Source organism: Martes martes (assembly GCF_963455335.1).
Source record: "Martes martes genome assembly, chromosome: 17".
Classification (NCBI taxonomy): domain Eukaryota; kingdom Metazoa; phylum Chordata; class Mammalia; order Carnivora; family Mustelidae; genus Martes; species Martes martes.
In genome coordinates this window covers 53426944-53493325 of record NC_137905.1, presented here as the reverse complement: position 1 = coordinate 53493325, position 66382 = coordinate 53426944, and the positions used below count along the sequence as shown (strand labels likewise).

The window sequence follows — 66382 nt, the reverse complement described above, 5'->3', positions numbered from 1 at the left end:
TGCTACATGATTCCACTGCTGTGAAATACCCACAGCAGTCGAATTCATAGAGACAGAAAGTAGAAAGAATGGTGGTTGTTAGGAGCTGAGGGGAGGGGGGATGGGGAGTTGGTGTTTAGCGGGAACAGGTGTTTCAGTTGTGCAAGATGAAAAGAGTTCTAGTGACTGATTGTACAACAGTGTGAATGAACTTAATGCCACTGAACTTTACACTTAAAAATTGTCTAAATAGGGGAGACAAGATGGCGGGGAGGTAGGAGGAGGCGCCTTTTCAACCTGTACCCTAAAGTGAGCTGATTACCTACCAAAGAACTCTGATCACCCATGAAATCAGACTGAGATCAGAATTATACACGTCTGGATCTCTACGGGGGGCAGAAGACACCAGTGGGCAGGTAAAGTGGAGTGGGAACGTCGGACTGATACCGGAAGATAAACAAAAGGGGGAGGGAGCCACCAGAGGCAACCGATTGGAAAATAATACCCCAATACGAGAGTGCCCTGCATGTGGGGACCAGCATTAACTTGGAGTCTGGTTGAAAGCACTCAAAAGAGCAAAGGATCGTGGGGGGAAATTGCGGGAATTGGGGCGGCTAGGGACAGGGGCTTAAGTCCCCAGACCCAGGACAGCCTCCCCTGGCGCTGAGCCAGAGAGTGCGGAGAAACCAGGTCTTGGTCCCTGAGCCACCAGCACGCCCGAGAACGAGTGGAGTCCGGCTCCCGTGAGGGGCTGGGAGCCACACCAGACGGCAGAAAGTGCACCTTGTCTGAGATACACGCGCGCGTGCCTTACCCTCCCCTGAGAAAGGTGCACGAACGCCCAGCCTGGTGCTCTGGGACCCCCGCCGTCCCGCACCCCACAACCTCCCCTGGGAGAGGTGCACGCAAGCCCTGCACCCTTAGACCTGGAAAGACCAGGCAGTCCCAGCCCCGGCCAGCGGGAAAATCTCAGTGTGCGATCGCTGCTTGGAACTTCTCTGGCGGTCTGGAGCTGCCCAGACAGCCGCCGCTGCCGTGGTTTTGCATACAAGCAGGAGATCCTGCGTCCCCAGGGACCGCGACTCAGAACCTGCTCTGCCAGCGGCCCAGTGGCTGCACCACCTGCAGGGGTGCTTCTCTTTGAGAGGGAGGTCGGGGTGCAGTTTGCTTTCCTCTAAACCTCCAAAAACCATCAAAAGCTGTCAAGGCGAGAGAAAAGAAGAGAACAAACATAAAAACCTCCAGAGAACAAAAGCCTGAAAAAACTGTTTTCCTCAGAGCCCACCCCCTTGAGGAGGGCTGGAGGACTTAACTCAGGGAACATCACTGACTGAAAACCCACGTGGCAGCCCCCTCCCCCAGAAAACAAATCAGGAAAGAAAAAAATAAAAGACTACAAGAGAACAACCACCACTTCTTCATAGATACAACTTTTACTTTTAACTCATTCCCACTATTCTGGTTCATTTTTTTTTCTTTTTTTATATAGATAATTTTTTTTACCTATTTGCCATCACAGTGAGATGTCCAGTACATCAAATTCCATAATAAACTTCTAACCTGAATTTTTTGATACATACACATGTGTTTTTCTTTTGCTTTTTTATTTTTTTAATTTTTTAAAAAAATTTTAGTTTAGTTTAGTCCAGTTTATTCCTTTTTTATTTTTATTTTCTAATATTCATATAGAGTTAAACTTCAAGGTAACCCCCTTTCTCCAATCAATGCTACCCCTATAGGTAAACCAATTTTTAATCCCCCTTTTATCTTAGGAAAGTTGAGTCCTTTAACAAAGATATGAAGATAACATACAGGAAGAATCAAAATAACCTTCCTCGCCCACACTGAGAATCTATAACCATGCTCCCATCTTTTACTTCTGCCAGTGTCTATGTGTATTTATGTTTGTCCTGATAGTATATAAATATTATACTTGGGGTTCTTTTTGACGAGGTTCTTACTTTTTTTGCCTATATATTTTTTCTCTCGTCATATACTTTTATCAGTCCTTTTGTTTGTCTGTTTTTGTTTGTATACGTCATAAATCTTACCCTGGGGCCCATTTGGGCTGAACCTTCTTTTTATCTTCCCTTTTTTTCCTGTCTCTCTCTCTCTCTCTTTTTTCTTTTTCTTTTCTTTTTTCTCTCGTTTGGGTGGGGAATCCTGAGTGCTCAGAAGTGTTCCAGGGTGCACCTTGACGGCACCACGGTCGATACATCCAGCTACATCTGTCCAGTCATCTCTCACCAAAATGACTAGGAGGAGGAATCCCCAACAGAAGAAAAATACAGAGGACGGGCCTTCCGCAACAGAGCTAACGGCTATCAACATAGACAATATGTCGGAAAGAGAATTCAGGCTAACAATTATCCAGGCAATAGCTAGGCTGGAGAAAGCCGTGGATGACCAAACGGAATTGATTAAGGCAGAATTGAAAGCCACCAGGGATGATGTTCATAATGTTAGGGCAGAGCTGAAGGCCACCAGGGATGAGGTTCACAATGCTCTCAATGAGTTCCAATCTAATCTAAATTCTCTAAAAGCTAGGGTAACTGAGACAGAAGATAGAATTAGTGACCTGGAGGACAAACAGATAGAGAGAAAGGATCAGGAGGAAGCCTGGAACAAACAGCTTAGAAGCCACGAAAACAGAATCAGGGAAATAAATGATGCCATGAAATGTTCCAACGTCAGAATTATTGGAATCCCTGAAGGGGAGGAGAAAGAAAGAAGTCTAGAAGATATAGTGGAACAAGTTCTTCATGAAAATTTTCCCAATCTTGCGAATGGAACAAGTGTTCATGTACTAGAAGCAGAAAGGTCTCCCCCCAAGATTATAAATTCCAAAAAACATCCAGGCACCTCATAGTAAAATTGAGGAATCATAATTGTAGATACAATCTCTTGAAAGCCGCTAGGACAAAGAAGCTCCTTACATACAGAGGAAAGCCCATCAGAATAACGTCAGACCTGTCCACAGAGACCTAGCAAGCCAGAAAGGGCTGGCAAGATATATTCAGGGCACTAAATGAGAAGAACATGCAGCCAAGAATACTTTATCCAGCAAGACTGACATTCAAAATGGATGGAGAGATAAAGAGTTTCCAAGACCGGCAAGGCTTAAAAGACTATGCAACCACCAAGCCGACACTGCAGGAAATATTAAGGGGGGTTCTATAAAAGAGGAAAAACCCTAAGAATAGCATTGAACAGAAATATAGAGACAATCGACAGAAAGAAAGACTTCAAAGATAACACAATGTCAATAAAAACGTATCTCTCAATAATCACTCTCAATGTGAATGGCCTAAATGCGCCCATAAAATGACACAGGGTTGCAGATTGGATAAAACGACAGGACCCATCCATATGTTGTCTACAAGAGACCCATTTTGAACCTAAAGATACACCCAGACTGAAAGTGAAGGGATGGAGAAGCATCTTTCACGCCAATGGGCCTCAAAAGAAGGCTGGGGTAGCGATTCTCATATCAGATAAATTAGATTTTAAACTAAAGACGGTAGTCAGGGATACAGAAGGACACTACATCATTCTTAAAGGGACTATCCACCAAGATGATCTAACAATTGTAAATATCTACGCCCCCAATATGGGAGCAGCCAATTACATAAGAAAACTATTAATCAAGATAAAGAGTCATATTGATATGAATACATTAATAGTAGGAGATCTTAACACGCCTCTTTCAGAAATAGATCATCGAAGCAGAAAATCCATAAAGAAATAAGAGCATTGAATGACACATTGGACCAGATGGACCTGATAGATATATACAGAACATTCCACCCTAAAACAACAGAATACTCATTCTTCTCAAGTGCACATGAAACCTTCTCCAGAATAGACCACATACTGGGTCACAAATCAGGGCTCAACCGATACCAAAAGACTGAGATGATTCCCTGCATATTCTCAGATCACAATGCTTTGAAACTGGAGCTCAATCACAAGGAAAGGTTCAGAAGGAACTCAAACACCTGGAAGCTAAAGACCACCTTGCTTAAGAATGCTTGGATCAACCCGGAGATCAAAGAAGAACTCAATTAATTTATGGAAACCAATGAGAATGAAGACACTTCACTCCAAAACCTATGGGATACAGCAAAGGCGGTCCTAAGGGGGAAATTCATAGCCATCCAAGCCTCCCTCAAAAAAATTGAAAAATCCAGAATACACCAGCTGTCTCTACACCTTAAAGAACTGGAGAATCAACAACAAATCAAACCAACTCCACACGTAAGAAGGGAAATAATCAAGATTAGAGCAGAGATCAATGAGGTAGAAACCAGAGATACAGTAGAACGTATCAATGAAACTAGAAGCTGGTTTTTTGAAAGAATCAATAAGATCGATAAACCATTGGCCACACGAATCCAAAAGAAAAGAGAGAAAGCCCAAATTAATAAAATTATGAATGAAAAGGGAGAGATCACAACTAACACCAAGGAAGTAGAAACAATCATCAGAAGTTACTATCAAGTTATATGCCAATAAGCTAAGCAACCTAGATGAAATGGATGCATTCCTGGAAAACTATAAACTCCCAAAATTGAACCAGGAAGAAATTGAGTACCTGAATAGACCGATATCTAGTAACGAGATTGAAGCAGTGATCAAAAACCTCCCAAAAAACAAGAGCCCAGGACCTGACGGATTCCCTGGGGAATTGTATCAAACTTTCAAAGAAGAAATAACACCTATTCTCCTGAAGCTGTTTCAAAAAATTGAAGCAGAAGGAAAACTTCCAGACTCTTTTTATGAAGCCAGCATTACCCTGATCCCCAAACCAGGCAAAGACCCTACCAAAAAGGAGAATTTCAGACCAATATCCCTGATGAATATGGATGCCAAGATTCTCAACAAGATCCTAGCAAACAGGATCCAACAGCACATTAAAAAGATTATCCACCATGACCAGGTGGGATTCATCCCTGGGTTACAAGGATGGTTCAACATTTGCAAATCAATCAATGCGATAGAACAAATCAAGAAGAGAAGAGAGAAGAACCACATGATCCTCTCAATTGATGCAGAAAAAGCATTTGACAAAATCCAGCATCCGCTCCTGATTAAAACGCTTCAAAGTATAGGGATAGAGGGAACATTCCTGAACTTCATCAAATCTATCTATGAAAGACCCACAGCAAATATCATCCTCAATGGGAAAAAGCTTGCAGCCTTCCCGTTGAGATCAGGAACACGACAAGGATGCCCACTCTCACCACTCTTGTTCAACATTGTATTAGAAGTCCTAGGAACAAGCAATCAGACAACGAAGAGAAATAAAAGGTATCCAAATCAGCAAGGAAGAAGTCAAACTCTCTCTCTTCGCAGATGACATGATTCTTTATATGGAAAACCCGAAAGACTCCACCCCCAAACTACTAGAACTCATACAGCAATTCAGTAATGTGGCAGGATACAAAGTCAATGTCCAGAAATCAGTGGCTTTCTTATACACTAACAATGAAAATACAGAAAAGCAAATTAGAGAATCGATTCCATTTACTATAGCACCAAGAACCATAAGATACCTCGGAATAAACCTAACCAAAGAGGTTAAGGATCTGTACTCGAGGAACTACAGAACACTCCTAAAAGAAATTGAAGAAGAGGGAGGAGTCAAGATGGCGGAGAAGTAGCAGGCTGAGACGACATCGGTAGCAGGAGATCAGCTAGATAGCTTATCTAACCATTGTGAACACCTATAAATCCAACGGGAAATCGAAGAGAAGAAGAGCAACAATCCCAGAAACAGAAAATCGATCACTTTCTGAAAGGTAGGACCTGCGGAGAAGTGAATCCAAAGCGACGGGAAGATAGACCCCGGGGGGAGGGGCCGGCACCCGGCAAGCGGCGGAGCGACGGAGCACAAAATCGGGACTTTTAAAAGTCGGCTCCACTGGGAGACATCGCTCCAGAGGCTAAACTGGGGGGAAACCCAGGCGGGGTCAGCATAACCCCAGGACCCGCGGGGTCACAGAAGGACTGGGGCTGTCTGAGTGCCGCAGAGCTCGCAGGTATTAGAGCGGGGAAGCCGGCTATAGCGACAAAGCCGAGGAGTGAGCTCTAAGCCCGGGGTTACCTTGTGCCGGTCGCAGGCTGGGTGGGCTCGGAGCGCGGCCGGAGGCCACGGAGACAAAAGCGACCCGGCGCTTTTCTCCAGCTCCAACAATTGACTGCTTTCCTCGAGGCGCGACCGCAAGCCAGGGAGGCGGGGCTATTGGGCGCTTTGCTCTGAGAGTGCACTGAGGAGCGGAACCCCAAGCTCTCGGCTCCTCTGGGCCGAGAGATTGGGAGGCCGCCATCTTCATTCCCGTCCTCCGGAACTCTACGGAAAGCGCTCAGGGAACAAAAGCTCCCGAAAGCGAACCCGAGCGGATTACTTAGCCTGGCCCCTGGCAAGGGCGGTGCAATTCCGCCTGCGGCAAAGACACTTGAGAATCACTACAACAGGCCCCTCCCCCAGAAGATCAACAAGAAACCATCCAAAACCAACTTCAGTCACCAAGAACAGCGGAATTCCACAGCAGGAGAAAGCAAATCCTACCTGGACAAAATGACAAGGCGGAAAAACTCACCTCAAAAAAAAGAACAAGAGGCCGTACCGAAGGCTGGAGACCTAATCAATACAGACATAGGTAGCATGACAGATCTAGAGTTCAGAATGACAATTCTCAAGGTTCTAGCCGGGCTCGAAAAAGGCATAGAAGATATTAGAGAAACCCTCTCCGGAGAGATAAAAGCCCTTTCTGGAGAAATAAAAGAACTAAAATCTAACCAAGTTGAAATCAAAAAAGCTATTAATGAGGTGCAATCAAAAATGGAAGCTCTCACTGCCAGGATAAATGAGGCAGAAGAAAGAATTAGTGACATAGAAGACCAAATGACAGAGAATAAAGAAGCTGAGCAAAAGAGAGACAAACAACTACTGGAACACGAGGAGAGGATTCGAGAGATAAGTGACACCATAAGACGACACAACATTAGAATAATTGGGATTCCAGAAGAAGAAGAAAGAGAGAGGGGAGCAGAAGGTATATTGGAGACAATTATTGGAGAGAATTTCCCTAATATGGCAAAGGGAACAAACATCAAAATCCAGGAGATGCTAAGAACGCCCCTCAAAATCAATAAAAATAGGTCCACACCTCGTCACCTGATAGTAAAATTTACAAGTCTTAGCGACAAAGAGAAAATCCTGAAAGCAGCCCGGGAAAAGAAGTCTGTAACATACAAGGGTAAAAACATTAGATTGGCAGCGGACCTATCCACAGAGACCTGGCAGGCCAGAAAGAACTGGCATGATATATTCAGAGCACTAAACGAGAAAAACATGCAGCCAAGAATACTATATCCGGCTAGGCTATCATTGAAAATAGAAGGAGAGATAAAGAGCTTCCAGGACAAACAAAAGCTGAAAGAATTTGCAAACACCAAACCAGCTCTACAGGAAATATTGAAAGGGGTCCTCTAAGCAAAGAGAGACCCTAAAAGTAGTAGATCAGAAAGAAACAGAAACAATATACAGTAACAATCATCTTACAGGCAATACAATGGCACTAAATTCATATCTCTCAATAGTTACCCTGAATGTTAATGGGCTAAATGCCCCAATCAAAAGACACAGGGTATCAGAATGGATAAAAAAACAAAACCCATCCATATGCTGCCTACAAGAAACTCATTTTAGACCCGAAGACACCTCCAGATTTAAAGTGAGGGGGTGGAAAACAATGTACCATGCTAATGGACATCAGAAGAAAGCTGGGGTGGCAATCCTTATATCAGATCAATTAGATTTTAAGCCAAAGACTATAATAAGAGATGAGGGAGGACACTATATTATACTCAAAGGGTCTGTCCAACAAGAAGATCTAACAATCTTAAATATCTATGCCCCTAACATGGGAGCAGCCAACTATATAAACCAATTAATAACAAAATCAAAGAAATACATCAACAGTAATACAATAATAGCAGGGGACTTTAACACTCCCCTCACTGAAATGGACAGATCATCTAAGCAAAAGATCAACAAGGAAATAAAGGCCTTAAATGACACACTGGACCAGATGGACATCACAGATATATTCAGAACATTCCATCCCAAAGCAACAGAATATACATTCTTCTCTAGTGCACATGGAACATTCTCCAGAATAGACCACATCCTGGGTCATAAATCAGGTCTCAATCGGTACCAAAAGATCGAGATCATTCCCTGCATATTTTCAGACCACAATGCTCTGAAGCTCGAACTCAATCACAAGAGGAAATTTGGAAAGAACGCAAATACACGGAGACTAAACAGCATCCTTCTAAAAAATGAATGGGTCAACCAGGAAATTAAAGAAGAATTGAAAAAATTCATGGAAACAAATGATAATGAAAACACAACAGTTCAAAATCTGTGGGACACAACAAAGGCAGTCCTGAGAGGAAAATATATAGCAGTGCAAGCCTTTCTCAAGAAACAAGAAAGGTCTCAAATACACAACCTAACCCTACACCTAAAGGAGCTGGAGAGAGAACAACAAAGAAAGCCTAAACCCAGCAGGAGAAGAGAAATCATAAAGATCAGAGCAGAAATCAATGAAATAGAAACTAAAAAAACAATAGAACAAATCAACAAAACTAGGAGCTGGTTCTTTGAAAGAATTAATAAGATTGATAAGCCCCTGGCCAGACTTATCAAAAAGAAAAGAGAAAGGACGCAAATAAATAAAATCATGAATGAAAGAGGAGAGATCACAACCAACACCAAAGAAATACAAACAATTATAAGAACATACTACGAGCAACTCTATGGCAACAAATTTGACAACCTGGAAGAAATGGATACATTTCTAGAGATGTATAAACTACCACAACTGAACCAGGAAGAAATAGATAACCTGAACAGACCCATAACCAGTAAGGAGATTGAAACAGTCATCAAAAATCTCCAAACAAACAAAAGTCCAGGACCAGACGGCTTCCCAGGGGAATTCTACCAAACATTTAAAGAAGAATTAATTCCTATTCTCCTGAAACTGTTCCAAAAAATAGAAATGGAAGGAAAACTTCCAAACTCATTCTATGAGGCCAGCATCACCTTGATCCCAAAACCAGACAAGGATCCCACCAAAAAAGAGAATTACAGACCAATATCTCTGATGAACACAGATGCGAAAATTCTCACCAAAATACTGGCCAATAGGATCCAACAGTACATTAAAAGGATTATTCACCACGACCAAGTGGGATTTATTCCAGGGCTGCAAGGTTGGTTCAACATCCGCAAATCCATCAATGTGATACAATACATTAATAAAAGAAAGAGTAAGAACCATATGATACTCTCAATAGATGCTGAAAAAGCATTTGACAAAGTGCAGCATCCCTTCCTGATTAAAACTCTTCAAAGTGTAGGGATAGAAGGCACATACCTCAATATTATCAAAGCCATCTATGAAAAACCCACCGCAAATATCATTCTCAATGGAGAAAAACTGAAAGCTTTTCCGCTAAGGTCAGGAACACGGCAGGGATGTCCGTTATCACCACTGCTGTTCAACATAGTACTAGAAGTCCTAGCCTCAGCAATCAGACAACAAAAAGAAATTAAAGGCATCCAAATCGGCAAAGAAGAAGTCAAACTATCACTCTTTGCAGATGATATGATACTATATGTGGAAAACCCAAAAGGCTCCACTCCAAAACTGCTAGAACTTATACAGGAATTCAGTAAAGTGTCAGGATATAAAGTCAATGCACAGAAATCAGTCGCATTTCTTTACACTAACAACAAGACAGAAGAAAGAGAAATTGAGGAGTCAGTCCCATTTACAATCGTACCCAAAACCATAAGATACCTAGGAATAAATCTAACCAAAGAGGCAAAGAATCTATACTCAGAAAACTATAAAGTACTCATGAAAGAAATTGAGGAAGACACAAAGAAATGGAAAAATATTCCATGCTCATGGATTGGAAGAACAAATATTGTGAAAATGTCTATTTTACCTAAAGCAATCTACACATTTAATGCAATCCCTATCAAAATCCCATCCATTTTTTTTAAAGAAATAGAACAAATAATCCTAAAATTTATATGGAACCAGAAAAGACCTCAAATAGCCAAAGGAATATTGAAAAAGAAAGCCAAAGTCGGTGGTATCACAATTCCAGACTTCAAGCTCTATTACAAAGCTGTCATCATCAAGACAGTATGGTACTGGCACAAAAACAGACATATAGACCAATGGAACAGAATAGAGAGCCCAGAAATAGACCCTCAACTCTATGGTCAACTAATCTTCGACAAAGCAGGAAAGAATATCCAATGGAAAAAAGACAGCCTCTTCAACAAATGGTGCTGGGAAAATTGGACAGCCACATGCAGAAAAATGAAATTGGACTATTTCCTTACACCACACACGAAAATAGACTCAAAGTGGATGAAGGACCTCAATGTGCGAAAGGAATCTATCAAAATCCTTGAGGAGAATGCAGGCAGCAACCTCTTTGACCTCCACCGCAGCAACTTCTTCCTAGGAACATCGCCAAAGGCAACAGAAGCAAGGGCAAAAATGAACTATTGGGATTTCATCAAGATCAAAAGCTTTTGCACAGCAAAGGAAACAGTTAACAAAACCAAAAGACAACTGACAGAATGGGAGAAGATATTTGCAAATGACATATCAGATAAAGGGCTCGTATCCAAAATCTATAAAGAGCTTATCAAACTCAATACCCAAAGAACAAATAATCCAGTCAAGAAATGGGCAGAGGACATGAACAGACATTTCTGCAAGGAAGACATCCAGATGGCCAACAGACACATGAAAAAATGCTCCACATCACTCGGCATCAGGGAAATACAAATCAAAACCACAATGAGATACCACCTCACACCAGTCAGAATGGCTAAAATTAACAAGTCAAGAAATGACAGATGCTGGCGAGGATGCGGAGAGAGGGGAACCCTCCTACACTGTTGGTGGGAATGCAAGCTGGTGCAACCACTCTGGAAAACAGTGTGGAGGTTCCTCAAAAAACTGAAAATAGAGCTACCCTACAACCCAGCAATTGCACTCCTGGGTATATATCCTAAAGATACAAACGTGGTGCTCTGAAGGGGCACGTGCACCCGAATGTTTATAGCAGCAATGTCCACAATAGCCAAACTGTGGAAAGCGCCTAGATGTCCATCAACAGATGAATGGATAAAGAAGATGTGGTATATATACACAATGGAATACTATGCAGCCATCAAAAGACGAAATCTTGCCATTTGCGACGACGTGGATGGAACTAGAGGGTATCATGCTTAGCGAAATAAGTCAATCGGAGAAATATAACTATCATATGATCTCTTTGATATGAGGAAGTGGAGATGCAAGGTGGGGGGGTTTGGGGGGAGGTAGGAAAAGAAAAAATGAAAAGATGGGATTGGGAGGGAGACAAACCATAAAAGACTCAATCTCAAGAAACAGACTGAGGGTTGCGGGGGGGAAGGGGGATGGGAGAGGGTGGTGGGGAAATGGACATTGGGGAGGGTATGTGCTATGATGAGTGCTGTGAAATGTGTAAACCAGACGATTCACAGACCTGTACCCCTGGGGATAAAAATACATTATATGTTTATTAAAATAAAAAAATTAAAAAAAAAATTGAAGAAGACACAAAAAGATGGAAGACCATTCCATGCTCTTGGATCGGAAGAATAAACATCGTTAAAATGTCTATACTGCCCAGAGCAATCTATACTTTTAAGGCCATTCCAATCAAAATTCCACCAGTATTTTTCAAAGAGATGGAGCAAATAATCCTAAAATTTGTATGGAATCAGAAGAGACCCCGAATTGCTAAGGAAATGTTGAAAAACAAAAATAAAACTGGCGGCATCACGTTACCTGATTTCAAGCTTTACTACAAAGCTGTGATCACCAAGACAGCATGGTACTGGCATAAAAACAGACACATGGACCAGTAGAACGGAGTAGAGAGCCCAGATATGGATCCTCAACTCTATGGACAAATAATCTTCGACAAAACAGGAAAAAATAGCCAGTGGAAAAAAGACAGTCTCTTCAATAAATGGTGCTGGGAAAACTGGACAGCTATATGTAGAAGAATGAAACTCGACCATTCTCTTACACCGTACACAAAGATAAACTTGAAATGGATAAAAGACCTCAACGTGAGACAGGAATCCATCAGAATCCTCGAGGAGAACATAGGCAGTAACCTCTTTGATATCAGCCACAGCAACTTCTTTCAAGATATGTCTCCAAAGGCAAAGGAAACAAAAGCGAAAATGACTTTTGGGACTTCATCAAGATCAAAAGCTTCTGCACAGCAAAGGAAACAGTCAACAAAACAAAGAGGCAACCCACAGAATGGGAGAAGATATTTGCAAAGGACACTACAGATAAAGGGCTGATATGCAAGATCTATAAAGAACTTTTCAAACTCAGGCGCCTGGGTGGCTCAGTTGAATGAGCAACCGCCTTTGGCTCAGGCCATGATCCTGGAGTCCTCGGATTGACTCCCATGTCGGGCTCCTAGCACCGCAGGGATTCTGCGTCTCCCCCTGATCCTCTCCCCCTCATGCTTTCTCTCACACTCTCTCTCTCTCAAATAAATAAATAAAATCTTTTATTTTAAAAAAAGATCTTCTCAAACTCAACACCCAAAAACAGATAACCACATCAAAAAATGGGCAGAACCATGGTGTCTTGGTGATCACAGCTTTGTAGTAAATCTTGAAATCAGGCAACATAATGCCCCAAGTTTTGTGTTTCTTTTTCAGCATTTCCTTAGCATTTGGTGTCTCTTCTAATTGCATCCAAATTTTAGGACTGTTTTCTCCAGCTCGTTGAAAACCGCTGGAGGTGTAGAAGAATGAAACTCGACCATTCTCTTACACCACACACAGAGATAAACTCAAAATGGATAAAAGACCTCAACGTGAGACAGGAATCCATCAGATCCTAGAAGAGAACATAGGCAGTAACCTCTTCGACATCAGCCTCAGCAACTTCTTTCAAGATATGTCTCCAAAGGCAAAGGAAACAAAAGCGAAAATGAACTTTTGGGACTTCATAAAGATCAAAAGCTTCTGCACAGCAAAAGAAACAGTCAACAAAACAAAGAGGGAATGCACAGAATGGGAGAAGATAATCACAAATTATACTACAGACAAAGGGCTGATATCCAGGAGATCTATAAAGAACTCCTCAAACCCAACACACACAAAACAGATAATCATGTCAAAAAATGGGCAGAAGACAGGAACAGACACTTCTCCAATGAAGACATACAAATGGCTATCAGACACATGAAAAAATGTTCATCATCACTAGCCATCAGGAAGATTCAAATTAAAACCACATTGAGATACCACCTTACACCAGTTAGAATGGCCAAAATTAGCAAGACAGGAAACAACGTGTGTTGGAGAGGATGTGGAGAAAGGGGAACCCTCTTACACTGTTGGTGGGAAGGCAAACTGGTACAGCCACTTTGGAGAACAGTGTGGAGATTCCTCAAGAAGTTAAAAATAGAGCTTCCCTATGACCCTGCAATTGCACTGCTGGGTATTTACCTCAAAGACACAGATGGAGTGAAAAGAAGGGCCATCTGTACCCCAGTGTTAATAGCAGCAATGGCCACAGTAGCCAAACTGTGGAAAGAACCAAGATGCCCTTCAACTGACGAATGGATAAGGAAGATGTGATCCATATATACTATGCAGTATTGTGCCTCTATCAGAAAGGACGAATACCCAACTTTTGTAGCAACATGGACGGGACTGGAAGAGATTATGCTGAATGAAATAAGTCAAGCAGAGAGAGTCCCTTCTCCTGAGGAGAAGGGAGTTGAGGGAAATTGGAAGGGGAGGTGAACCATGAGAGACTATGGACTCTGAAAAACAACCTGAGGGTTTTGAAGGGGTGGGGGGTGGGAGGTTGGGGGAACCAGGTGGTGGGTATTAGGGAGGGCACGGATTGCATGGAGCACTAGGTGTGGTGCAAAAACAATGAATACTGTTACGCTGAAAAGAAATAAAAAATTAAAAATAAATAAAAAATAAATAAGCTGTAATCATGAAGACAGTATGGTACTAGTACAGAAACAGACACATAGACCAATGGAACAACATGGAGAGCCCAGGTATGGACACTCAACTCTACAGTCAAATAATCTTCGACAAAGCAGGGGAAAATATCCAATGGAAGAAACAGAGTCTCTTCAATAAACGTTGCTAGGAAAATTGAACAGCTATATACAGAAGAATGAAACTTGACCATTAGCTTAGACCACACACAACGATAAACTCAAAATGGATGAAAGACCTCAATATGAGACAGGAATGCATCAAAATCCTAAGGGAGATCACAGACAGTAACCTCGTCGACATTGGCCACAGCAAATTCTTTCAAGACACGTCTCCAAAGACAAGGAAAACAAATGTGAACATGAACTTTTGGAAAGTCATCAAGATAAAAAGCTTCTGCACAGCAAAGGAAACAGTCAACAAAACAAAGGGGCAATCCATGGAATGGAAGAAGATATTTGCAAATGACACTACAGATAGAGGGCTGGTATCCAAGATCTACAAAGAACTTCTCAAACTAAACACCCAAAAAACAAATAATCACGTCAAAAAATAGACACAAGACATGAACAGACACATCTCTAAAGAAGACATACAAATGACTAACAGACACATGAAAGAATGTTCAACATCATTAGCCATTAGGGAAATCCAAATCAGAGCCACAATGAGACACCACCTTACACCAGCTGGAATGGCAAAAATTGACAAGACAAGAGACAACAAATGTTGGAGAGGTTGTGGAGAGAGGGGAACCATCTTACACAATTGGTAGAAATACAAGTTGGAGCAGCCACTTTGGAAAACAGTGTGGAGATTCCTCAAAATGTTCAAAATAGAGCTACCCTATGACCCAGCAATTGCACTACTGGGTATTCATCCCAAAGATACAGATGTAGTGAAAAGATGGACCATATGCACCCCAATGTTCATAGCAGCAATGTCCACAATAGCCAAACTGAGGAAGGAGCCGAGATGCCCTTCAACAGATGCGTGGATAAAGAAGATACACAATGGATTATTACTCAGTCATCAGAAAGGATGAATATCCAGCTTTTGCATCAACATGGATGGAAACAGGGGACATTACGCTAAGTGAGAAAAGTCAAACAGAGAAAGCTAATTTTATCATATGGTTTCACTTACTTGTGGAACATAAGGAATAGCATGGAGGACATTACGAGAAGGAAAGGAAAGTGAACGGGGAAGATCAGAGGGGGAGATGAACCATAAGAGACTATAGACTGGGAATCAAACTGAGAGTTTTGGCAGGGGAGAATGGATGAGCCCAGTGATGGGTATTAAGGAGGGCATGGATTGCATGGAGCACTGGGTATTATATGGAAACAATGAAACATGGAACACTACATCAAAAACGAACGATGTATTGTATGGTGACTAAGATAATGTAATAAAACAAATGTTTTAAAATTTTGAGGTGAAGCATAGTAGAACATAGACAGTCCTTACTTTGCACAGTAGTGTTGGGTCCTAAAAATGACAATACAAGATGAAACCATAAAGCCTTATTACCAACGGGTAAATTACAATGGTTCTGAGACCCTTAAACTTTTTTTCAAACAATAAAAATTCTCTTTCCAACAGAAAAAAAAGAAGATGGTATGTGAGAAATAGATTAGTGTTGTCCTTATACTATAAAGGTGAGAATTCATATGAGTCTCTAATGAAATGATACTGTTGTTAACTTTTAAAAGTATGCATAAAATTTTACACAAAACTAAGAAATGAGGATATAACTTCCCAAAAGGGTCCAATCAGGTAGAATTACAGCATAAACACTATATTTAAAATTCATAACGATGTTAACACAGATAAAGAAAAAACAACACCCATTAACAATCAAATGTACACATTATATTAACCTTAGACTAATTACTATTTTTATAACTTTGACAGAAAACACACATTTAATATAAAATGATGCTTGTTTCACGAAGAGAATATAAAAATAACACCATGAGCTTCTGAAAAGTTCTGGAGCTCAGGCTCTGAGGAATGAGTGAGAAGCTTTGGCATCACACCGGAAGCTGACCATCCTGAGACTCTCTGCGCTCGTGGGATAGGGGTGGCACAGCACATACGGGAATATGTGGTTTGGGTCCTGTTAGAAGTGTAAGGAGACTACGCAGTCCACAAAAGATGCCCTGGCCAAAATGATCAAAGAGAACCAGAGGGCAGCAGGAAACTGCTTCTGAGAAGGGCCAGGATGGGACAGCTTTGCCCCTCCCAACAATGGAGTGTAGAACAGTCCTTAGGCTCTCGGTCTTGTTTTAGAAGAGGACAGCCAGTGGCCTTGTGGAGGAAAAGCTGTGACCTTTCCCAGGACAACCTGACCCTCCAAGTCTCACTGTTGTGGCCAAAGACCAGAAGTATCTGTGGTCTCAGCCCATGACGGCTGCTGGCTGAAATCTTTGTACTTGAAATCCTCTCCATACTGGAGAAAACAGCCAGGGTGAGCACCTAAAGTGGCAGCAGCTCCGAACCACTGTTCACGATGACATCCTGGCAGAGCATGGAGGTCTGCAGCAGCAGGCAGTAGGAGGACAGCATGGTAGACGGGAAGGTCAAGTCCATCCTCATACCAAGTGGCATCTTTCAATGGCAGAGGATTCCTTTTGTACCAAAAAAGACTCACACTCCTTCAATTCCAAGGCTCGGGAGAGGTGTCACCACATCCACTGCTAGATCAGCTGTAGGAGACGGTAGCAGGAGAGCTTTGTACAGAAACACGAAGAGTTCCAGCAGGAATACGTAGCATAATAACACCGCTCAGAAAGAACAGGTTTTCCAGGGGGTGGAGGACAGCCCTTTTCCTCTGGACTGTCACCTGGCAATGCCATCTTCACTCTAATAAGCCCTTTAAAAGCAAACATGTTTTGCTCTGTCCACAGGACGTTATTTCAGGAGATAACAGCAAAACAAGGGAGTGAAAGTAGGAAAATGAAAAGTGCATTTCATGGATCTTTAACAATCAAACAATCAGCATGGCAGTACACACATCAGATCACATAGGCCTTGATTTGATCATTATGATAACTGATACTATTGAAAATTTTCCCTGAAGGACAAAGCTCCAATATATTGATTGGTGGATAACAAACAAGATTAACTCTACATCTATGTTGTATATTGGCACAGAGATCATACACAATAAATCTCTACATGCACAACCATAGGTATGAGTGTATCAATATCTATTTTTTCTTCATCTTGTGTTGTGCTCTAATTTGAAGAAAATATTTAAGTGTTTCATGTGAGCTACAAGTATGGGTTCCACTTCATGATGCAAACTTCTATATATAATCTATAAGTATGTCTACCTATATAGATGTCTATAAACTGTAGAAAATACAGATATGGATATCTATATAGAGATAGATACAGATAAGACACAAGATACATGTAAATAGATATAGACAGACATAGATATATAATCTACAATATTCTACATGGTGATACAGATAGATATCTATAGAAGAATGAAACTCGACCATTCTCTTACACCCTACACAAAGATAAACTCGAAATGGATAAAAGACCTCAACGTGAGACAGGAATCCATCAGAATCCTCGAGGAGAACATAGGCAGTAACCTCTTTGATATCAGCCACAGCGACTTCTTTCAAGATATGTCTCCAAAGGCGAAGGAAACAAAAGTGAAAATGAACTTTTGGGACTTCATCAAGATAAAAAGCTTCTGCACAGCAAAAGAAACAGTCAACAAAACAAAGAGGCAACCCACGGAATGGGAGAAGGTATTTGTAAATGACAGTACAGACAAAAGGTTGATATCCAGGATCTATAAAGAACTCCTCAAACTCAACACACACAAAACAGACAATCATATTAAAAAATGGGCAGAAGATATGAACAGACACTTCTCCAGTGAAGACATACAAATGGCTACCAGACACATGAAAAAATGTTCATCATCACTAACCATCAGGGAGATTCAAATCAAAACCACATTGAGATACCACCTTACACCAGTTAGAATGGCCAAAATTAGCAAGACAGGAAACAACGTGTGTTGGAGAGGATGTGGAGAAAGGGGAACCCTCTTCCACTGTTGGTGGGAATGCAAACTGGTGCAGCCACTTTGGAGAACAGTGTGGAGATTCCTCAGGAAATTAAAAATAGAGCTTCCCTATGACCCTGCAATTGCACTACTGGGTATTTACCCAAAAAATACAGACGTAGTGAAAAGAAGGGCCATCTGTACCCCAATGTTTATAGCAGCAATGGCCACGGTCGCCAAACTGTGGAAAGAACCAAGATGCCCTTCAACGGATGAATGGATAAGGAAGATGTGGTCCATATACACTATGGAGTATTACGCCTCCATCAGAAAGGACGAATACCCAACTTTTGTAGCAACATGGACAGGACTGGAAGAGATTATGCTGAGTGAAATAAGTCAAACAGAGAGAGTCAAGTATCATATGGTTTCACTTATTTCTGGAGCATAACAAATAATATAGAGGACAAGGGTAGATGGAGAGGAGAAGAGAGTTGAGGGAAATTGGAGGGGGAAGTGAACCATGAGAGACTACAGACTCTGAAAAACAACCTGAGGGTTTTGAAGGGGCGGGGGGTGGGAGGTTGGGGGAACCAGGTGGTGGGTATTAGGGAGGGCACAGATTGCATGGAGCACTGAGTGTGGTGAAAAAACAATTAGTTCTGAACACATTTGACCATTCCATTTGACCGCTCTGACCATCACCCTGAGCCCTCCAGTTGGGCAGCAGGAAGAAGTTGGTGGGTTTTCTGTATCTTTCTATCTGAGAGGTACAATCTGGAAGGCAAGGAATTGTCTCAGGAGTCCAGGTAAGGGAGCATAGTGGAGAAAGGGGGATTTCTGTGTATGAATGTGGTCCAGTGTTGAAGCCAGGCATGGAGGTGGAATTCATCCCAAGGCAGGAGCTGAGTCAGTAAAGAGAGATGTAGATGCTAGACCAGCACCCACCCCTGATGGCTCCTGAGGCAATAGAGTAGAATCCTCCCTGACAGTGACTGTTGTGTTTTCATCAGAGGGGTCGTCAAAACCGACATTTTAAAGTGTTAATTTTAATTCCACTTACTTACCATACAGAGTTGTATTATGTTCAGGTGAGGAATATAGTAGTTCAACATTTTCTCTAAAGATCTCTGATTTTTAATGTGCCTAAGGACTGTCATCCTGGAGTGAGTCTGCTGTTGAGTCTTTGTTACAGGAGCCACAGCATAATTTGCAGATCTCGCCATGTGCAGGAATAGTACCTCCATGTTTGTAATAAATGTTGGATGAATGTGTAGAAATCATGTGATCATGAGCAGACACAGTGTGTCAGGTCACAGTTGCTGGAGTGGACACGTTTTCTATAGCTCTAGGTCTATGAAGTGCTTAATGGATTAAATACTTGTGTATCAATTGGTTATGGAGGGACTTTTCCCATTAAAGTAGGGAAGCAAAATTTAAGAAAAGTAGAACTTAATACATTTCAGACTTGATTTTTAGGCTCTAATGTATCTTGTGTTGTATATGCTGCTATTAAATATTAGAATACAAATCCAAAAACTATGTCACTTATACAAGATACAAGGTTTTTACTGTACATTGCATTTTGCATGTCTGGTATTTCAGTATCTTGCACAGATCTTGCTTTACAGCTACTAATTTTATTTCATCAGGTATTCATAAATACATACATATATGATCTGAATGTAGTCATTATTTTGTTTCTACTTTACACAATGTAATCTGGCAGTGGTGCTTCTTGTGCAGAATCGATGCCTTGTACATTTGTTCCTGGAATGAAAGCAAATGATTCTTTCTGTTGCTGTGCTAATTTTGAGTTATTCTTGCAATCATTTAGTCCAGCTTGCCATGACCAGAAATTCCATTTGGAAATAACAGTATTTTTTCCTAATACTACAGGAACGTTGTACGTTATTGCCCCCCAATACAGAGAAACTTAAAGCTTTTATGGTCTTACCCAGAAAAGCAATATTAAGATTACTGTTTTCACTCAGCTCTTTAAATATATAAACAAGGAGTGTTTAGATAAACATCACTCAGTCATCAGTTGTGTTTCAGGAAATAAAGTCCATCTATTTCTATTGGCATAATGATCTCTCATAGGCCACTGATTGAGGAAAGCCACTTGAAAGGAAAGGAAGTTCACCATAACAATATTTTCGTAAACATTGTACCAAATGCTATATATGAGAGGTGTGTATATGTATTTCATTTTATGCCATTTCAGATATAATATCAGATACAGTCTAATCATGTATAAAAGGGAGAATACACAGAAATTGGAAGAAAATTATTACATGTGGAGATCAAATGGCATCATGTGTGGCATAAGTTATGGGAATTTCACTTCTTTTGTTGTTTATAATTAACTGTGTTTCTACTTATACGGCCAAGCCTCAAACATATTGCAGAACGGTTCCAGACCACCTCAGTAAAGCATATCTTACAACAAAACCAGTCAAATGAATTTTTTTTTGTTTCCCAGTGCACAGGACGTTTATAGTCACACCGTACTAGAGTCTGTTAAGTATGTTCCAGCATTATGTGTATGAAAACAATGTGCATAACAACTAAACATACTTTATTGCACATAAATTCTAACCATCATGTGAGCTTTTAGTTAGTCACAGCCCTTTACTAGTGGAGGGTCTTGGCTCTGTAAGGATGGCTGCTGACTGGTCAGAGTGGTCCTTGCTGAAGAATGGGGTGGATGTGGCGGTTTCCAAAACAAGATAGCAGGTATCCCTGAAGCTCGTACCTCCTTGACGACCAGCAATAGCACACCAAATCCCCCTCTTCTTTCCAATCTCTTCCTCTTCTGGTGCATCTAATTGACTTCTTCTGCTTTCAGGGTCTTAGGATTACACCTGTCCCACTCAGACAAAAGAGGATAACCTCCCTATTTTATTCTCTATGTAAACTTAATTGCATGGCAGAGTCCCTTTTGCCACGTAAGGCAAATACAACCAAGAGGTAACAACAGGAAACTGCTACCCCAGTAGGACAAAAATTAAAATATTCTTAATTATGATCATATTCACAACCCTGTTACCCGTGGATACCACTTGGGATGGTTTCACACAAGGAACAGACATTACCTACAACTTTTGAATTCTGTATTATGTTTCGTTCTTATATGAAGCGTGTATTATATTTCAGGAATTTTTCACAAGAGAACAACAACTTCATCAAATCACTTTTGGACAGTAAAAGTTCTTGAAGATCAAAGTATTGGGAAGGGTCAGGCCTGCAGCCCATTGCCAATACTGGGTGCCTGGTACCAATGACCAGGCTCTCCTGCCAGTCCCAACCCAGGCACACCCTCCACCTGATATTCACACAGGAGTGGGATACAGATGAGGTGCTGATTACTCAACCTTCTACCAGGGTACCTATTGTATGTTAAAAAAATTTCTGGGAGCAATTTACACAAATAAGAGTTTGCTTCATGAACTCCAAGCAAAAACGATCCATGAGTACTGTGGGAATGCAATGTAAATGACAACATCAAAGAGTGGAAATGAAATCATCTAACCCCAAAAAGCCCCATACCTCCATCCTCTGAGTCTCCACACTGGCCCCCTCTGCACCTCTATTGCCATTGAGACCATCATCCTATGAATCCTTAGGTCTTTTCCAGCACTAAGACCCTGCCCCATCCCCTTCCAACTCCTTATTTGCATTTGACCCTCCCACTTCCACCACTCCCTTCTACTGCCATACCCTACCTACTTCCCTCACCCAACTGGGATTGCTTCCATCTGTCAACTCTGGCCCCATGCATTATGGAGACCGCAGCCAAACACTCATGGCAAACACTACCTCTCCCTTCCCTTCGACCGATATCTGCCCTGTTCCACAGACCTCCGTCCAATTCCATACATTCCTCTCTCTTCCATCAAAATCCCAGCCTTCACCTCCTTGTATCCCCCATTCACCTTCCTACATCTGCTCTTTTCCTCTGGGCTCCTTAGTCTACTCAAACCCACTAAACTCTCCCACTGATTTCATCACCCCAAATCATCTTTCTCCACCAGCCCATGATCCCCTTGTAAGGCTCTTACTCCTTTGGCCACTTCTGGCTCCTTCCTGGGTGTTAACATTACTGGTGGCCAGCACTGATTCCTTTGAGCTGGCTGACTAGGCCAGTGTCCCCTTCCTCCCTCCTTCCTCCATGTGCATCCTCCCAAAGCTGTACACTTGTCAGAAGAGAACAACATTCCTTGATAAGGGAGGACTTTTCTTTGGTCTAGAGGATGCAAGTAGCTGTGTTCCCCTCCTGGGACCTCAAGACAAGCTCTCATGGCCCATTTGTAGGAGAATGCAAGGGCGTCATGTTCGTGGACACCAGAAATATCCAACCGAGGTGCTGCTTGTGCAATCTGCATTTCCTATGAAATGAAATGAAATGAAATGAAATGAAATGAAATGAAATGAAATGAAAAATAACAAAATATAAAATAAAACGAAATAAAATAAAATCAAGAAAAGAATCTTTCATCTTATAAAAGATATGCACCTCATCTCACTGTGCTCCTTAACCTACTGTGGACATGGACTCTCCAATGCTTCTTAACTGCCCTGCCCCTCACTCACATGGCCACACTCTCTCCTCTCCATTTTACCTTTTGTTCCCAGGACCTCTTTACCCCTTATCTCCAGAGAGTCCGGCATGTGGTACACCCTCAATTTCCATGCCCATGCTGTACCCTTGGGCCAGGAAGCCCCATGGGGTGCTTAAAACACTCCACACACTATAACCTGGGTGCATTTACCCACTGACTCTCACACCTACACTGCTTGCTCTCTGCACCGCCATCTCCCGTGCCCCCTTTCCCTGTGCTCTCACTCAACTCAGGCCCTGCACACCCAAAGTTTCTCACCAGATCCACTCTTCAAGTGGCAAAGCTCAGAGCACATCTTCAATGTTACACACTTAATATTTCCATTGTGGGCTCTGGTAGGTGAGAAGGAGTCTAAAGGTCAATTAGGATCCTCCCGTTTTGCCTCACAAGTTTGGAGATATGTATGAAACCTCCACAGACAAACTCGTTAGTGAGAGACATATGCACCTGGCGACTGAGTGAGTGACCGTGGGAACGTCAGTGGGACAGCACCATCTGTGTGGGAATGTGCACCGGGAGTGTGCCAGAATGGGGATGTCTGCACGTGGTGAGCATGCATCTGAGTTTGAGAATGACTTACATCCTTAAGTGGCTCTGAATATCTGAATTGCACATAGGTCTAAGGAACCAAGCATGTGCATTTGTGTGGTTAGAGAATGGGTTGACAGCCATATGGGCTCTCTCCCTTGATGAGGCAACTACCGTGGGGGCAGAGAAGAATTCACCTCTTCCAAACGTCACTCAGTAGGTCAAGGTGGAAAATAAGCAATTGAGTACCAAACTATGAACAAGTACACAGTGACTTGAGAAGACAGATTAGCTGCTTCCATAATACTACCTCTATCCCACACTGCTTCTTCCAATGGTAAAAGTACTCCAAATTATACTACCGCAGATCATGATGTCAACATGTTACCATGGGAAGATGCACAGACAAACATACACATTTTGACATGAGAGATATGAGCAATTCTCATATCCGACAAATTGGACTTTAAACCAAAGATGGTAGTAAGAGATGTAGAGGGACATTCTATCGTACTTAAAGGGTCCATCCACCAAGAAGATCTAACAATTGTAAATATCTAGTCCCCCAACATGGAAGCAGCCGATTACATAAACCAATTCATAACCAAAATAAAGAAACATACTGATAGTAATATATGAATAGCAGGAGACCTCAGTGCTCCACTCACAAGCTCATTTAAGCGGAAGATCAACAAAGAAACAAGAGCTTTGAATGACACACTGGACCAGAAGGACATCGTGGATACATATAGGACATTCCATTCTAACCAATAGAATACTCATTCTTCTTGAGTGAACATGGAAATCTCTCCAGAGTAGACCATATCCTGGGTCAGAAATCAGGTCTCAATGGATACCAAAAGAATGAGAATATCCCTGCATAGTTTCAGACCACAGTATTGTGAAACTGGAACACAACCACAAGAAGAAACATGGAAGGAACTCAAACACTTGCAAGGTAAAGAGCATCCTGCTAAAGAATGATTGGGTCAAGCAGGAAATTAAAGAAGAACTTAGACAATTCATGGAAACTAATGAGAATGAAAACACATTGGTCTTAAACCTATGGTACACTGCAAACTTGGTCCTAAAAAACAACAACAAAAACAAAAACTATGTGCCAACAAATTAAGCAACCTGGAAGAGATGGATGCCTTCTTGGAAACTACCATGCTGAAACAAGAAGAAACTGGCCACCGGACTAGACCAATAACCAGTAAAGATACTGATGCAGTGAACAATAACCTCCCCCAAATCCCTCCTAATATTGTTGGTGGGAATGCAAGTTGGTGCAGCCACTTTGGAAAACAGTGTGGAGGTTCCTCAAAACATTCCAAATACAGCTACCCTATGACCCAGAAATTGCACTACTGGATATTGACCCCAAAGACACAGATGTAGTGGAAACAAGGGCCATAGGTAGCCCAGTGTTCATAGCAGCCATGTCCTGAGATCATGACCTGAGCTGAAGGCAGAGGCTTAACCCACTGAGCCACCCAGGCGCCCCTCTGGTTCTTTAAATAAACCAGATCTCAATTTAGTCTTATGTTTGCACCTCGTCATCTGAATTGAGATTGCTGTCATATTTAAATTTTTCTTAATGAGTTCTCACTTATTTAGGAAGACTGTTCTATAACCAAATATGAACTTAAATAAATCCTTAGAGTTAGTAATAAACTGTAGATGCACTGATCACAGTACAACAAAGCTGCAGGAACCTGCCCCAGGACAAGATGGATTAAATGAATGCAAGAATGACTCGAAGCAAGGAGCAGAAAGAATCATTTGCTTTCATTCCAGGAACAAATGTACAAGGCATAGACTCTGCACAAGAAGCACCACTGCCAGATTACGTTGTGTAAAGTAGAATCAAAATAATGACTACATTCAGATCATATATGCATGTATTAATGAATACCTGATAAAACAAAATTAGTAGCTGTAAAGCAAGATCTGTGCAAGATACTGAAATACCAGACAAGCAAAATGCAATGTACAGCAAAAACCCTGTATCTTGTATAAGTAACATAGTTTTTGGACTTGTATTCTAATATTTAATAGCATCATATACAACACAAGATACATTAGAGCCTAAAAATCATGTCTGAAATATATTAAGTTCTATTTTTCTTAAATGATGCTTCCCTACTTTAATGGGAAAAGTCCCTCCATTTTCTTAAATGATGCTTCCGTACTTTAATGGGAAAAGTCCCTCCATAACCAATTGATAGACAAGTATTGATACACAAGTATTTAATCCACTAAGCACTTCAGAGTTATAGAAAACATGTCCACTCCAGCAACTGTGATCTGACACACTGTGTCTGCACATGATCACATGATTTCTATACATACATCTGACATTTATTACAAACACGGAGGTGCTACCCGTGCACATGCAAATTGTGCTATGGCTCCAGTAACACAGTAACACAGACTCGACAGCAGACTCACCCCAGGACGACAGTCCTTAGGCATATTAAAATTAGAGATCTTTGGAGAAAGTGCTGAACTACTATATTGTACATGTAAAAAAATGTAACTGTGATGGTAAGTAACTGGAGTTAAAATTAACACTTTAAAAAGTCAGTTTTGACGACCCCTCTGATGAAAACACAACAGTCACTGTCAGGGAGGATTCTACTCTGTGGCCTCAGGAGCCATCAGGGGTGGGTGCTGGTCTAGCGTCCACATCTCTCTTTATTGACTCAGCTCCTGCCTTGGGATGGATTCCACCTCCATGCCTGGCTTCGGCACTGGACCACATTCATACACAGAAATCCCCCTTTGTCCACTATGCTCTCTTGCCTGGACTCCTGAGTCCCAACTCCTTGCCTTCCAGATTGTATCTCTCAGATAGAAAGATGCAGAGAACCCACCAAATCCTTCCTGCTGCCCAACTGGAGAGCTCAGGGTGATGGTCAGAGCAGGCAGTACAGGTGCAAGAGGGCTGCTGGGCACTGAGATGTGTGTTTATGTCTCTGGGAGCTCCCCTCCCTTCACAACTGCAATTATCATTTCACCTGAAGCAGCATTGGCACTGACAGGCCTGGGAGCTGAGAATATTTTTGAAAACCTTTCTCCCAGGTGCCAATTATGAAGAACAACTACAAGTTTCTAGCTAGCAAGTCTTTTTTTTTTTTTAGATTTTATTTATTTATTTGATAGAGATCACAAGGAGGCAGAGAGGCAGGCAGAGAGAGAGAGGAGGAAGCAGGCTCCCTAAAGAGCAGAGATCCCCCATGTGGGGCTCAATCCCAGGACGCTGGGACCAAGACCTGAGCTGAAAGCAGAGGCTTTAACCCAGTGAGCCACCCAGGCACCACTAGCTAACAACTCTTATGAAACTACGGGCATTTGGGAAAAGGACACGGAGCCTGGGGGAAATAAGAATCATGGGTAGAAAACACAGGCACGAAACAGAGAATGCTGGAGAGAAAAGTGTGTATGAGGGAGCCACAGACCCCCGGGGGGAAGGGGAGGGTGACAACATTGAGAGACAGAAGTTAAAGTTTCCAAGTTATGAACACATGGCCTCTCAGGAGGAAGGAAAGACACTGTGTCTCACCTGGAACTGATTTCATAGAAAGACCTTTTCCTTTTGTTCCCCAATTTTCCAGGCCTCTTTCTCATTATCTGGAAAAAAAAACCACCACCTTTTAAAAATGCCCTTTACATACATAATGAATCTTGGAATACTGCAAAACAAAAACAAAAAAACCTAAAGGTGTATTTTTAAAAATCTTTTATTTATTTATTTATTTATTTATCTATTTATTTATTTATTTTTATTAGACAGAGAGAGATATCACAGGTAGGCAGAGAGGTGGGGGAGGGGGGGAACAGGCTCCTTGCTGAGCAGAGAGCCTGAGGCAGGGCTCAGTCCCAGGACCCTGAGATCATGACCTGAGCTGAAGGCAGAGGCTTAATACACTGAGCCACCCATGTGCCCCACTAATACTTATTTTATGGTGTCTAACATAGCACAATAAAAAACATTTTTTTAAAGAGGTGGGGAAATATTCCCTCAACTTTTGTTTTCTGGAAAAATAAATAAATAAGTAAAAAGATTCCCTTTTCAAAAGCATCACTGTACCCCATAGATTATGGGTTGCACTGAGTCTCATCAAAATTAATACGCTGAAGTCTTAACTCCCCATACCTCAGAATATGGCCTTCATCGGAAATAGGGTCATTCAAGATAGAATCCAGTAAGATGAGTCAGGTGGAGTTGGGTGGCGGCTAGTCCATCATGACTGGTATCCTTACAGAAAGAGGAAATCTGGGGGAACACAAATTTGTTTGGCCACAAGCAACGAACAGAGTGCTGGGATAGAGCCTTTGACAGATGCTCCACCATGACCTTCAGAGGGAACACGGCCCTGAGGACACCTTGACCTTGGACTGTTTGCCTCCAGAACTGCCAGACAATAAATTTCCTTTGCTTTACACCCAAGCTCATGGTCCCTCTTATGACAACACCAACAAACTGATACATCTTCCCTTATCACCTGCCTCCCCACACGGAGAAGGTCCCTGAAATGCAGAAAAACCTGCCATTGCATGTCCTTTACCGCAGGAGGGATGCAAAGACACACAGCTCTGATCTGAAGCTCATAACATGAGTTTTTCCTCACCGGCAGCAGGGACATTGCCCTCCTAGAAATATCCCAAATCCTGCAACAGCACTGTGGATGGGCCTATACCAAATCCTTCTAGAAAACCGATGCAGAGGGTGCCTTGGTGGCTCAGTGGGTTAAGCCTCTGCCTTCAGCTCACGTTGTGATCTCAGGGTCCTGGGATCCAGTCCTGCATCGGGCTCTCTGCTCAGCATGGAGCCTGCTTCCCCCTCTCTCTACCTGCTTCTCTGTCTACTTGGGATCTCTCTTTCTCACTCTGTCAAGTAAATAAATAAAATCTTAAAAGCACATACACACACACCCCATGCAGAGCACACCCTATTGGGTCCCCATGGGCCAGAGCTTCAGCTCTGCTCTTACAAATGTGTCCTAGAGACTCAAAGACTGACAGAATGAAAATGGGGGTGAGTAGAGCACAAGTGATGGTGTTTGTGAAACTCCCCAAGTGATCCTAACTGGGAACCCAGTACCGAGGACCATTTAGCTCCACACTACTTCTCAAATTGAAAGGAGCTTTGCAATCATCTGGGTATCTTCCTGAAAGAGCTTCTGTGGGTTCCCCTTTCTCCACATCCTCTCCAACACACGTTGTTTCCTGTCTTGCTAATTTTGGCCATTCTAACTGGTGTAAGGTGGTATCTCAATGTGGTTTTGATTTGAATCTCCCTGATGGCTAGTGATGATGAACATTTTTTCATGTGTCTGGTAGCCATTTGTATGTCTTCATTGGAGAAGTGTCTGTTCATATCTTCTGCCCATTTTTTAATATGATTATCTGTTTTGTGTGTGTTGAGTTTGAGGAGTTCTTTATAGATCCTGGATATCAACCTTTTATCTGTACTGTCATTTGCAAATATCTTCTCCCATTCCGTGGGTTGCCTCTTTGTTTTGATGACTGTTTCTTTTGCTGTGCAGAAGCTTTTTATCTTGATGAAGTCCCAGAAGTTCATCTTTGCCTTTGTTTCCTTCGCCTTTGGAGACATATCTTGAAAGAAGTTGCTGTGGCTGATATCAAAGAGGTTACTCCCTATGTTCTCCTCGAGGATTCTGATGGATTCCTGTCTCACGTTGAGGTCTTTTATCCATTTCGAGTTTATCTTTGTGTACGGTGTAAGAGAATGGTCAAGTTTCATTCTTCTACATATAGCTGTCCAGCTATATGTAGAAGAGAAGAGATTATGCTGAGTGAAATAAGTCAAACAGAGAAAGTCAAGTATCATATGGTTTCACTTATTGGTGGAGCATAACAAATAATATAGAGGACAAGGGTAGATGGAGAGGAGAAGGGAGTTGAGGGAAATTGGAAGGGGAGGTGAACCATGAGAGACTATGGACTCTGAAAAACAACCTGAGGGTTTTGAAGGGGCGGGGTGGGAGGGTGGGGGAACCAGGTGGTGGGTATTAGGGAGGGCACAGATTGCATGGAGCACTGGGTGTGGTGAAAAAACAATGAATACTGTTACGCTGAAAATAAATAAAAAATTAAAAAAAAAAAGAGCTTCTGTGGGGTGTTCCATGATAATAATAGGCTTCTGGTCATCCTGCATCTCAGAGCTGACAACGCTCCTCCCGGAGTCTGAACATCTGTGGATACACCCTCTCTCCCCAGCTCACCCTGACAATCAAACCATGGCTCCTGCTTCTCCCAGGAAGAAGCTCAACCACACATCAAGGGCACCGACATTTCCTCATCATCTTAGCCTCTGAGCTCAGGCACTCAGGAGGTCCCACCATCCTCTGTGTCTAGAAGTTGTGCTCCAAGGTGGTGCCTGAACTCAGGATGACAGATGCAATCTAAGACACCGACAATGAGGGACATTCTGCAAAACAAAGACAGCATTTCTCAATACTGTCACTATCACTGAGGACAAAGACAAAGCAAGAGTGGTAACTGATCTTGATTACAGACTAAAGAATGAACACAATAAAATAAATCCCTGACATGACTGGATCCAAGATTTCTGAGAACAGACAAAAATGACATCATTGTGTCACTGCAGGAAATCTGTATATGGACAGATAGTGAAATGAAGGCATAACACAAGTGTTTCTTACATATGTGGGATAGTTTTATTGTGCTAGGAAGGAGAATGACCATGGAGCACCTGCCTGGCTCTGGTGGTAGAGGGTGTGACTCAATCTCAGGGTGCACATTTCACTTTTTTTCCTCATTTGTTTATTATGATTGATTGATCATATGCACCCCAATGTTCATAGCAGCAATGTCCACAATAGCCAAACTGAGGAAAGAGCCAAGATGACCTTCAACAGATGCGTGGATAAAGAAGATACACAATGGATTATTACTCAGTCATCAGAAAGGATGAATATCCAGCTTTTGCATCAACATGGATGGAACCAGGGGACATTACACTAAGTGAGAAAAGTCAAACGGAGAAAGCTAATTTTATCATATGGTTTCACTTACTTGTGGAACATAAGGAATAGCATGGAGGACATTACGAGAAGGAAAGGAAAGTGAATGGGGGAGATCAGAGGGGGAGATGAACCATGAGAGACTATAGACTGGGAATCAAACTGAGAGTTTTGGCAGGGGAGAATGGATGAGCCCAGTGATGGGTATTAAGGAGGGCATGGATTGCATGGAGCACTGGGTATTATATGGAAACAATGAAACACGGAACACTACATCAAAAACTGATGATGTATTGTATGGTGACTAAGATAATGTAACAAAACAAATGTTTTAAAATTTTGAGGTGAAGGATGCTAGAACATAGACAGTCCTTACTTTGCACAGTAGTGTTGGGTCCTAAAAATGACAATACAAGATGAAACCATAAAGCCTTATTACCAACGGGTAAATTACAATGGTTCTGAGACCCTTAAACTTTTTTTCAAACAATAAAAATTCTCTTTCCAACAAAAAAAAAAAAGAAGATGGTATGTGAGAAATAGACTAGTGTTGTCCTTATACTATAAAGGTGAGAATTCATATGAGTCTCTAATGAAATGATACTGTTGTTAACTTTTGAAAGTATGCATAAAATTTTACACAAAACTAAGAAATGAGGATACAACTTCCCAAAAGGGGCCAATTAGGTAGAATTACAACATAAACACTATATTTAAAATTCATAATGATGTTAACACAGATAAAGAAAAAACAACACCCATTAACAATCAAATGTACACATTATATTAACCTTAGACTAATTACTATTTTTATAACTTTGACAGAAAACACACATTTAATATAAAATGATGCCTCTTTCATGAAGAGAATATAAAAATAACACCATGAGCTTCTGAAAAGTTCTGGAGCTCAGGCTCTGAGGAATGAGTGAGAAGCTTTGGCATCACACCGGAAGCTGACCATCCTGAGACTCTCTGCGCTCGTGGGATAGGGGTGGCACAGCACATACGGGAATATGTGGTTTGGGTCCTGTTAGAAGTATAAGGAGACTACGCAGTCCACAAAAGATGCCCTGGCCAAAATGATCAAAGAGAACCAGAGGGCAGCAGGAAACTGCTTCTGAGAAGGGCCAGGATGGGACAGCTTTGCCTCTCCCAACAATGGAGTGTAGAACAGTCCTTAGGCTCTCGGTCTTGTTTTAGAAGAGGACAGCCAGTGGCCTTGTGGAGGAAAAGCTGTGACCTTTCCCAGGACAACCTGACCCACCAAGTCTCACTGTTGTGAGACCAGAAGTATCTGTGGTCTCAGCCCATGACGGCTGCTGGCTGAAATCTTTGTACTTGAAATCCTCTCCATACTGGAGAAAACAGCCAGGGTGAGCACCTAAAGTGGCAGCAGCTCCGAACCACTGTTCACGATGACATCCTGGCAGAGCATGGAGGTCTGCAGCAGCAGGCAGTAGGAGGACAGCATGGTAGACGGGAAGGTCAAGTCCATCCTCATACCAAGTGGCATCTTTCAATGGCAGAGGATTCCTTTTGTACCAAAAAAGACTCACACTCCTTCAATTCCAAGGCTCGGGAGAGGTGTCACCACATCCACTGCTAGATCAGCTGTAGGAGACGGTAGCAGGAGAGCTTTGTACAGAAACACGAAGAGTTCCAGCAGGAATACGTAGCATAATAACACCGCTCAGAAAGAACAGGTTTTCCAGGGGGTGGAGGACAGCCCTTTTCCTCTGGACTGTCACCTGGCAATGCCATCTTCACTCTAATAAGCCCTTTAAAAGCAAACATGTTTTGCTCTGTCCACAGGACGTTATTTCAGGAGATAACAGCAAAACAAGGGAGTGAAAGTAGGAAAATGAAAAGTGCATTTCATGGATCTTTAACAATCAAACAATCAGCATGGCAGTACACACATCAGATCACATAGGCCTTGATTTGATCATTATGATAACTGATACTATTGAAAATTTTCCCTGAAGGACAAAGCTCCAATATATTGATTGGTGGATAACAAACATGATTAACTCTACATCTATGTTGTATATTGGCACAGAGATCATACACAATAAATCTCTACATGCACAACCATAGGTATGAGTGTGTCAATATCTATTTTTTCTTCATCTTGTGTTGTGCTCTAACTTGAAGAAAATATTTAAGTGTTTCATGTGAGCTACAAATATGGGTTCCACTTCATGATGCAAACTTCTATATATAATCTATAAGCATGTCTACCTATATAGATGTCTATAAACTGTAGAAAATACAGATATGGATATCTATATAGAGATAGATACAGATAAGACCCAAGATACATGTAAATAGATATAGACAGACATAGATATATAATCCACAATATTCTACATGTAGATACAGATAGATACCTATATCTCGATATAGATACATGTATAAACGAGATATTAATCTCTCCGAGGCAGGCCTGGGTGACTCAATCCATTGAGGGTCTGAAACTTGGTATCAGCTCAAGTTGTGATCTGGCGGTTGTGGGAAGGAGCCCTGCAGTCAGGCCCCATGCTCAGTGCAAAGCTGGCTTCAGATTCCGTCTTCCTCCCCCTCTCCCACCCCTTTGTCCCTCCGAGATTGAACACGCATGCTCGCATGCTCTCACACACTCTCTAAAATAAATAAATGAAATCTTTTTAAAAACACATCCCCTAGATATGTCTCCAAAGGCGAAGGAAACAAAAGCGAAAATGAACTTTTGGGACTTCATCAAGATCAAAAGATTCTGCACAGCAAAAGAAACAGTAAAAAAAACAAAGAGGCAACCCACGGAATGGGAGAAGATATTTGCAAATGACAGTACAGACAAATGGTTGATATCCAGGATCTATAAAGAACTCCTCAAAATCAACACACACAAAACAGATGATCATATTAAAAAATGGGCAGAAGATATGAACAGACACTTCTCCAATGAAGACATACAAATGGCTACCAGACACATGAAAAAATGTTCATCATCACTAGCCATCAGGGAGATTCAAATCAAAACCATATTGAGATACCACCTTACACCAGTTAGAATGGCCAAAATTAGCAAGACAGGAAACAATGTGTGTTGGAGAGGATGTGGAGAAAGGGGAACCCTCTTACACTGTTGGTGGGAATGCAAACTGGTGCAGCCACTTTGGAGAACAGTGTGGAGATTCCTCAGGAAATTAAAAATAGATCTTCCCTATGACCCTGCAATTGCACTGCTGGGTATTTACCCCAAAGATACAGATGTAGTGAAAAGAAGGGCCATCTGTACCCCAATGTTTATAGCAGCAATGGCCACGGTCGCCAAACTGTGGAAAGAACCAAGATGCCCTTCAACGGATGAATGGATAAGGAAGATGTGGTCCATATACACTATGGAGTATTACGCCTCCATCAGAAAGGACGAATACCCAACTTTTGTAGCAACATGGACGGGACTGGAAGAGATTATGCTGAGTGAAATAAGTCAAGCAGAGAAAGTCAAGTATCATATGGTTTCACTTATTGGTGGAGCATAACAAATAATATAGAGGACAAGGGTAGATGGAGAGGAGAAGGGAGTTGAGGGAAATTGGAAGGGGAGGTGAACCATGAGAGACTATGGACTCTGAAAAACAACCTGAGGGTTTTGAAGGGGCGGGGTGGGAGGGTGGGGGAACCAGGTGGTCGGTATTAGGGAGGGCACAGATTGCATGGAGCACTGGGTGTGGTGAAAAAACAATGAATACTGATACGCTGAAAATAAATTAAAAATTTAATTAAAAAAAAAGAATTGGGTAAAATGTAATTCTACGCTCTCCACTACTCATTTCATTTCAATCTGTCCTTTCTACCTGAAAATGTTGACAATGCTCATCTCCCAAGCTCCCATGACATCACACTTCACATGACTGACTACTGCCCCTCTTAGGAAAACTACAAAATGATCACTGGCTCCCCAAAACAGTACTCACTGCCTGAATTTCCCCTCCAGTACAATTCTCTTCTTTTCACTGATGACCTGTCACTCACTGATCCATTTTCATGTTCCTTTTCCTACACTTCAATGCCTACTTCAATTCTGGGAAATTTAGGTGACAAATTTACCTGACACACTCAAAGACCTCTCTAATATCCAGATTGCTTCGGACTTGGAGTTTATAATTGCTTAGTTTCTGTGCTCCTCCACTGACCATCAGCAAAACTTCAAACACATGAGTATTTATAAGATAATTATATAGTATCACATAACAATTGCAATTATGACTAATTGTTAACTTTGAAGAAGAAGATCTAGATGTTCTGTTAGCTTCTCATCATTGTATTGGGGACCCTGAGGGGATGAGTGAATTACCAACATTAGGAACATTAAGGAAATTCCTACAATTTACATATTTCTCATAACATGAGGGGATTTTACATTCCTTATCCATGCAAAGCAGACCACGGATATCCTGGGGTCGGGGCTCATGAGCAGAAAGGGGCTGAGGGTTGGGAAACACAGAGTGATTATCACACTGGTGTTTAGAAGGTACCAGCTGAGATAATCAAAAATACCCAAAATAATATGAAAGATAGAGGAGAGGGTGTTAAAATAGACAAAGGTGCTCACCAGCAGAAGGATGGTTTTGGTGGCTGTAGACTCAGGGGATGATGAAGAGACATTGGTCCTAAGGATGTGTTGGACCCTCTGCTTGTGCCTGTACAGGTAGAAGACCATGGAGCTGCTGGCCCAGAACATGAGCCCCAAAAATACCGCATCAGGGAATGACAACAATGCTACAAACAATGGGTCTCTGTTTTTCTCATGACGAATACTTGAACAGCGCCCAAAACGTTTCCTATTTGTGATATTTTTGTTGTTCAAAGTGATAGTCATAAACAAAGGATACATGATATTTACCAGTATCTGCAAGACCCAGCACAGGACAATTGAAGGGACAATGCACTTGGGAGGTTTCCCTTTAAGTGCTGCCCACCTGGAGTTCCTGGGGCTGATGGTGATGGCCTGGAAGACACTCAGGAGGCAGGTGGTGCCAATGGACACCCCCCTGCCCACCCCACAAACATAGGGGAAAAATTTGCATCCAAAATCACTGAGGATGTGATACCACCCAAAGGATGACATTGTATTGTGTATTCCAACAGACAGCAGGACCAAAATGTTGGCTACAATCAGATTTTTAACAATCAAATCTGTGGACCTTGGCCTACACCCAGTGAAATGAAGGAGGAGATAATGGTAAAGAAGACAGAAGTTCCCCAGGATCCCAACCACAGTCTGTATTAAGATGATCACTCCTACTGCCAGATCCCTGGTGGCCATCCTGACAGTACTCAGTGACTGATAACTGTCTTCTCGGATAGAGGATCCTGCATGGGAATAGGAGGAATGGGCCACACAAATCATGTCATATAATTTAATACTCTACACTTAGCTACACATCCTATTTTGAAATACTACTAAAAGTTCTTCTGTCATGTAGAGCCTTCAAAGGGTTACATACACAACCATTACCAAATACTTGCATGTGTGAATCGCTGGTTTAATGGCCACCCATGGGGGTCACTTCTTATTTCTCACAGATTCAGGAGGCATTCCTCACTGCATTCCTCATAAAGATGTGGACAACACACTTACACAAAGGTGAACTGCTTTGTCTCAATTCACTCACCAGTGCAGGGTGGGGACTTGAAACTGGCTGCGCTGGTCACAAAGTTAGTGCACTGAATCCATAATATACAAAAATACTAGTCAGCAGCGGTCTTTAGATAAACCAGATCTCAATGTAGTTTTATGTTAGCACCTTGCCATCCGAATTGAGATTGCTGCCTTATTTAAATTTTTGTTTGCATATACCACCCAGTGCTATATGGAAATAATGAATCATGGAACACTACATCAGAAAATAACAAAGTACTCTATGTTGACTAACATAACAATAAAAACATAAAAATAAGTAAATTTTTGTTAATGATGAGTTTTCACTTATTTATGGAGATTGTTCTATAACCAAATATGAACTTAAATAAGGCTTTAGAGTTAGTAATAAACTGTAGATGCACTGACTACAGTACTACAAAGATGCAGAACCCTGCCCCACGGCAAGCTGGACTAAATGAATGCAAGAATGACTCAAAATAAGCACAGAACCAGAAAGAATCATTTGCTTTCATTCCAGGAACAAATGCACAAGGCATAGATTCTGCACAAGAAGCACCACTGCCAGATTACATTGTGTAAAGTAGAAACAAAATAATGACTACATTATGATCATATATGTATGTATTTAGGAATACCTGATGGAATAAATTTAGTAGCTGTAAAGCAAGATCTGTGCAAGATACTGAAATACCAGATGCAAAATGCAATGTACAGTAAAAACCTTGTATCTTGTATAAGTGACATAGTTTTTGGATTTGTATTCTAATATTTAATAGCAGCATATACAAAACAAGATACATTAGAGCCTAAAAATCATGTCTGAAATGTGTTAAGTTCTATTTTTCTTAAATTTTGCTTCCTACTTTAATGGGAAAAGTCCCTCCATAACCAATTGATACACAAGTATTTAATCCATTAAGCACTTCATAGACCCAGAGCTATAGAAAACGTGTCCACTCCAGCAACTGTGACCTGACACACTGTGTCTGCTCATGATCACATGATTTCTACACATTCATCCAACATTTATTACAAACATGGAGGTACTATTCCTGCACATGGGGAGATCTGCAAATTATGCTATGGCTCCTGTGACAAAGACTCAACAGCAGACTCACACGAAGACGACAGTCCTTAGGCACATTAAAAATCAGAGATCTTTAGAGAAAATGTTGAACTACTATATTCCTCACCTGAACATAATACAACTCTGTTTGGTAAGTAAGTGGAATTAAAATTAACACTTTAAAAAGTCAGTTTTGACGACCCCTCTGATGAAAACACAACAGTCACTGTCAGGGAGGATTCTACTCTGTTGCCTCAGGAGCCATCAGGGGTGGGTGCTGGTCTAGCGTCCACATCTCTCTTTACTGACTCAGCTCCTGCCTTGGGATGAATTCCACCTCCATGCCCGGCTTCGGCACTCGACCACATTCATACACAGAAATCCCCCTTTGTCCACTATGCTCCCTCACCTGGACTCCTGAGACAACTCCTTGCCTTCCAGACTGTACCTCTCAGATAGAAAGATGCAGAGAACCCACCAACTTCTTCCTGCTGCCCAACTGGAGGGCTCAGGGTGATGGTCAGAGTGGTCAGTACAGGTGCAAGAGGGGCAGCTGGGCCCTGAGATGGGTTTTTATGTCTCTGGGAGCTCCCCTCCCTTCACAACTGCAATTATCATTTCATCTGAAGCAGCAGCATTGGCACTGACAGGCTTGGGAGCTGAGAATATTTTTAAAAACCTTTCTCCCAGGTGCCAATTGTGAAGAACAACTACAAGTTTCTAGCTAGCACCTCTCAAGACACTGCTGGCATGTGGGAAAAGGACAAAGTCTGGGGGAAATAAGAAGCATGGGTAGAAAACAAGCACTACGACAGAGAATGCTGGAGAGGAGAGTGGGTATGAGGAAGCCAAAGAGCCCAGGGGAAAGGAGCAGGGTGACCGCGTTGAGAGACAGAAGTAAAGGTTTCCAAGTTATGAACACATGACCTCTCAGGAGGAAGGGAGGAAACAGCATCTCAGCTGGAACTCATTACTGGTCTGAGAAAGACCTTTTCCCTTTGCTCCCCAATTTCCAGGCTTCTTTCTCATTATCTGGAAAAAAACACATTTGTAATGATGCCCTTTTCTATGGCATCAACATACTCCATCTATAATGGGTTGCAACGAGTCTCATCAAATGAATATGCTGAAGTCTTAACTCCAGTACCTCAGAATATGCCCTTCGTAGGAATTAGGGTCACTGCAGAGGGAATCTGTTAACATGAGGTCAGGTGGAATAGGTTGGCCACTAGTGCATCATGACTGGTGTCCTTACCCAAAAAGGAAATCTGGAGGAAGACAAATTTGATTGGCCACAAGCAAAGGACAGAGAGCTGGGAGGGAGGCCTGGAGAGATACACCCACAATGAGGGACATTCTGCAAAACAAAGTCAGCATTCATCAATACTGTCACTATCACTGAGGACAAAGACAAAGCAAGAGTGGTAACTGATCTCGATTAAAGACTAAAGAATGAAGCCAATAAAATAAGTCCCTGATGTGACTGGATCCAAGATTTCTGAGAACAGACAAAAATGACATCATTGTGTCACTGCAGGAAATCTGTATATGGACAGTCAGGGAAATGAAGGCATGACACTACTATTGCTCATACATGTATGATAGTTTTCTTGTGTTAGGAGAAAGACCTTGGGGCACCTGGCTGGCTCTGGTGGAGGAAGGTTTGATGCTTGATCTCAGGGTTGTGACTTCCAGCCCCACATTACTTCACAGTTTATTTTTTCCCCATTTATTTATCTGTGTACAGTGAGCCAACAAATAGTACATCATTAGTTTTTGATGTAGTATTCAACGATTCATCAGTTGTGTATAACACCGAAGTGCTCATCACAACACGTGCCTTCCTTAATAGCCGACACCTGGTTACCTCATCCCCCACCTCTCTCCCTTCTGTAACCCGTAGTTTCTTTCCCAGAGGCCAGAGTCTTTCATGGTTTGTCACCCTCTCCGAGTTTACTTTTAAACAAATCTTACAAAAAACAAAAAAAAAAAAGAAAAAAGAAAAAAGAAAGGAGAATACCTTTGACATAAGAAAATAAATATCCAGAGATTAAGGTGAAAGTGTCCAGATGTTGGAAAAGTATTGTTACATATAACAGCAAAAGCATATAAACAGATAAAAAGGAATTTGTGATAAAACAGCAATGCTTGGTGAATCTGGATAGGAAGGATGCTTGGCTGTAGGTTTATATTTTTTCCTTCATATTATCTGCTAATTTTCTTCAACATGCAAAGTGACCATTGAATGACAGGTGGAGGAGACTTGCGGGTATGCAGATCCTGGGATATGACAAGGTACAGACCTTTACAAGGACAAGTTCAGAAGTGTACAGCCATGGCAAGAAAAAGCATTAATGGTGGTAAACTGATCCCATAGCCAGAACCACCGAGACGGTTGACACAGGAAATAAGCACCTTGACCAATTCTCTACACTCCTCTGATGCGTGAGACATCCAATGTTCAACTCTATCTTAAAAAATTTGGAAATACCAGTATTTTTTCCTAATACTACAGGAACGTTGTACGTTATTGCACACAGATTAGCTGTTTCCATAATACTACCTCTATCCCACACTGCTTCTTCCAATGGTAAAAGTACTCCAGATTATACTACCGCAGATCATGATGTCAACATGTTACCATAGGTAGATACACAGACATACACATTTTGCCGTGAGAGAGTCCGGGGCAGAGTCCGGGAGCTGACCGTTGTAGAGAAGAATGAGACTCCCCCAGAGGGAGATCTGGACTTTGCCCTCTGATATTGGGAGGAGACCTCCAGACTCCTGAATCCAATATATTTGTTGGCTTGGAGGCTTGGCCACCAGACTATCTCACCATGTAGTTGACAATGGACCTTTGGCCCAAATTCTCCTGTCAGCCTCTGGGTGGCTGAACACCAAATGTATCAACTCACCCTGGGGACAGTATGAAGACTGCCGATCATCCGCAAGGTAAGTCGTATAACTGTAGTAAAAATGCTGGGTACCGAGGCTTGGGTGAGCCTCCGTCACTGGCAATACTCCGTGAGTGTTATCCCATATCAACTCCAGAAAGTAACACTCTATATGACTTTGCAGAAAGAGGACAACTAGAAGAGCCACAGCGAGTACTTTTCCTGGACTCTGCCCCCTACCTCTTGTCCCTGTCAGTTGGCCATCTGTTCATTTTCCTGTAATACTCCACAATGAGGAGACAGCTCTCAGCGAGCTCTGTGACCTCCTCTATAGAGATCTACGGATACTGAGTATCATTTTGGGGACCTACAAACTTGCAATTGGTGTCATCAGTGAGTGTGGTCTTCTGTGGACTGTCATGCCTCAAAGTTCTCAGCTGGAATAAAACTCTCACAGGGGGAAGGGTTGGTAGACATAGACCAAATGGTGAATTTTGCTGGTGGAAGATCCAAGGAAGTCATTTTAGCTCTTAAAATTTCCGTTTCTTCTTCTTTTATTTTATTTTCCAATTTTCTTATTTTACTTTTATATTTCAAGTTGGCTTAGTTTTTTCAGTGGTGGCATCTGACCACCGCAGATTTTGTTAGGCAGCATCTAGCCTGGGTCATGGTTGACATGTTGGACTCTGTCCATTCACTCAACCATCCCTCAACAGAATGACTGGGAGGAGGAACTCCCAACAAAGAAGAGAATCAGAGACAATATCCTCTGCCACAGAGGTAATGGGTATGAAGATAAGCAAGATGTCAGAGATAGAACCCAGGATAGCAATCACGAAGTCAATAGCTAGGTGTGGAAAAGGCATTAGCGCAACAGAGAATGTCTAAGGGCAGAAATGAGATCGAATCAGGCTGAACTTAAAAATGCTATCAATGAGATGCAATCGAAACTGGATACTCCAACAGAGAGGGTAAATGAAGCAGAAGAGAGAACCAGTGGTCTAGAACATAAGCTGACAGAAAGGATGGAAGCTGAGGAAAATAGGGATATGCAGCTAATAGCCCATGACAATAGACATAGAGAGATCGAGGATGCCATGAACTGTTCCAATGTCAGAATTATTGGGACCCCTAATGGGGTTTTTCGAGATAGAGGACAAAAGGTATATTTGAGCAAATCATAGATGAGAACTTCCCTAATCTGGGGAAGGATACAAGCATTTGAGTCCAAGAGGCACAGAGGACCTCTACTGACGTCAAGAAAAATAACATGTCACAGTGAAGCTTGCAAATCTTAGAGCCTAAGAAGCTATACTGGGTGCAGCTAGGGGGAAGAGATTATTATGTAGGGAGGGAGGAACATCAGAATAACATCAGACCTATCCACAGACACCTGGCAAGCCAGAAAGGGTGGGCAAGACACGTTCCAGGTACTAAATGAAAAGAACATGCAGCCAAGAATACTTTACCCAGCAAGCCTGTCATTCAGAACTGATGGAGAGGTAAAGAGCTTTCAGGACAGGCAGAAACTGAAGGAGTTATGTGACCACCAATGCAACCTTGCAGGAAATATTAAGGGGGATTCTATAATCAAAGAGAAACCCAAGAGTCACAAGACCAGGAGGAAACAGAAATCTATAGAAAGAAGAACTTTACAGGCAATACAATAGCACCAAAATCACATCTTTCAATAGTTACTCTCAATGTAAATAGGCTGAATGTTCCCATCAAGAGACACGGGGTTTTAGATTGGATAATAAAGCAGGACCCATCCAAAGGCTGTCTACAAGAACACATTTTGAACCTAAAGATGCCTCCTGATTCAAAGAGAGGGGATGGAGAACCATTTCCCACAGCAACGGAGCTCAAATGAAAGCTGGGGTAGCAATTCTCATATCCGACAAATTGGACTTTAAGCCAAGATGGTAGTAAGAGATGTAGAGGGACATTATATCGTACTTAAAGGGTCCATCCACCAAGAAGATCTAACAATTGTAAATATCTAGTCCCCCAACATGGGAGCAGCTGATTACACAAACCAATTCATAACCAAAATAAAGAAACATACTGATAGTAATATATGAATAGCAAGAGACCTCAGTGCTCCACTCACAAGCTCATTTAAGCGGAAGATCAACAAAGAAACAAGAGCTTTGAATGACACACTGGACCAGAAGGACATCGTGGATACATATAGGACATTCCATTCTAACCAATAGAATATTCATTCTTCTTGAGGAAACATGGAAATCTCTCCAGAGTAGGCCATATCCTGGGTCAGAAATCAGTTCTCAACGGATACCAAAAGATTGAGAATATCCTGCATAGTTTCAGACCACAGTATTGTGAAACTGGAACACAACCACAAGAAGAAACTTGGAAGGAAGTCAAACACTTGCAAGGTAAAGAGCATCCTGCTAAAGAATGATTGGGTCAACCAGGAAATTAAAGAAGAACTTAGACAATTCATGGAAACTAGTGAGAATGAAAACACATTGGTCTAAAACCTATGGTACACTGCAAAGTTGGTCCTAAAAAACAACAACAAAAACAAAAACTATGTACCAACTATATTATTTGTTATACTCCACAAATTGGAAGGGGAGGTGAACCATGAGAGACTACGGACTCTGAAAAACAACCTGGGGGTTTTGAAGGGGCAGGGGGTGGGAGGATGGGGGAATCAGGTGGTGGGTATTAGGGAGGACACAGACTGCATGGAGCACTGCGTGTGGTGAAAAAACAATGAATACTGTTACGCTGAAAATAAATAAAAAATTAAAAAAAATTATGTGCCAACAAATTAAGCAACCTGGAAGAGATGGATGCCTTCTTGGAAACTACCACGCTGAAACAAGAAGAATCTGGCCACCGGACTAGACCAATAACCAGTAAAGATACTGATGCAGTGAACAATAACCTCCCCCAAATCCCTCCTAATATTGTTGGTGGGAATGCAAGTTGGTGCAGCCACTTTGGAAAACAGTGTGGAGGTTCCTCAAAACGTTCCAAATACAGCTACTCTCTGACCCAGCAATTGCACTACTGGATACTGACCCCAAAGACACAGATGTAGTGGAAACAAGGGCCATAGGTAGCCCAGTGTTCATAGCAGCCATGTCCACGATCGCCAAACTGTGGAAAGAGCCGAGATGCCCTTCAACAAGACAAATGGATAAAGAAGACGTGGTCCATATACACACTGGAATATCACTCAGTCACCAGAAAGGATGAACACTAAAATTTTGCATCCACACGGATGGGACTAGAGGAGATTATGCTAAGTGAAATAACTACAGAAACTCAATTATCATATGGCTTCACTTATTGTGAAACATAACGAATAGCATAGAGGACATTAGGAGAAAGATGGGAAAATAAAGGTGGAGGAAAATGGAGGGGGAGATGAACCATGAGAGACTATGGATGCTGAAAAACAAACAGGGTTTGGGAGGGGGGTGAAAGTATGGGATAGCCCATTAATGGGATTAAGGGGGCACGTACTGCAGGGAACACTGGGTTTTATATGCAAACAATGAATTATGGAACACATCAAAAACTAATGAGGTACTGTATGGTGAGTAGCATAATAAAAATTTTTTTTAATTTTTTTATTAAATATTTTATTTATTTTCAGCATAACAGTATTCATTGTTTTTTCACCAACCCAGTACTTGATCTGTACTCGATTTTTATGCCAGTACCATGCTGTCTTGGTGATCACAGCTTTGTAGTAAAGCTTGAAATCAGGTAACGTGATGCTGCCAGTTTTGTTTTTGTTTTTCAACATTTCCTTAGCAATTCGGGGTCTCTTCTGATTCCATACAAATTTTAGGATTATTTGCTCCAGCTCTTTGAAAAATACTGGTGGAATTTTGACCGGAATGACATTAAAAGTATAGATTGCTCTGGGCAGTATACACATTTTAACGATGTTTATTCTTCCGATCCAAGAGCATGGAATGGTCTTCCATCTTTTTGTGTCTTCTTCAATTTCTTTTAGGAGTGTTCTGTAGTTCCTCGAGTACAGATCTTTAACCTCTTTGGTTAGGTTTATTCCGAGGTATCTTATGGTTCTTGGTGCTATAGTAAATGGAATTGATTCTCTAATTTGCCTTTCTGTATTTTCATTGTTAGTGTATAAGAAAGCCACTGATTTCTGGACATTGACTTTGTATCCTGCCACATTACTGAATTGCTGTATGAGTTCTAGTAGTTTGGGGGTGGAGTCTTTCGGGTTTTCCATATAAAGAATCATGTCATCTGCGAAGAGAGAGAGTTTGACTTCTTCCCTGCCAATTTGGATACCTTTTATTTCTCTTTGTTGTCTGATTGCTGTTGCTAGGACTTCTAATACTATGTTGAACAAGAGTGGTGAGAGTGGGCATCCTTGTCGTGTTCCTGATCTCAACGGGAAGGCTGCAAGCTTTTTCCCATTGAGGATGATATTTGCTGTGGGTCTTTCATAGATAGATTTGATGAGGTTCAGGAATGTTCCCTCTATCCCTATACTTTGAAGCGTTTTAATCAGGAACGGATGCTGGATTTTGTCAAAAGCTTTTTCTGCATCAATGGAGAGGATCATGTGGTTCTTCTCTCTTCTCTTCTTGATTTGTTCTATCACATTGATTGATTTGCGAATGTTGAACCATCCTTGTAACCCAGGGATGAATCCCACCTGGTCATGGTGGATAATCTTTTTAATGTGCTGTTGGATCCTGTTTGCTAGGATCTTGTTGAGAATCTTAGCATCCATATTCATCAGGGATATTGGTCTGAAATTCTCCTTTTTGGTAGGGTCTTTGCCTGGTTTGGGGATCAGGGTAATGCTGGCTTCATAAAAAGAGTCTGGAAGTTTTCCTTCTGCTTCAATTTTTTGAAACAGCTTCAGGAGAATAGGTGTTATTTCTTCTTTGAAAGTTTGATACAATTCCCCAGGGAATCCGTCAGGTCCTGGGCTCTTGTTTTTTGGGAGGTTTTTGATCACTGCTTCAATCTCGTTACTCGATATCGGTCTATTCAGGTTGTCAATTTCTTCCTGGTTCAATTTTGGGAGTTTATAGTTTTCCAGGAATGCATCCATTTCATCTAGGTTGCTTAGCTTATTGGCATATAACTGTTGATAGTAACTTCTGATGATTGTTTCTACTTCCTTGGTGTTAGTTGTGATCTCTCCCTTTTCATTCATAATTTTATTAATTTGGGCTTTCTCTCTTTTCTTTTGGATTAGTGTGGCCAATGGCTTATCGATCTTATTGATTCTTTCAAAAAACCAGCTTCTAATTTCATTGATACGTTCTACTGTATCTCCGGTTTCTACCTCATTGATCTCTGCTCTAATCTTGATTATTTCCCTTCTTACGTGTGGGGTTGGTTTGATTTGTTGATTCTCTAGTTCTTTAAGGTGTAGAGACAGCTGGTGTATTCTGGATTTTTCAATTTTTTTGAAGGAGGCTTGGATGGCTATGAATTTCCCCCTGAGGACCGCCTTTGCTGTATCCCATAGGTTTTGGAGTGAAGTGTCTTCATTCTCATTGGTTTCCATAAATTGTTGAAGTTCTTCTTTGATCTCCTGGTTGATCCAAGCATTCTTTTTTTTTTTTTAATTTTTTATTTATTTTCAGCGTAACAGTATTCATTGTTTTTTCACCACACCCAGTGCTCCATGCAATCTGTGCCCTCCCTAATACCCACCACCTGGTTCCCCCACCCTCCCACCCCGCCCCTTCAAAACCCTCAGGTTGTTTTTCAGAGTCCATAGTCTCTCATGGTTCACCTCCCCTTCCAATTTCCCTCAACTGCCTTCTCCTCTCCATCTACCCTTGTCCTCTATATTATTTGTTATGCTCCACCAATAAGTGAAACCATATGATACTTGACTCTCTCTGTTTGACTTATTTCACTCAGCATAATCTCTTCCAGTCCTGTCCATGTTGCTACAAAAGTTGGGTATTCGTCCTTTCTCATGGAGGCATAATACTCCATAGTGTATATGGACCACATCTTCCTTATCCATTCATCCGTTGAAGGGCATCTTGGTTCTTTCCACAGTTTGGCGACCGTGGCCATTGCTGCTATAAACATTGGGGTACAGATGGCCCTTCTTTTCACTACATCTGTATCTTTGGGGTAAATACCCAGCAGTGCAATTGCACGGTCATAGGGAAGCTCTATTTTTAATTTCCTGAGGAATCTCCACACTGTTCTCCAAAGTGGCTGCACCAGTTTGCATTCCCACCAACAGTGTAAGAGGGTTCCCCTTTCTCCACATCCTCTCCAACACACATTGTTTCCTGTCTTGCTAATTTTGGCCATTCTAACTGGTGTAAGGTGGTATCTCAATGTGGTTTTGATTTGAATCTCCCTGATGGCTAGTGATGATGAACATTTTTTCATGTGTCTGGTAGCCATTTGTATGTCTTCATTGGAGAAGTGTCTGTTCATATCTTCTGCCCATTTTTTAATATGATTATCTGTTTTGTGTGTGTTGAGTTTGAGGAGTTCTTTATAGATCCTGGATATCAACCTTTTATCTGTACTGTCATTTGCAAATATCTTCTCCCATTCCGTGGGTTGCCTCTTTGTTTTGATGACTGTTTCTTTTGCTGTGCAGAAGCTTTTTATCTTGATGAAGTCCCAGAAGTTCATCTTTGCCTTTGTTTCCTTCGCCTTTGGAGACATATCTTGAAAGAAGTTGCTGTGGCTGATATCAAAGAGGTTACTCCCTATGTTCTCCTCGAGGATTCTGATGGATTCCTGTCTCACGTTGAGGTCTTTTATCCATTTCGAGTTTATCTTTGTGTACGGTGTAAGAGAATGGTCAAGTTTCATTCTTCTACATATAGCTGTCCAGTTTTCCCAGCACCATTTATTGAAGAGACTGTCTTTTTTCCACTGGATATTTTTTCCTGTTTTGTCAAAGATTATTTGACCATAGAGTTGAGGGTCCATATCTGGGCTCTCTACTCTGTTCCACTGGTCCATGTGTCTGTTTTTATGCCAGTACCATGCTGTCTTGGTGATCACAGCTTTGTAGTAAAGCTTGAAATCAGGTAACGTGATGCCACCAGTTTTATTTTTGTTTTTCAACATTTCCTTAGCAATTCGGGGTCTCTTCTGATTCCATACAAATTTTAGTATTATTTGCTCCAGCTCTTTGAAAAATACTGGTGGAATTTTGATTGGGATGCCATTAAAAGTATAGATTGCTCTGGGCAGTATAGACATTTTAACGATGTTTATTCTTCCCATCCAAGAGCATGGAATGGTCTTCCATCTTTTTGTGTCTTCTTCAATTTCTTTTAGGAGTGTTCTGTAGTTCCTCGAGTACAGATCTTTAACCTCTTTGGTTAGGTTTATTCCGAGGTATCTTATGGTTTTTGGTGCTATAGTAAATGGAATCGATTCTCTAATTTGCCTTTCTGTATTTTCATTGTTAGTGTATAAGAAAGCCATTGAGTTCTGGACATTGACTTTGTATCCTGCTACATTACTGAATTGCTGTATGAGTTCTAGTAGTTTGGAGGTGGAGTCTTTCGGGTTTTCCATATAAAGAATCATGTCATCTGCGAAGAGAGAGAGTTTGACTTCTTCCTTGCCAATTTGGATACCTTTTATTTCTCTTTGTTGTCTGATTGCTGTTGCTAGGACTTCTAATACTATGTTGAACAAGAGTGGTGAGAGTGGGCATCCTTGTCGTGTTCCTGATCTCAATGGGAAGGCTGCAAGCTTTTTCCCATTGAGGATGATATTTGCTGTGGGTTTTTCATAGATAGATTTGATGAAGTTCAGGAATGTTCCGTTTATCCCTATACTTTGAAGCGTTTTAATCAGGAACGGATGCTGGATTTTGTCAAAAGCTTTTTCTGCATCAATGGAGAGGATCATGTGGTTCTTCTCTCTTCTCTTATTGATTTGTTCTATCACATTGATTGATTTGCGAATGTTGAACCATCCTTGTAACCCAGGGATGAATCCTACCTGGTCATGGTGGATAATCTTTTTAATGTGCTGTTGGATCCTGTTTGCTAGGATCTTGTTGAGAATCTTGGCATCCATATTCATCAGGGATATTGGTCTGAAATTCTCCTTTTTGGTAGGGTCTTTGCCTGGTTTGGGGATCAGGGTAATGCTGGCTTCATAAAAAGAGTCTGGAAGTTTTCCTTCTGCTTCAATTTTTTGAAACAGCTTCAGGAGAATAGGTATTATTTCTTCTTTGAAAGTTTGATAAAATTCCCCAGGGAATCCGTCAGGTCCTGGGCTCTTGTTTTTTGGGAGGTTTTTGATCACTGCTTCAATCTCGTTACTCGATATCGGTCTATTCAGGTTGTCAATTTCTTCCTGGTTCAATTTTGGGAGTTTATAGTTTTCCAGGAATGCATCCATTTCATCTAGGTTGCTTAGCTTATTGGCATATAACTGTTAATAATAGCTTCTGATGATTGTTTCTACTTCCTTGGTGTTAGTTGTGATCTCTCCCTTTTCATTCTTAATTTTATTAATTTGGGCTTTCTCTCTTTTCTTTTGGATTAGTGTGGCCAATGGTTTATCGATCTTATTGATTCTTTCAAAAAACCAGCTTCTAGTTTCGTTGATACGTTCTACTGTATCTCTGGTTTCTACCTCGTTGATCGCTGCTCTAATCTTGATTATTTCCCTTCTTACGTGTGGAGTTGGTTTGATTTATTGTTGATTCTCCAGTTCTTTAAGGTGTAGAGACAGCTGGTGTATTCTGGATTTTTCAATTTTTTTGAGGGAGGCTTGGATGGCTATGAATTTCCCCCTTAGGACCGCCTTTGCTGTATCCCATAGGTTTTGGAGTGAAGTGTCTTCGTTCTCATTGGTTTCCATAAATTGTTTAAGTTCTTCTTTGATCTTCTGGTTGATCCAAGCATTCTTAAGCAATGTGGTCTTTAGCTTCCAGGTGTTTGAGTTCCTTCTGAACTTTTCCTTGTGATTGAGCTCCAGTTTCAAAGCATTGTGATCTGAGAATATGCAGGGAATAATCTCAGTCTTTTGGTATCGGTTGAGCCCTGATTTGTGACCCAGTATGTGGTCTATTCTGGAGAAGGTTCCATGTGCACTTGAGAAGAATGAGTATTCTGTTGTTTTAGGGTGGAATGTTCTGTATATATCTATGAGGTTCATCTGGTCCAATGTGTCATTCAATGCTCTTATTTCTTTATGGATTTTCTGCTTCGATGATCTGTCTATTTCTGAGAGAGGCATGTTAAGATCTCCTACTATTAATGTATTCATATCAATATGACTCTTTATCTTGATTAATAGTTTTCTTATGTAATTGGCTGCTCCCATATTGGGGGCATAGATATTTACAATTGTTAGATCATCTTGGTGGATAGTCCCTTTAAGAATTATGTAGTGTCCTTCTGTATCTCTGACTACCGTCTTTAGTTTAAAATCTAATTTATCTGATATGAGAATCGCTACCCCAGCCTTCTTTTGAGGCCCATTGGCGTGAAAGATGCTTCTCCATCCCTTCACTTTCAGTCTGGGTGTATCTTTAGGTTCAAAATGGGTCTCTTGTAGACAACATATGGATGGGTCCTGTCGTTTCATCCAATCTGCAACCCTGTGTCGTTTTATGGGCGCATTTAGGCCATTCACATTGAGAGTGATTATTGAGAGATACGTTTTTATTGACATTGTGTTATCTTTGAAGTCTTTCTTTCTGTCGATTGTCTCTATATTTCTGTTCAATGCTATTCTTAGGGTTTTTCCTCTTTTATAGAACCCCCCTTAATATTTCCTGCAGTGTCGGCTTGGTGGTTGCATAGTCTTTTAAGCCTTGCCGGTCTTGGAAACTCTTTATCTCTCCATCCATTTTGAATGTCAGTCTTGCTGGATAAAGTATTCTTGGCTGCATGTTCTTCTTATTTAGTTCCCTGAATACATCTTGCCAGCCCTTTCTGGCTTGCCAGGTCTCTGTGGACAGGTCTGACAGTATTCTGATGGGCTTTCCTCTGTACCTAAGGAGCTTCTTTGTCCTAGCGACTTTCAAGAGATTGTATCTACAATTATGATTCCTCAATCATAATTGTATCTACAATTGTGATTCCTCACCTATGAGGTGCCTGGATTTTTTTTGGAATTTATAATCTTGGGGGGAGACCATTCTGCCTCTAGTACATGAACACTTGTTCCATTCACAAGATTGGGAAAATTTTCATGAAGAACTTGTTCCACTATATCTTCTAGACTTCTTTCTTTCTCCTCCCCTTCAGGGATTCCAACAATTCTGACGTTGGAACATTTCATGGCATCATTTATTTCCCTGATTCTGTTTTCGTGGCTTCTAAGCTGTTTGTTCCAGGCTTCCTCCTGATCCTTTCTCTCTATCTGTTTGTCCTCCAGATCACTAATTCTATCTTCTGTCTCAGTTACCCTAGCTTTTAGAGAACTTAGATTAGATTGGAACTCATTGAGAGCATTGTGAACCTCATCCCTAGTGGCCTTCAGCTCTGCCCTAACATTATTAACATCATTCCTGGTGGCTTTCAATTCTGCCTTAATCAATTCCGTTTGGTCATCCATGGCTTTCTCCAATCTAGCTATTGCCTGGATAATTGTTAGCCTGAATTCTCTTTCTGACATATTGTCTATGTTGATAGCCGTTAGCTCTGTTGCGGAAGGCCCATCCTCTGTATTTTTCTTCTGTTGGGGATTCCTCCTCCTAGTCATTTTGGTTAGAGATGACTGGACAGATGTAGCTGGATGTATCGACCGTGGTGCCGTCAAGGTGCACCCCTGAACGCTTCTGAGCACTCAGGATTCCCCACCCAAACGAGAGAAAAAAGAAAAGAAAAAGAAAAAAGAGAGAGAGAGAGATACAGGAAAAAAAGTGAAGATAAAAAGAGAAGGTTCAGCCCAAACGGGCCCCAGGGTAAGATTTATGACGTATACAAACAAAAACAGACCAACAAAAAGACTGATAAAAGTATATGACGAGAGAAAAAAAATATATATATATAAGCAAAAAAAAGTAAGAACCTCGTCAAAAAGAACCCCAAGTATAATATTTATATACTATCAGGACAAACATAAATACACAGAGACACTGGCAGAAGAAAAAGATGGGAGCATGGTTATAGATTCTCAGTGTGGGCGAGGAAGGTTATTTTGATTCTTCCTGGATGTATCTTGATATCTTTGTTAAAGGACTCAACTTTCCTAAGATAAAGGGGGATTAAAAATTGGTTTACCTATAGGGGTAGCATTGATTGGAGAAAGGGGGTTACCTTGAATTTTAACTCTATATGAATACTAGAAAATAAAAATAAAAAAGGAATAAACTGGACTAAACTAAACTAAAATTTTTTAAAAAATTAAAAAAATAGAAAAGCAAAAGAAAAACACGTGTATGTATCAAAAAATTCAGGTTAGAAGTTTATTATGGAATTTGATGTACTGGACATCTCACTGTGATGGTAAATAGGTTAAAAAATTATCAATATAAAAAAAGAAGAAAAATGAACCAGAATAGTGGGAATGAATTAAAAATAAAATTGTATCTATGAAGAAGTGGTGGTTGTTCTCTTGTAGTCTTTTTTTTTTTTTCTTTCCTGATTTGTTTTCTGGGGGAAGGGGGTGCCATGTGGGTTTTCAGTCAATGATGTTCCCTGAGTTAAGTCCTCCAGCCCCCCTCAAGGGGGTGGGCTCTGAGGAAAACAGTTTTTTCAGGCTTTTGTTCTCTGGAGGTTTTTATGTTTGTTCTCTTCTTTTCTCTCGCCTTGACAGCTTTTGATGGTTTTTGGAGGTTTAGAGGAAAGAAAACTGCACCCCGACCTCCCTCTCAGAGAGAAGCACCCCTGCAGGTGCTGCAGCCGCTGGGCCGCTGGCAGAGCAGGTTCTGAGTTGCGGTCCCTGGGGACGCAGGATCTCCTGCTTGTATGCAAAACCACGGCAGCGGTGGCTGTCTGGGCAGCTCCAGACCACCAGAGAGGTTCCAAGCAGCAATCGCACACTGAGATTTTCCCGCTGGCCGGGGCTGGGACTGCCTGGTCTTTCCATGTCTAAGAGTGCCGGGCTTGCGCGCACCTCTCCCAGGGGAGGGTTTGGGGCACGGGTTGTTTGTTTTTTTAAGAGAGAATCCTGAGTAGAGGCCAGGGGGTGGTCTATGTAGAGAATTAGCCAGAACACGAATGGTCTGGCCTTTGCCCTCTGCTACAGGGAAGTGATTTCCAGACTGTTTCAAATCTCAAGCCCAACAGGAGTGTCTTTTTTTGCTTGGAGGCTTGGCCACCAGACTGTCTAACAATGTGATTTATGATGGGCTTTGGGCCCAAAGTATCATTTCAGCCTCTTGAAGGGCTAGAGCCTTAAGGTTTCAACTCACCCTGGGGATAGAATGGAGACTAAAGTCAGCTATCCCGAAGTTAAGTGATAGAATTGTAGTAAAAACTCTGGGCACCAAGGTTTGGGTGAGCCTCCCTCATTGGCAATACTCCATGAGTGTTATCACATATCAACCCCAGAAAGTCACACTCCATGACTGCACAGAGAGAGGACAACTAGAAGATCCGTGGAGGGAGCTTTTCCTGGACTCTGCCCCATGCATCTTGTCCCTGTCTGATGTTCATCTGTTTACTTTCCCTCTAATAATAAACTACAGCTCTCCGTCAATTCTGTGAGTACCTCTAGAGAATTATTGAAACTGAGCATGGTTTGGAAAACTTCAAACTTGCTGATAAAGTCAGCAATGAGTGTGCCCTTGTGTGCACCACAGTCCCTCCAACTTCTCAGCTGGATTAAAACTCTCACAAGAGCAAGGGGTTAAAGACATAGACCAAAGGGTGATTTCACTGTTGGCAAATTTGAACTATTTTATCTCTTAAACATTGTTTTTCCATTAACGACATAATCAATGAGTACTCCGTAATGAACTTTCAGAGTAAGTCCAGCAAACCCTGCTAACCATTCAGTGCCGTTGAACTAAGACCATACCACTGGCTTTGCTGATAGTTAAGAATGACAGACTCTGCCTGTTACGCCATCTGATCCTGGCGCTTTGATTTGTGATGGACATTTCCTCATATCTGTTTCTATGGACTTTTAAAAGATTTTATTTATTTATTTATTTGACATAGAAATCACAAGTAAGCAGAGAGGAGGCAGGCAGAGAGAGAGAGGGAAGTAGGCTCCCTGCTGAACAGAGAGCCCGATGCGGGGCTTGATCCCAGGACCCTGAGATCATGACACAAGCCGAAGGCAGAGGCTTAACCCACTGAGCCACCCAGGCACCCCTCTATGGATTTTGTTCATTTAGACTTCCTACCATGGCTGGAATTGATATTGGTAAATTTATTGCATGGAGCACTGGGTGTGGTGCAAAAACAATGAATACTGTTATGCTGAAAAGAAATTTTAAAAAAATTTCTGTATCATCTTTTCCAAATTGATTTGCATTTAGTTCTAACAAGACTCCAACAATTTCTAAGGTAAATAACTGATGTCAAATTTTTGGTTTTACTCTTATCTCACTGGAAAGTTTTTCAGTTAGTTCATCCGATATCACTCATCTTAAATACTTCAATAATGGTTCAGCTTAGTGGCTGAAGATTGAGAATGAATTTCAGTTGGGGTAGAAGACCTCCTCAAGGAAGCAGCAAATCCAGTGAGATACACCTGCTCTGCAGCCATTCCCCAGGAGTCAGCCCTCAATATTTCTCCTCCTTTCCTATGAGACCCTATCTGCCTTTAGGGATCATGAAAAAGTAAGAGCTCTCTCAAACACTTCAATAGTCTATTTAAGGATACTCAGAAGAAACTTTTAATTGCTCTTGATAGTTGGCAACTGAGAAACAAGTTTTTCATGACTGTCCTCATCTCCCCAAGCCTGCACTGTCACTGAGTCTACAAGAGAAATGATAATTGCCCATCACGGGGAGGTGAGGTCATAGACTCACGGGTCTTTATCTGAGTCTGGCTGCCTCCTGCCCACACGTACACAGCCAACTTGCGTGACCACAGAAGAGTCCAGATTTGTATTTAAGTCTGAGAGGCAGAGTTTACCAGGAAATGGAGTCTGAGTGAGTACTTGTGTGTTAAAAAGGATTCTTTTGGGGTAGAAACAGATCCAGTGGTGAAGACAGATGCGGAAAGGAATGATTCCTTAGTTATGAGCTGAGTTAGTGACGAGAAATGATTGTCCTAGACCCTACACCAATCCCAGATGGCTCCTATAGCTCCTAATATCATTTAATGGAGCGTGACTTTTGGTGAATCATACCAGTGATAATAAAATGGGTTTTTCAGGCACTTAAAGACTATAGTTAAGAAACTGATATACTGTTTGTGTTGTGAAGAGTACTGGGTGTCATACGCAACTAATGAATCACTGAACACTACATCAAAAACTAATGATGGCCATTCTAACTGGTGTAAGGTGGTATCTCAATGTGGTTTTGATTTGAATCTCCCTGATGGCTAGTTAGAATGGCCAAAATTAGCAAGACAGGAAACAACATGTGCTGGAGAGGATGTGGAGAAAGGGGAACCCTCTTACACTGTTGGTGGGAATGCAAACTGGTGCAACCACTTTGGAGAACAGTGTGGAGATTCCTCAGGAAATTAAAAATAGAGCTTCCCTATGACCCTGCAATTGCACTACTGGGTATTTACCCCAAAGATACAGATGGAGTGAAAAGAAGGGCCATCTGTACGCCAATGTTTATAGCAGCAATGTCCACGGTCGCCAAACTGTGTAAAGAACCAAGATGCCCTTCAACGGGTGAATGGATAAGGAAGATGTGGTCCATATAGACTATGGAGTATTATGCCTCCATCAGAAAGGACGAATACCCAACTTTTGTAGCAACATGGACAGGACTGGAAGAGATTATGCTGAGTGAAATAAGTCAAACAGAGAAAGTCAAGTATCATATGGTTTCACTTATTGGTAGAGCATAACAAATAATATAGAGGACAAGGGTAGATGGAGAGGAGAAGGGAGTTGAGGGAAATTGGAAGGGGAGGTGAGCCATGAGAGACTATGGACTCTGAAAAACAACCTGAGGGTTTTGAAGGGGCGGGGTGGGAGGGTGGGGGAACCAGGTGGTGGGTATTAGGGAGGGCACAGATTGCATGGAGCACTGGGGGTGGTGAAAAAACAATGAATACTGTTACGCTGAAAATAAATAAAATTAAAAAAAAAAAAAACTAATGATGGGGGCGCCTGGGTGGCTCAGTGGGTTAAAACCTCTGCCTTCAGCTCAGGTCATGATCCTAGGGTCCAGGGATCAAGCCCTGAGTTGGGCTCTCTGATCAGCAGGAAGCCTGCCTCCCCCTTTCTGCCTGCCTCTCTGCCTACTTTTAATCTCTGTCAAATAAATTTTTTAAAAATCTTTAAAAAAAATCTAATGATGTACTATATGTTGGTTAACTGAACATAATAATAATGGAGAGAAGGGAGTTGAGGGAAATCATAGGGGGAGATGAACCATGAGAGAATGTGAACTCTAAAGAACTAACTGAGGGTTTTGGAGGAGAGGTGGGGGAGAGGTTGGGTAAGCCTTGTGGTGAGTATTGTGGAGAGCACGTATTGCATGGAGCACTGGGTCTGGGTGCATAAACAATGAATTCTGGAACACTGAAAAGAAATTTTAAAAATAAAAAATTTTTAAAAGATTATCTAGGGGAGAAAGAAGTTGTAATTGGATGTGGATATAAATAAAACAATGTTTTATTGAAAGAAATTGAAAAGAAATCAATGTGCCATTCACACTACCTTACTTGAACCATGGCCCACATTCACTGTATTATGAGAGGTGTGCTTATAATGCCTTCATGATTGCAATAGAGAGTAGGATAGAATTATCAGAATGACCTCACTTTGTGCAGAAACCATGCATCTGAGTTATTTCTAGAATAAGAAAGTGTGTTTTCAAAATCTACTTCTGGGTCTGTGATGCACTTGGGATAGTATTTGTGTCTTTATTGGAAATATCTGTAGTTTTAGTGCTCCAATGCTCATGGTGAGATGCTCTCCCCCTTCAAGGTAGGGAGGGTTTGAGGCAAAGGTAACTCAATTATGGTTTCAGAAAACAGTTGTGAGGACATATGTTACTCTCTTTGGTTTAATAATATTCTAACCTCAATCACAGGGTCACTACACATTGCACTATGATTTCAACTTCTCATGTGCTTAAGTTTTCACATTCTCCACATCCCATGTCATATAATCTCCTGTATTTTAATGCATTGCACAGATTTTACTCCATAGATAATTGTTACACTTAACCCATATATTAATAGCCTGAGGAGTTTATGATGTGAAATTAGTAATTATCTGGTTTCTGTCCTACAGTATTTTATCACAGATTAGTGTTTCATGTATCAGGATTCAGGACAAAATGACATTGTTCAATAGTGTCCGCTGTATCTGTGTTCCAGCAGGACAACAAACAAGGCTTTCTGCTGCCAAGGTAATGTTGCGACAATCTTATGTTGATAAAATCCAACTTCTGCAGGGGCAGGTGACTTTCAGACTACACTGTAAATAGTGTATCTGTATTTTATTCAGATCTCTAAAACTTCAGTCATATTTCATATTGACCTATATAATAAATATTTAAATAGAAATGGAAACTTGTTATAAACCAAATTATAAAATAAACTATCTCAAATGTAAAATAAAATAGCAAGGTCTAAGCACTAAACTAAATATAGATGTGAATTATTTGAAAGCACAGCTGACATGGTTTGTTAGTGGAGCACAGTGGTCAGAGAAAGGTCTTTGCAAACAGCCTAGCCAGCTTCTGGTCCTCACTCTGCCCCAAACCAGCATGTGAATTTACACAGTTCTCTCAACTTCTTTGCAGCAAACTTCTTCTCTTTACAATGAAAATGATGCAATGCCAGTGCATACCTCGTGCAGTTATGAAGACCTATAAAAATACCAGAAGTACAGCTATAGCACTGATTCATGCAGAGTAAGTGCTGTTTCAGTATTACAACTTCTACTCTGGGAAGCTTCTTAACAATAACTAACAACAACAAAAAAAACCTTAATTATTTCTCAGTAAAAATACTGGATCTGATATGATTAATATGGTTCACACATGTGCTCAGGCAGGCCCCTCAGGTTCTCAAGATGATGATCAGTCCCTGGGAACTGACAGAAAGGGGTCAAAACATTTTGCAGTAGGAATGGTCTACTTATCACAGACCATCTAGGGATTCCAGGCGCTTTCTCTCTTCCTTACCATCCTCTCTTTCTTTTCCACCCTCATTACAGATTCAGGTCCACAGTGCTGATTCTTTAGCATCTGTTTTACACCCACTTCCTGATCATTCTCCTTAAAGGTATCCACAAGACAAAAACAGACTTAAGGTGCAACACATTTCCTCACGATTTGGAATGTAATTTTGTCTTCTATCCTCACAGTCTTGGCAGGGTGTGTCCAATGGCACCTCCTGCCTCTTCGGCTTCTCTAACCATTTCTCTCAGCCCCAGAAATGACAGACTTCATAGTTTATCTGCAATGTTTAAATCAGTGACGCATTCAGAACTGATTTGTCCCATGCTATAGGTAATGACTGAGGTTGTATGTTTTTTCCATTGTGGGTAACAATTTCAGTTTTCTGAAAATGTATGAAGCATCCTCTCCACTTACTGTCACTTATCATTGCTTTGTCCAGGTGAAACCACCTCATCTTTAGTGCTGACTTTTCCAAGGAAGATCCTGGTACTTCTCTCCATCTCCTCCTACCTCTCAAAGTCTTTGGCAATCCCACAGAAACAAGCCATCAAAGTTACTCTTCATATCCAAATCTTCAATGAGCCTTTTTGTTCATAGGAACGCGTGTTGCTATCATTTAGAGGAAAACGTGCTGAATGGCAGAATGGCTTCTAGGGACTTGGCAATAGCAACAATATACTTATCACAGACGATAGTTGGAATCCTGGGCAATTTCTCTCTTCTTTACCACTATCTCTACCATTACTACATTGAAGGTAGATTGAGACCCACAGATTTGCTTCTCAAACACCTGATTATAGCCAACTCCTTGCTGATGCTATCAAAAGGAGTCCCCCAGACATTGGCAGCTTTTGGGTTGAAATATTTCTACCATGATTTGGGATGCAGACTTCTTTTGTATGTCCACAGAGTGGGCAGGGGAGTGTGCGTCAGCAATATCTGCCTCTTGAGTATCTTCCAGAACATCATGATCAGCCCCATGAATTCCTGTTGGAAGGATTTTAAAGTCAAAGCCCCAGAGTATGTCAGCTTCTCCATTTCTCTCTGCTGGATCATGCACATAATGGTAAATTTTATCATGCCTATGTATATGCTGTATGTATCAGGGAAACAGAGCAGCAGAAACGTCACAAAGGAAAAGGACTTTGGAGTCTGTTCTACTTCCAGTTATGAGACAACTTCAGGGTTAATTTTTATAGCACTGGTAGTATTCCCTGAAGTTTCATTCTGTGTGCTCACAATCTGGGCCAGCGGCTCCATGGTCTTCTTCCTGCACAGGCACAAGCAGCGGGTCCAGCACATTCACAGGCCTAACAATGTCTCCCCTAGATCCTCTGCTGAGTCCAGAGCCACCCAGAGCACCCTTGCCCTGGTGACCACCTTTGTGTCTTTCTCCTTCCTCTCTTCCATCTTTCATGTTGGTGCTGTTTTTATTTATAATCCCACTTGGTGGTTAGTGAAGACCTCTGACCTAAGTTCTATGTGTTTTCCAGCGGTCAGCCCCTTTCTGCTCATGAGCCGAGACTCTACGGTAACTAGAGTCTGCTTTGTGAGGATAAGAAACACAAAATCCCCTATTCTCACCAGAAAAATGTAAATTGTATGCTTTTGCGCAATTTCCAATTGTTTATTCTCATTAGACTCAAAAAGTCAACACAGAATCTTAGAGAGAAGATATGTATCTTTCTAAGGCGGAACCTACAGGTATTAAGGATTTCCTCAGATGCCTGAATGTCGGGACTACGTGGGCATAGCTGAGGTGAATAAATCAGGGTAGCCTCCTCCAGATACATAGTATCGTATTGATAATAGTCTTTTTTTTTTAAGATTTTATTTTTTTATTTCAGCATAACAGTATTCATTGTTTTTTCACCACCCCCAGTGCTCCATGCAATCTGTGCCCTCCCTAATACCCACCACCTGGTTCCCCCAACCTCCCACCCCCCGCCCCTTCAAAACCCTCAGGTTGTTTTTCAGAGTCCATAGTCTCTCATGGTTCACCTCCCCTTCCAATTTCCCTCAACTCCCTTCTCCTCTCCATCTACCCTTGTCCTCTATATTATTTGTTATGCTCCACAAATAAGTGAAACCATATGATACTTGACTCTCTCTGTTTGACTTATTTCACTCAGCATAATCTCTTCTAGTCCTGTCCATGTTGCTACAAAAGTTGGGTATTCGTCCTTTCTGATGGAGGCATAATACTCCATAGTGTAAATGGACCACATCTTCCTTATCCATTCACCCGTTGAAGGGCATCTTGGTTCTTTACACAGTTTGGCAACCGTGGCCATTGCTGCTATAAACATTGGGGTACAGATGGCCCTTCTTTTCACTCCATCTGTATCTTTGGGGTAAATACCCAGCAGTGCAATTGCAGGGTCATAGGGAAGATCTATTTTTAATTTCCTGAGGAATCTCCACACTGTTCTCCAAAGTGGCTGCACCAGTTTGCATTCCCACCAACAGTGTAAGAGGGTTCCCCTTTCTCCACATCCTCTCCAGCACATGTTGTTTCCTGTCTTGCTAATTTTGGCCATTCTAACTGGTGTAAGGTGGTATCTCAATGTGGTTTTGATTTGAATCTCCCTGATGGCTAGTGATGATGAACATTTTTTCATGTGTCTGGTAGCCATTTGTATGTCTTCACTGGAGAAGTGTCTATTCATATCTTCTGCCCATTTTATAATATGATTGTCTGTTTTGTGTGTGTTGACTTTGAGGAGTTCTTTATAGTCCTGGATATCAACCTTTTGTCTATACTGTCATTTGCAAATATCTTCTCCCATTCCGTGGGTTGCCTCTTTGTTTTGTTGACTGTTTCTTTTGCTGTGCAGAAGCTTTTGATCTTGATGAAGTCCCAAAAGTCATTTTCGCTTTTGTTTTCTTCGCCTTTGGAGACATTTCTTGAAAGAAGTTGCTGTGGTTGATATCAAAGAGGTTACTGCCTATGTTCTCCAGACAACGAAGAGAAATAAAAGGTATCCAAGTTGGCAGGGAAGAAGTCAAACTCTCCCTCTTCGCAGATGACATGGTTCTTTATATGGAAAACCCAAAAGACTCCACCCCCAAACTACTAGAACTCATACAGCAATTCAGTAATGTGGCAGGATACAAAGTCAATGTTCAGAAATCAGTGGCTTTCTTATACACTAACAATGAAAATACAGAAAGGCAAATTAGAGAATCGATTCCATTTACTATAGCACCAAGAACCATAAGATACCTCAGAATAAACCTAACCAAAGAGGTTAAGGATCTGTACTCAAGGAACTACAGAACACTCATGAAAGAAATTGAAGAAGACACAAAAAGATGGAAGACCTTTCCATGCTCTTGGATCGGAAGAATAAACATTGTTAAAATGTCTATACTGCCCAGAGCAATCTATACTTTTAATGCCATTCCGATCAAAATTCCACCAGTATTTTTCAAAGAGCTGGAGCAAATAATCCTAAAATTTGTATGGAATCAGAAGAGACCCCGAATTGATAAGGAAATGTTGAAAAACAAAAATAAAACTGGCGGCATCACGTTACCTGATTTCAAGCTTTACTACAAAGCTGTGATCACCAAGACAGCATGGTACTGGCATAAAAACAGACACATGGACCAGTGGAACAGAGTAGAGAGCCCAGATATGGACCGTCAACTCTATGGTCAAATAATCTTCGACAAAGCAGGAAAAAATATCCAGTGGAAAAAAGACAGTCTCTTCAATAAATGGTGCTGGGAAAACTGGACAGCTATATGTAGAAGAATGAAACTCGACCATTCTCTTACACCGTACACAAAGATAAACTTGAAATGGATAAAAGACCTCAACGTGAGACAGGAATCCATCAGAATCCTCGAGGAGAACATAGGCAGTAATCTCTCCTCCAATCTTAATCAAATATTGTTTGAGGTAAGTTGAATGGATGTGATCCTAGCCCTTTGTCAGATTAATTACAGCATTTGAACAACTGATGTTTTCATGGGAAACTGTGTGAGGAAATCATACACTCCGTAAATCAGTGTTGGATATTGTTGGATATTGTCTACTATGTTGGATATTGTCTACTACGGGTTTTTCATGTATGCTCATGCTCTGTGAAAAGAAGCATGAACAGCTTATATTCAAGACTGTGTTTAGAAAAGAGCCTTGGGAGACACCTGGGTTGCGTGGTCAGCTAAGCATCCACCTCTTGGTTTTGGCTCAGGTCTTATCTCAGGGTCGTGAGATAAAGCTCCATGTTAGGCTCCATGCAAGGGAGGAGTCTGCTTGAGATTTTCTTTCTCCCTCTCTCTCTGTCCCTCCCCCTGTCCTCATGCTTTTTCTCACCCTTTCTCTCTGTCTCTCTCTGTCAAATAAATAAATAAATCTTTGAAAGAAAGAAAACAAGAGGAAAAAAGAAAAAAGAGCCTTGGAATAAGTGAAACAAGATGGGATCAGGAGCGAGACAAACCGTAAAAGACTCTTAATCTCACAAAACAAACTGAGGGTTGCCAGGGGTGGGTGGGTAGGGACAGGGTAGTTGGGTTATGGACATTGGGGAGGGTATGTACTATGGTGAGTGCTGTGAAGTGTAAACCTGGCGATTCACAGACCTGTACCCCTGGGGCTAATAATATATTACATGTTAATTAAAAAATTTAAAAAAAAAGAAAAGAGCTCTGGAACACTAGGCTGACTTATCTACTATACAAGGAAATAAAGATAATGTCTTCCTCAGGAGCAGAGAGCACAGAAGATGTGCTAGCAGTCCCCTTTAAAAGACTCCATTTTCCTGACCTTGGGCTTCCTCGAGTGTGATGAAAACCAAATGCATGTGTAGCATTCATCTGGGCCTCCCTGCAGCACCATGCTTGGAATAAGGTTGGAAAGCAAAGGGACCAAGGGAAACTGTTGCAATCAGGATGTTCATGCTGCCTTCTGTGCCCTCCTCCAGCTTGCTCTCTCTAAATTAAATATGTAAATCCTTTAAAAAAAAAACAGATTCAGAGATAGACACATAGATGACAGAAAATAGATGATAGATTAGATAGATGACAGATCTCTTTGAAAGTTGGATTATGTGATGAGCTCTGGGTATTATACACAGCTCATGAATCACTGAACACTACGTCAAAAACTAATGATGTACTATATATTGGCTAACTGAACTTAATAAAAAAAAAAGTTGGTTTATAATAAAGCAAAAGCTCACCTATTCTCTAAATCAAAATAAATTTAGGTATTCAGATTAGGATGGAGACAGGAGAGGGCCAACGGATTTCTATCCAAGTGGAGAAGGAGGTTAAGTTGTCTGGGCAGTCTGGCTACATGGCAGACAGGAGAGCAGGACCAGTAGGTGGGGACACTGCATAGGAACAGGGTGACGATTCAAAAGCCCTCATAGGCAGAGCAGAAATGGACAATGGAAGAAAAACAACTATTATAAGAGGATACCAAGTCTTTGCCCTAGAGTGCCCTGGTACCTTCTCTCTGCCATTCTTACAATGTCTTTTTTTTTTTTTTACAATGTCTTTTTAAAATCCATATAGTTCATGGAGATTTTTATGTGTGAATGGATTCTTTTGAGAATGTACACTGGAGCCTCAGTTTGACATCTGTCCTTACACGCAGCAATGCCTAATTTTATGGGGAAGACTGAGGTGAGAACATAGGAGCTCCTGATAGTGGAAACTCCTGGAAATAAGGACAAATTCCTGGGAAATCTTTAGGCTTTCAAGGCCGTGGAACTAGTACAGTAAAAAAGATCTCTGCTAGGATACAGATAGACCCTGCTGATACCTGAGTCATGTGTACAATAGACAGAGTCACCCCAAGGATAATGTTTATATGATGAGATAAAGGAATTGAAATAAATGGATGTCCAGAGGGGCAGAGAGATCAAATTGGTGCTGCAAGGTTGGAATCGGATAGGTTGAACAGTGGGGACAGTGGTAAAATTCTTGGTGTGCTGTCCTGATCCAATTGAGAGGTCGTGGTTGGAGGCAAGTCATTCCTCCCCTGCTGAGCTGCTGATTAAGTCCATATGTCAAACCACAGTGAGCCTCATTCCATTGTAACTTGTCCCAATCCCACTCCGATCTCTTCAGCTCCACAGTAGCTGTGGAAACCAACCATCCTGCAACTACAGTAACAGTGAAAATCAGCAGCCTAGCAGCAAGAATGCTTCTGGAATTCCCCAAAACTCAACCCCAGGGAACTTTCACTATTTAACCATCTGCCAGCTTACTGGAAATATATTCTCATGGCTTTTCTCTCTTTGATCTGACTCTGAGCTTGCTCTGTGCATTTGGGCATTCACCAGAAACAATCAGTGGCAATTGTTTAACACTGGAGCCTTTGGGAGGTGACGGTGTGTGGGTATGTGATCCAGCAGCATAAGAAGAGGGCACACAGAAAGTGAGAGAACAGGATAAGAGGGGGTGATGGGAGTACCCAGAGGTTTGGGATATAGGGAGTGCAGATAAAGAGATAACGCAGGGGGATAAAAGGCAAAAGGTGTTAAATGTTGCTTAGGAGTTAAACTGCAAGGCCAGGCTTAGGATTACAAGGGAACAAAATGTGTAGGGAAATTAAGGGTAAGGGAGTTATTAGGATCTGGGTGGAAAGGGTATACAGGATGTAATGGGAAAAAGGAATAATGGCAATGGAGAGATGATGGGCAAACATGATAAATATAAGAACTAAATCTATGAACCATCTTGATGACCTTGGATTTGATCGTGGTTCCTCAGACATAACAACAAAAGCACAACCAACAGGTGAAAAAATATATAAATCAGACTTCACTATAACTAAAACATTAGTACATCAAAAAAACACTATCAGGAGAGTGACAGACACCATACAGGAGAAAACACTTGCCAATCATATATCTGATAAGATGGTCGTGTCTGGAATATAAAGAACTCTTATATATCAACAACAAGACTATTTGAAATGGATAAAGGATTAAATAGACATTTCTCTGAAGAAAATATACAGATGGCAAGAAGCACAAGAAAAGATGCTCAGTGCCATTAGTCATCTGGGAAATGCAAATCAAAACCACAATGAGTCACACCCATTAGAATGGCTCCTATAAAAACAAAAAATTTTTGTGAGAATGTAGAGAAATTGCAGCACTTGAGCCTTTCTGGTGGAGATGTAAAATTGTGCAGCTGCTATAGAAAATAGTATGGCAGCCCCTCACAAAATTAAACATAAAATTACTGTATGATCCAGCAATTTCATTTCTAGGTATACCAGAAGTGGTAAGGAAAGGAGAAAGAATTCCTCTTTCCAGAAGAATGGGAAGCAAGAATTCAAAAAGGTATGAATAAGATGCACTCGAAACGGACTACAGGGAGCACTGGGTGTTACAGGCAAACACTGAATCATGGAACACTACATCAAAAACTAATGATGTATGGTATGGTGACTAACATAACAAAAGAAATAAAAATAAAATAAAATAAACTGGATAGGGGTGCTTGGGTGGCTCAGTGGGTTAAGCCTCTGCCTTCGGCTCAGGTCATGATCTCAGGGTCCTGGGATTGAGTCCCGCATCGGGCTCTCTGCTCTGCAGGGAGCCTGCTTCCTCCTCTCTCTCTCTCTCTCTCTGCCTGCCGCTCTGCCTACTTGTGATCTCTCTGTCAAATAAATAAATAAAAATGTTTATTAAAAATAAAATAAAAAAATAAACTGGATACTCTAGCAGCCAGAGTAAATGAGGCAGAAAAACGAATTAGTGATCTAGAAAATAAGCTGATATAGGGATAGGCAGCCAGAAGCACATGAGAACATGAGCATTTGGCCCTAACTCCATTTTTCAAGGCCATGGTGCCCTACATTCTCAGAAAGTAGACCTTAACTACAAAACATCCTCTTCCCTAGCCTAACCACAACCCACATCCTAGATGAGCCCTGGACAGAGCCCTGTGAAAAACCTGCCGCCTCCTGCTGTAGTGGGCCAAGAATTGACTTTTCCCGCTCCGGTATCCCCCCATGGGTACAGCTGCAACCCTCTCACATCCTTAAAAAATCCAGCCTGACAGAAACTCAGGGCCAACATTCTTCTAGACATGTGGCCCCTCTCCTCCCTTGTGGAGTGAATAAACCCTCTCCTGCTCATCGCACCACTTGCACAGTTCTTTGCCTTCAGTGTCACTGGCCATCCTAAAGCAGTATTTCTTACCTGGGTGAATTCCCCAATGTCTGATGAGACATGACTTCCGGGCAAAGGTTTTCCTACATCCACCAAGGTGAGTTCTCTGATAGGTAATTAGGTACATTCCTGAGTAAAGCGCCTTCCACAGTCTCCGAGTTCACAGTTTCCTCACCCGATGTGAGCACGTGAGACTCACACACAGCCGCCATGTGTGGAATGTTTAGTGAGGTACCTTGCTGGGAGAAAGTTTTCCTACACTTGCTGCACGCGAAGAGTTTCACCACAAAGTGACTTCACTGAGGTACAATGAGATATGACTTCTGAGAGAAGACTTCCCCACACTGATTGAATGTAATGTGGTATTCCAGATGGAATCCTAGAAAAGAAAAGGGACAGTAGGTGAAACAGTAATATAGACTTTAGTTAATGATAATGTACCAATATTAGCTCATTCATTGAAACAAATGTAACACATTAATGTTAGAGGTTAACTGGATGTAACAAATGTACCACATTAAAGTCAAATGTTAACTGGAAACTGGATGTGGGATATATGGGAACTCTTTGTATCATCTATGCATATTTTTTTTCTATAAATCTAAAACTGGCCTGAAAAATATAGTTTAGAGGGGGAAAAAAGTAACCATAGCCAGGCTACAGGATAAATGGCATAAGAACAGCGAGTATACAAGAGGAAGGAATGGGGTGCCTGGGTTACTCAGTAGGTTAATGTTCGACTCTTGATTTCAGCACAGGTCATGATCTCAGGGTCATGGGATCAAGCCCCACATTGGGCTCCACATGCAGCACATAGTGTCTGCTTGAGATTCTCTCTCTCCCTTTCCTTCTGCGCCTCCCCAGGCTTGTGTGCTCTCTCTATTTAAAAAAATATTTTTAAATTTTTTTTAAATAAAGAGGAAGGAAATAAGGAACTATTGGGGTGTGAAGATAGTTTCCATTTCTGATCTGTATAATGAAAGAAGAACAGCACAGGGGAGGTATCCTGGAGGCAAGTAAATATGGGGCTACAGGCCAAATGTGACGATTGTCAATTTGGGAGACACCAGCATAGAACCGACACCATC

The 66382-nt window shown here is 41.5% G+C and overlaps 2 protein-coding genes across 2 annotated transcripts; one reads left to right on the top strand and one right to left on the bottom strand.

The window, feature by feature from the left end:
* Positions 1-34693: 34693 nt before the first annotated feature.
* On the bottom strand, positions 34694-35716 carry LOC308358407 (vomeronasal type-1 receptor 4-like; the record flags this gene model as incomplete). Its single annotated transcript, XM_080828591.1, has 1 exon — positions 34694-35716. One exon carries the CDS (start codon positions 35714-35716, stop codon positions 34694-34696), a length of 1023 nt encoding a protein of 340 aa, XP_080684717.1.
* A 22059-nt stretch (positions 35717-57775) lies between these two features.
* Positions 57776-58750, top strand: LOC308358406 (vomeronasal type-1 receptor 4-like; the record flags this gene model as incomplete). The annotated part of the gene is made up of 1 exon (XM_080828590.1): positions 57776-58750. The coding sequence occupies exon 1, from the start codon at positions 57797-57799 to the stop codon at positions 58748-58750; it is 954 nt and encodes a 317-aa protein (XP_080684716.1). The 5' UTR covers positions 57776-57796.
* Between the last annotated feature and the right edge of the window lie 7632 nt (positions 58751-66382).